Source organism: Protomyctophum bolini (genome assembly GCF_963924005.1).
Source record: "Protomyctophum bolini genome assembly, chromosome: 13".
Lineage (NCBI taxonomy): Eukaryota > Metazoa > Chordata > Actinopteri > Myctophiformes > Myctophidae > Protomyctophum > Protomyctophum bolini.
The window spans coordinates 34,464,777-34,536,865 of record NC_137874.1 but is presented as its reverse complement, the minus strand read 5'-3'; the positions used below and the strand labels follow the sequence as shown (position 1 = coordinate 34,536,865).

The 72,089-nt window shown below is 41.5% G+C and overlaps 1 protein-coding gene across 1 annotated transcript; it reads left to right on the top strand.

Annotated features, from left to right (window-relative positions):
- Positions 1-22,984: 22,984 nt before the first annotated feature.
- Positions 22,985-23,380, top strand: LOC308327636 (cytochrome c-like; the record flags this gene model as incomplete). The annotated part of the gene is made up of 1 exon (XM_080781157.1): positions 22,985-23,380. The coding sequence occupies one exon, from the start codon at positions 22,985-22,987 to the stop codon at positions 23,378-23,380; it is 396 nt and encodes a 131-aa protein (XP_080637283.1).
- Between the last annotated feature and the right edge of the window lie 48,709 nt (positions 23,381-72,089).

Genomic DNA, 72,089 nt, shown 5'->3' with positions numbered 1-72,089 from the left:
TCGTTTCTCATCATTTTGGACCATGGGCTATAGCCCATATCGTACGGCATACTATAGCGCGCCGTTTTTCATCATTTTTGACGATTTGAAAAAAATGACGAAATGACAAAAACGATGGGTTATAGCCCATGTTTTTTGAAATTTTGAAAAAAAAGTTAGCCTCGTTTCTCATCATTTTGGACCATGGGCTATAGCCCATATCGTACGGCATACTATAGCGCGCCGTTTTTCATCATATTTGACGATTTGAAAAAAATGACGAAATGACAAAAACGATGGGTTATAGCCCATGTTTTTTGAAATTTTGAAAAAAAAGTTGGCCTCGTTTCTCATCATTTTGGACCATGGGCTATAGCCCATATCGTACGGCATACTATAGCGCGCCGTTTTTCATCATTTTTGACGATTTGAAAAAAATGACGAAATGACAAAAACGATGGGTTATAGCCCATGTTTTTGAAATTTTGGAAAAAAAAGTTATCCTCGTTTCTCATCATTTTGGACCATGGGCTATAGCCCATATCGTACGGCATACTATAGCGCGCCGTTTTTCATCATTTATGAGGATTTGAAAAAAATGACGAAATTACAAAAACGATGGGTTATAGCCCATGTTTTTGAAATTTTGAAAAAAAAAGTTAGCCTCGTTTCTCATCATTTTGGACCATGGGCTATAGCCCATATCGTACGGCATACTATAGCGTGCCGTTTTTCATCATTTTTGAGGATTTGAAAAAAATGACGAAATGACAAAAACGATGGGTTATAGCCCATGTTTTTTGAAATTTTGAAAAAAAAGTTAGCCTCGTTTCTCATCATTTTGGACCATGGGCTATAGCCCATATCGTACGGCATACTATAGCGCACCGTTTTTAATCATTTTTGAGGATTTGAAAAAAATGACAAAATGACAAAAACGATGGGTTATAGCCCATGTTTTTGAAATTTTGAAAAAAAAAAGTTAGCCTTGTTTCTCATCATTTTGGACCATGGGCTATAGCCCATATCGTACGGCATACTATAGCGCGCCGTTTTTCATCATTTTTGACGATTTGAAAAAAATGACGAAATGACAAAAACGATGGGTTATAGCCCATGTTTTTGAAATTTTGGAAAAAAAAAATTAGCCTCGTTTCTCATCATTTTGGACCATGGGCTATAGCCCATATCGTACGGCATACTATAGCGCACCGTTTTTAATCATTTTTGAGGATTTGAAAAAAATGACAAAATGACAAAAACGATGGGTTATAGCCCATGTTTTTGAAATTTTGAAAAAAAAAAGTTAGCCTCGTTTCTCATCATTTTGGACCATGGGCTATAGCCCATATCGTACGGCATACTATAGCGCGCCGTTTTTCATCATTTTTGACGATTTGAAAAAAATGACGAAATGACAAAAACGATGGGTTATAGCCCATGTTTTTTGAAATTTTGAAAAAAAGTTAGCCTCGTTTCTCATCATTTTGGACCATGGGCTATAGCCCATATCGTACGGCATACTATAGCGCACCGTTTTTAATCATTTTTGAGGATTTGAAAAAAATGACAAAATGACAAAAACGATGGGTTATAGCCCATGTTTTTGAAATTTTGAAAAAAAAAAAGTTAGCCTCGTTTCTCATCATTTTGGACCATGGGCTATAGCCCATATCGTACGGCATACTATAGCGCGCCGTTTTTCATCATTTTTGACGATTTGAAAAAAATGACGAAATGACAAAAACGATGGGTTATAGCCCATGTTTTTTGAAATTTTGAAAAAAAAGTTAGCCTCGTTTCTCATCATTTTGGACCATGGGCTATAGCCCATATCGTACGGCATACTATAGCGCGCCGTTTTTCATCATATTTGACGATTTGAAAAAAATGACGAAATGACAAAAACGATGGGTTATAGCCCATGTTTTTGAAATTTTGAAAAAAAAAAGTTAGCCTCGTTTCTCATCATTTTGGACCATGGGCTATAGCCCATATCGTACGGCATACTATAGCGCGCCGTTTTTCATCATATTTGACGACTTGAAAAAAATGACGAAATGACAAAAACGATGGGTTATAGCCCATGTTTTTTGAAATTTTGAAATTTTGAAATTTTGAAATGCATATGTGCATTTGTGTGTGCACGCTTCAATGACCACTGTTGGACCCCATGGGGATCAAGGACCTCTGGGAGCCACCCATAAAAAATGATGAAAAATGATGAAAAACGGAGCGCTATAGTATGCCGTACGATATGGGCTATAGCCCATGGTCCAAAATGATGAGAAACGAGGCCAACTTTTTTTTCAAAATTTCAAAAAACATGGGCTATAACCCATCGTTTTTGTCATTTCGTCATTTTTTTCAAATCGTCAAATATGATGAAAAACGGCGCGCTATAGTATGCCGTACGATATGGGCTATAGCCCATGGTCCAAAATGATGAGAAACGAGGCTAACTTTTTTTTTCCAAAATTTCAAAAACATGGGCTATAACCCATCGTTTTTGTCATTTCGTCATTTTTGTCAAATCCTCAAAAATGATGAAAAACGGCGCGCTATAGTATGCCGTACGATATGGGCTATAGCCCATGGTCCAAAATGATGAGAAACGAGGCTAACTTTTTTTCAAAATTTCAAAAAACATGGGCTATAACCCATCGTTTTTGTCATTTCGTCATTTTTTTCAAATCGTCAAAAATGATGAAAAACGGCGCGCTATAGTATGCCGTACGATATGGGCTATAGCCCATGGTCCAAAATGATGAGAAACGAGGCTAACTTTTTTTTTTCAAAATTTCAAAAACATGGGCTATAACCCATCGTTTTTGTCATTTTGTCATTTTTTTCAAATCCTCAAAAATGATTAAAAACGGTGCGCTATAGTATGCCGTACGATATGGGCTATAGCCCATGGTCCAAAATGATGAGAAACGAGGCTAATTTTTTTTTTCCAAAATTTCAAAAACATGGGCTATAACCCATCGTTTTTGTCATTTCGTCATTTTTTTCAAATCGTCAAAAATGATGAAAAACGGCGCGCTATAGTATGCCGTACGATATGGGCTATAGCCCATGGTCCAAAATGATGAGAAACAAGGCTAACTTTTTTTTTTCAAAATTTCAAAAACATGGGCTATAACCCATCGTTTTTGTCATTTTGTCATTTTTTTCAAATCCTCAAAAATGATTAAAAACGGTGCGCTATAGTATGCCGTACGATATGGGCTATAGCCCATGGTCCAAAATGATGAGAAACGAGGCTAACTTTTTTTTTCCAAAATTTCAAAAACATGGGCTATAACCCATCGTTTTTGTCATTTCGTCATTTTTGTCAAATCCTCAAAAATGATGAAAAACGGCGCGCTATAGTATGCCGTACGATATGGGCTATAGCCCATGGTCCAAAATGATGAGAAACGAGGCTAACTTTTTTTTCAAAATTTCAAAAAACATGGGCTATAACCCATCGTTTTTGTCATTTCGTCATTTTTTTCAAATCCTCAAAAATGATGAAAAACGGCGCGCTATAGTATGCCGTACGATATGGGCTATAGCCCATGGTCCAAAATGATGAGAAACGAGGCTAACTTTTTTTTTCAAAATTTCAAAAACATGGGCTATAACCCATCGTTTTTGTAATTTCGTCATTTTTTTCAAATCCTCATAAATGATGAAAAACGGCGCGCTATAGTATGCCGTACGATATGGGCTATAGCCCATGGTCCAAAATGATGAGAAACGAGGATAACTTTTTTTTCCAAAATTTCAAAAACATGGGCTATAACCCATCGTTTTTGTCATTTCGTCATTTTTTTCAAATCGTCAAAAATGATGAAAAACGGCGCGCTATAGTATGCCGTACGATATGGGCTATAGCCCATGGTCCAAAATGATGAGAAACGAGGCCAACTTTTTTTTCAAATTTTCAAAAAACATGGGCTATAACCCATCGTTTTTGTCATTTCGTCATTTTTTTCAAATCGTCAAATATGATGAAAAACGGCGCGCTATAGTATGCCGTACGATATGGGCTATAGCCCATGGTCCAAAATGATGAGAAACGAGGCTAACTTTTTTTTCAAAATTTCAAAAAACATGGGCTATAACCCATCGTTTTTGTCATTTCGTCATTTTTTTCAAATCGTCAAAAATGATGAAAAACGGCGCGCTATAGTATGCCGTACGATATGGGCTATAGCCCATGGTCCAAAATGATGAGAAACGAGGCTAACTTTTTTTTTTTCAAAATTTCAAAAACATGGGCTATAACCCATCGTTTTTGTCATTTTGTCATTTTTTTCAAATCCTCAAAAATGATTAAAAACGGTGCGCTATAGTATGCCGTACGATATGGGCTATAGCCCATGGTCCAAAATGATGAGAAACGAGGCTAACTTTTTTTTTCCAAAATTTCAAAAACATGGGCTATAACCCATCGTTTTTGTCATTTCGTCATTTTTTTCAAATCGTCAAAAATGATGAAAAACGGCGCGCTATAGTATGCCGTACGATATGGGCTATAGCCCATGGTCCAAAATGATGAGAAACGAGGCTAACTTTTTTTTTTCAAAATTTCAAAAACATGGGCTATAACCCATCGTTTTTGTCATTTTGTCATTTTTTTCAAATCCTCAAAAATGATTAAAAACGGTGCGCTATAGTATGCCGTACGATATGGGCTATAGCCCATGGTCCAAAATGATGAGAAACGAGGCTAACTTTTTTTTTCCAAAATTTCAAAAACATGGGCTATAACCCATCGTTTTTGTCATTTCGTCATTTTTGTCAAATCCTCAAAAATGATGAAAAACGGAGTGCTATAGTATGCCGTACGATATGGGCTATAGCCCATGGTCCAAAATGATGAGAAACGAGGCTAACTTTTTTTTTCAAAATTTCAAAAACATGGGCTATAACCCATCGTTTTTGTCATTTTGTCATTTTTTTCAAATCCTCAAAAATGATTAAAAACGGTGCGCTATAGTATGCCGTACGATATGGGCTATAGCCCATGGTCCAAAATGATGAGAAACGAGGCTAACTTTTTTTTCAAAATTTCAAAAAACATGGGCTATAACCCATCGTTTTTGTCATTTCGTCATTTTTTTCAAATCCTCAAAAATGATTAAAAACGGTGCGCTATAGTATGCCGTACGATATGGGCTATAGCCCATGGTCCAAAATGATGAGAAACGAGGCTAACTTTTTTTTTCCAAAATTTCAAAAACATGGGCTATAACCCATCGTTTTTGTCATTTCGTCATTTTTGTCAAATCCTCAAAAATGATGAAAAACGGCGCGCTATAGTATGCCGTACGATATGGGCTATAGCCCATGGTCCAAAATGATGAGAAACGAGGCTAACTTTTTTTTCAAAATTTCAAAAAACATGGGCTATAACCCATCGTTTTTGTCATTTCGTCATTTTTTTCAAATCCTCAAAAATGATGAAAAACGGCGCGCTATAGTATGCCGTACGATATGGGCTATAGCCCATGGTCCAAAATGATGAGAAACGAGGCTAACTTTTTTTTTCAAAATTTCAAAAACATGGGCTATAACCCATCGTTTTTGTAATTTCGTCATTTTTTTCAAATCCTCATAAATGATGAAAAACGGCGCGCTATAGTATGCCGTACGATATGGGCTATAGCCCATGGTCCAAAATGATGAGAAACGAGGATAACTTTTTTTTCCAAAATTTCAAAAACATGGGCTATAACCCATCGTTTTTGTCATTTCGTCATTTTTTTCAAATCGTCAAAAATGATGAAAAACGGCGCGCTATAGTATGCCGTACGATATGGGCTATAGCCCATGGTCCAAAATGATGAGAAACGAGGCCAACTTTTTTTTCAAATTTTCAAAAAACATGGGCTATAACCCATCGTTTTTGTCATTTCGTCATTTTTTTCAAATCGTCAAATATGATGAAAAACGGCGCGCTATAGTATGCCGTACGATATGGGCTATAGCCCATGGTCCAAAATGATGAGAAACGAGGCTAACTTTTTTTTCAAAATTTCAAAAAACATGGGCTATAACCCATCGTTTTTGTCATTTCGTCATTTTTTTCAAATCGTCAAAAATGATGAAAAACGGCGCGCTATAGTATGCCGTACGATATGGGCTATAGCCCATGGTCCAAAATGATGAGAAACGAGGCTAACTTTTTTTTTTTCAAAATTTCAAAAACATGGGCTATAACCCATCGTTTTTGTCATTTTGTCATTTTTTTCAAATCCTCAAAAATGATTAAAAACGGTGCGCTATAGTATGCCGTACGATATGGGCTATAGCCCATGGTCCAAAATGCTGTGAAACGAGGCTAACTTTTTTTTTCCAAAATTTCAAAAACATGGGCTATAACCCATCGTTTTTGTCATTTCGTCATTTTTTTCAAATCGTCAAAAATGATGAAAAACGGCGCGCTATAGTATGCCGTACGATATGGGCTATAGCCCATGGTCCAAAATGATGAGAAACGAGGCTAACTTTTTTTTTTCAAAATTTCAAAAACATGGGCTATAACCCATCGTTTTTGTCATTTTGTCATTTTTTTCAAATCCTCAAAAATGATTAAAAACGGTGCGCTATAGTATGCCGTACGATATGGGCTATAGCCCATGGTCCAAAATGATGAGAAACGAGGCTAACTTTTTTTTCTCCAAAATTTCAAAAACATGGGCTATAACCCATCGTTTTTGTCATTTTGTCATTTTTTTCAAATCCTCAAAAATGATTAAAAACGGTGCGCTATAGTATGCCGTACGATATGGGCTATAGCCCATGGTCCAAAATGATGAGAAACGAGGCTAACTTTTTTTTTCCAAAATTTCAAAAACATGGGCTATAACCCATCGTTTTTGTCATTTCGTCATTTTTGTCAAATCCTCAAAAATGATGAAAAACGGAGTGCTATAGTATGCCGTACGATATGGGCTATAGCCCATGGTCCAAAATGATGAGAAACGAGGCTAACTTTTTTTTTCAAAATTTCAAAAACATGGGCTATAACCCATCGTTTTTGTCATTTTGTCATTTTTTTCAAATCCTCAAAAATGATTAAAAACGGTGCGCTATAGTATGCCGTACGATATGGGCTATAGCCCATGGTCCAAAATGATGAGAAACGAGGCTAACTTTTTTTTCAAAATTTCAAAAAACATGGGCTATAACCCATCGTTTTTGTCATTTCGTCATTTTTTTCAAATCGTCAAAAATGATGAAAAACGGCGCGCAATAGTATGCCGTACGATATGGGCTATAGCCCATGGTCCAAAATGATGAGAAACGAGGCTAACTTTTTTTTTCAAAATTTCAAAAACATGGGCTATAACCCATCGTTTTTGTCATTTCGTCATTTTTGTCAAATCCTCAAAAATGATTAAAAACGGCACGCTATAGTATGCCGTACGATATGGGCTATAGCCCATGGTCCAAAATGATGAGAAACGAGGCTAACTTTTTTTTCCCAAAATTTCAAAAACATGGGCTATAACCCATCGTTTTTGTCATTTCGTCATTTTTTTCAAATCGTCAAAAATGATGAAAAACGGCGCGCTATAGTATGCCGTACGATATGGGCTATAGCCCATGGTCCAAAATGATGAGAAACGAGGATAACTTTTTTTTTTCAAAATTTCAAAAACATGGGCTATAACCCATCGTTTTTGTCATTTTGTCATTTTTTTCAAATCCTCAAAAATGATTAAAAACGGTGCGCTATAGTATGCCGTACGATATGGGCTATAGCCCATGGTCCAAAATGATGAGAAACGAGGCTAACTTTTTTTTTCCAAAATTTCAAAAACATGGGCTATAACCCATCGTTTTTGTCATTTCGTCATTTTTGTCAAATCCTCAAAAATGATGAAAAACGGCGCGCTATAGTATGCCGTACGATATGGGCTATAGCCCATGGTCCAAAATGATGAGAAACGAGGCTAACTTTCTTTTTCAAAATTTCAAAAACATGGGCTATAACCCATCGTTTTTGTAATTTCGTCATTTTTTTCAAATCCTCATAAATGATGAAAAACGGCGCGCTATAGTATGCCGTACGATATGGGCTATAGCCCATGGTCCAAAATGATGAGAAACGAGGCTAACTTTTTTTTCAAAATTTCAAAAAACATGGGCTATAACCCATCGTTTTTGTCATTTTGTCATTTTTTTCAAATCCTCAAAAATGATGAAAAACGGAGCGCTATAGTATGCCGTACGATATGGGCTATAGCCCATGGTCCAAAATGATGAGAAACGAGGATAACTTTTTTTTTCAAAATTTCAAAAACATGGGCTATAACCCATCGTTTTTGTAATTTCGTCATTTTTTTCAAATCCTCAAAAATGATGAAAAACGGCGCGCTATAGTATGCCGTACGATATGGGCTATAGCCCATGGTCCAAAATGATGAGAAACGAGGATAACTTTTTTTTTTCAAAATTTCAAAAACATGGGCTATAACCCATCGTTTTTCTCATTTTGTCATTTTTTTCAAATCCTCAAAAATGATTAAAAACGGTGCGCTATAGTATGCCGTACGATATGGGCTATAGCCCATGGTCCAAAATGATGAGAAACGAGGCTAACTTTTTTTTCCCAAAATTTCAAAAACATGGGCTATAACCCATCGTTTTTGTCATTTCGTCATTTTTGTCAAATCCTCAAAAATGATGAAAAACGGCGCGCTATAGTATGCCGTACGATATGGGCTATAGCCCATGGTCCAAAATGATGAGAAACGAGGCTAACCTTTTTTTTCAAAATTTCAAAAACATGGGCTATAACCCATCGTTTTTGTAATTTCGTCATTTTTTTCAAATCCTCATAAATGATGAAAAACGGCGCGCTATAGTATGCCGTACGATATGGGCTATAGCCCATGGTCCAAAATGATGAGAAACGAGGCTAACTTTTTTTTCAAAATTTCAAAAAACATGGGCTATAACCCATCGTTTTTGTCATTTTGTCATTTTTTTCAAATCCTCAAAAATGATGAAAAACGGAGCGCTATAGTATGCCGTACGATATGGGCTATAGCCCATGGTCCAAAATGATGAGAAACGAGGCTAACTTTTTTTTCAAAATTTCAAAAAACATGGGCTATAACCCATCGTTTTTGTCATTTTGTCATTTTTTTCAAATCCTCAAAAATGATGAAAAACGGAGCGCTATAGTATGCCGTACGATATGGGCTATAGCCCATGGTCCAAAATGATGAGAAACGAGGATAACTTTTTTTTTTCAAAATTTCAAAAACATGGGCTATAACCCATCGTTTTTGTAATTTCGTCATTTTTTTCAAATCCTCAAAAATGATGAAAAACGGCGCGCTATAGTATGCCGTACGATATGGGCTATAGCCCAATAGCCCATGGTCCAAAATGATGAGAAACGAGGCTAACTTTTTTTTTCAAAATTTCAAAAACATGGGCTATAACCCATCGTTTTTGTCATTTTGTCATTTTTTTCAAATCCTCAAAAATGATTTAAAACGGTGCGCTATAGTATGCCGTACGATATGGGCTATAGCCCATGGTCCAAAATGATGAGAAACGAGGCTAACTTTTTTTTCAAAATTTCAAAAACATGGGCTATAACCCATCGTTTTTGTCATTTCGTCATTTTTGTCAAATCCTCAAAAATGATAAAAAACGGAGCGCTATAGTATGCCGTACGATATGGGCTATAGCCCATGGTCCAAAATGATGAGAAACGAGGCTAACTTTTTTTTTCAAAATTTCAAAAACATGGGCTATAACCCATCGTTTTTGTAATTTCGTCATTTTTTTCAAATCCTCAAAAATGATGAAAAACGGCGCGCTATAGTATGCCGTACGATATGGGCTATAGCCCATGGTCCAAAATGATGAGAAACGAGGCTAACTTTTTTTTCAAAATTTCAAAAAACATGGGCTATAACCCATCGTTTTTGTCATTTCGTCATTTTTTTCAAATCGTCAAAAATGATGAAAAACGGCGCGCTATAGTATGCCGTACGATATGGGCTATAGCCCATGGTCCAAAATGATGAGAAACGAGGCTAACTTTTTTTTTTCAAAATTTCAAAAACATGGGCTATAACCCATCGTTTTTGTCATTTTGTCATTTTTTTCAAATCCTCAAAAATGATTAAAAACGGTGCGCTATAGTATGCCGTACGATATGGGCTATAGCCCATGGTCCAAAATGATGAGAAACGAGGCTAACTTTTTTTTCTCCAAAATTTCAAAAACATGGGCTATAACCCATCGTTTTTGTCATTTCGTCATTTTTGTCAAATCCTCAAAAATGATGAAAAACGGAGCGCTATAGTATGCCGTACGATATGGGCTATAGCCCATGGTCCAAAATGATGAGAAACGAGGCTAACTTTTTTTTTCAAAATTTCAAAAACATGGGCTATAACCCATCGTTTTTGTCATTTTGTCATTTTTTTCAAATCCTCAAAAATTATTAAAAACGGTGCGCTATAGTATGCCGTACGATATGGGCTATAGCCCATGGTCCAAAATGATGAGAAACGAGGCTAACTTTTTTTTTTTCAAAATTTCAAAAACATGGGCTATAACCCATCGTTTTTGTCATTTTGTCATTTTTTTCAAATCCTCAAAAATGATTAAAAACGGTGCGCTATAGTATGCCGTACGATATGGGCTATAGCCCATGGTCCAAAATGCTGTGAAACGAGGCTAACTTTTTTTTTCCAAAATTTCAAAAACATGGGCTATAACCCATCGTTTTTGTCATTTCGTCATTTTTTTCAAATCGTCAAAAATGATGAAAAACGGCGCGCTATAGTATGCCGTACGATATGGGCTATAGCCCATGGTCCAAAATGATGAGAAACGAGGCTAACTTTTTTTTTTCAAAATTTCAAAAACATGGGCTATAACCCATCGTTTTTGTCATTTTGTCATTTTTTTCAAATCCTCAAAAATGATTAAAAACGGTGCGCTATAGTATGCCGTACGATATGGGCTATAGCCCATGGTCCAAAATGATGAGAAACGAGGCTAACTTTTTTTTCTCCAAAATTTCAAAAACATGGGCTATAACCCATCGTTTTTGTCATTTTGTCATTTTTTTCAAATCCTCAAAAATGATTAAAAACGGTGCGCTATAGTATGCCGTACGATATGGGCTATAGCCCATGGTCCAAAATGATGAGAAACGAGGCTAACTTTTTTTTTCCAAAATTTCAAAAACATGGGCTATAACCCATCGTTTTTGTCATTTCGTCATTTTTGTCAAATCCTCAAAAATGATGAAAAACGGAGTGCTATAGTATGCCGTACGATATGGGCTATAGCCCATGGTCCAAAATGATGAGAAACGAGGCTAACTTTTTTTTTCAAAATTTCAAAAACATGGGCTATAACCCATCGTTTTTGTCATTTTGTCATTTTTTTCAAATCCTCAAAAATGATTAAAAACGGTGCGCTATAGTATGCCGTACGATATGGGCTATAGCCCATGGTCCAAAATGATGAGAAACGAGGCTAACTTTTTTTTCAAAATTTCAAAAAACATGGGCTATAACCCATCGTTTTTGTCATTTCGTCATTTTTTTCAAATCGTCAAAAATGATGAAAAACGGCGCGCAATAGTATGCCGTACGATATGGGCTATAGCCCATGGTCCAAAATGATGAGAAACGAGGCTAACTTTTTTTTTCAAAATTTCAAAAACATGGGCTATAACCCATCGTTTTTGTCATTTCGTCATTTTTGTCAAATCCTCAAAAATGATTAAAAACGGCACGCTATAGTATGCCGTACGATATGGGCTATAGCCCATGGTCCAAAATGATGAGAAACGAGGCTAACTTTTTTTTCCCAAAATTTCAAAAACATGGGCTATAACCCATCGTTTTTGTCATTTCGTCATTTTTTTCAAATCGTCAAAAATGATGAAAAACGGCGCGCTATAGTATGCCGTACGATATGGGCTATAGCCCATGGTCCAAAATGATGAGAAACGAGGATAACTTTTTTTTTTCAAAATTTCAAAAACATGGGCTATAACCCATCGTTTTTGTCATTTTGTCATTTTTTTCAAATCCTCAAAAATGATTAAAAACGGTGCGCTATAGTATGCCGTACGATATGGGCTATAGCCCATGGTCCAAAATGATGAGAAACGAGGCTAACTTTTTTTTTCCAAAATTTCAAAAACATGGGCTATAACCCATCGTTTTTGTCATTTCGTCATTTTTGTCAAATCCTCAAAAATGATGAAAAACGGCGCGCTATAGTATGCCGTACGATATGGGCTATAGCCCATGGTCCAAAATGATGAGAAACGAGGCTAACTTTCTTTTTCAAAATTTCAAAAACATGGGCTATAACCCATCGTTTTTGTAATTTCGTCATTTTTTTCAAATCCTCATAAATGATGAAAAACGGCGCGCTATAGTATGCCGTACGATATGGGCTATAGCCCATGGTCCAAAATGATGAGAAACGAGGCTAACTTTTTTTTCAAAATTTCAAAAAACATGGGCTATAACCCATCGTTTTTGTCATTTTGTCATTTTTTTCAAATCCTCAAAAATGATGAAAAACGGAGCGCTATAGTATGCCGTACGATATGGGCTATAGCCCATGGTCCAAAATGATGAGAAACGAGGATAACTTTTTTTTTCAAAATTTCAAAAACATGGGCTATAACCCATCGTTTTTGTAATTTCGTCATTTTTTTCAAATCCTCAAAAATGATGAAAAACGGCGCGCTATAGTATGCCGTACGATATGGGCTATAGCCCATGGTCCAAAATGATGAGAAACGAGGATAACTTTTTTTTTTCAAAATTTCAAAAACATGGGCTATAACCCATCGTTTTTCTCATTTTGTCATTTTTTTCAAATCCTCAAAAATGATTAAAAACGGTGCGCTATAGTATGCCGTACGATATGGGCTATAGCCCATGGTCCAAAATGATGAGAAACGAGGCTAACTTTTTTTTCCCAAAATTTCAAAAACATGGGCTATAACCCATCGTTTTTGTCATTTCGTCATTTTTGTCAAATCCTCAAAAATGATGAAAAACGGCGCGCTATAGTATGCCGTACGATATGGGCTATAGCCCATGGTCCAAAATGATGAGAAACGAGGCTAACCTTTTTTTTCAAAATTTCAAAAACATGGGCTATAACCCATCGTTTTTGTAATTTCGTCATTTTTTTCAAATCCTCATAAATGATGAAAAACGGCGCGCTATAGTATGCCGTACGATATGGGCTATAGCCCATGGTCCAAAATGATGAGAAACGAGGCTAACTTTTTTTTCAAAATTTCAAAAAACATGGGCTATAACCCATCGTTTTTGTCATTTTGTCATTTTTTTCAAATCCTCAAAAATGATGAAAAACGGAGCGCTATAGTATGCCGTACGATATGGGCTATAGCCCATGGTCCAAAATGATGAGAAACGAGGCTAACTTTTTTTTCAAAATTTCAAAAAACATGGGCTATAACCCATCGTTTTTGTCATTTTGTCATTTTTTTCAAATCCTCAAAAATGATGAAAAACGGAGCGCTATAGTATGCCGTACGATATGGGCTATAGCCCATGGTCCAAAATGATGAGAAACGAGGATAACTTTTTTTTTTCAAAATTTCAAAAACATGGGCTATAACCCATCGTTTTTGTAATTTCGTCATTTTTTTCAAATCCTCAAAAATGATGAAAAACGGCGCGCTATAGTATGCCGTACGATATGGGCTATAGCCCAATAGCCCATGGTCCAAAATGATGAGAAACGAGGCTAACTTTTTTTTTCAAAATTTCAAAAACATGGGCTATAACCCATCGTTTTTGTCATTTTGTCATTTTTTTCAAATCCTCAAAAATGATTTAAAACGGTGCGCTATAGTATGCCGTACGATATGGGCTATAGCCCATGGTCCAAAATGATGAGAAACGAGGCTAACTTTTTTTTCAAAATTTCAAAAACATGGGCTATAACCCATCGTTTTTGTCATTTCGTCATTTTTGTCAAATCCTCAAAAATGATAAAAAACGGAGCGCTATAGTATGCCGTACGATATGGGCTATAGCCCATGGTCCAAAATGATGAGAAACGAGGCTAACTTTTTTTTTCAAAATTTCAAAAACATGGGCTATAACCCATCGTTTTTGTAATTTCGTCATTTTTTTCAAATCCTCAAAAATGATGAAAAACGGCGCGCTATAGTATGCCGTACGATATGGGCTATAGCCCATGGTCCAAAATGATGAGAAACGAGGCTAACTTTTTTTTCAAAATTTCAAAAAACATGGGCTATAACCCATCGTTTTTGTCATTTCGTCATTTTTTTCAAATCGTCAAAAATGATGAAAAACGGCGCGCTATAGTATGCCGTACGATATGGGCTATAGCCCATGGTCCAAAATGATGAGAAACGAGGCTAACTTTTTTTTTTCAAAATTTCAAAAACATGGGCTATAACCCATCGTTTTTGTCATTTTGTCATTTTTTTCAAATCCTCAAAAATGATTAAAAACGGTGCGCTATAGTATGCCGTACGATATGGGCTATAGCCCATGGTCCAAAATGATGAGAAACGAGGCTAACTTTTTTTTCTCCAAAATTTCAAAAACATGGGCTATAACCCATCGTTTTTGTCATTTCGTCATTTTTGTCAAATCCTCAAAAATGATGAAAAACGGAGCGCTATAGTATGCCGTACGATATGGGCTATAGCCCATGGTCCAAAATGATGAGAAACGAGGCTAACTTTTTTTTTCAAAATTTCAAAAACATGGGCTATAACCCATCGTTTTTGTCATTTTGTCATTTTTTTCAAATCCTCAAAAATTATTAAAAACGGTGCGCTATAGTATGCCGTACGATATGGGCTATAGCCCATGGTCCAAAATGATGAGAAACGAGGCTAACTTTTTTTTCAAAATTTCAAAAAACATGGGCTATAACCCATCGTTTTTGTCATTTCGTCATTTTTTTCAAATCGTCAAAAATGATGAAAAACGGCGCGCTATAGTATGCCGTACGATATGGGCTATAGCCCATGGTCCAAAATGATGAGAAACGAGGCTAACTTTTTTTTTCCAAAACTTCAAAAACATGGGCTATAACCCATCGTTTTTGTCATTTCGTCATTTTTGTCAAATCCTCAAAAATGATAAAAAACGGAGCGCTATAGTATGCCGTACGATATGGGCTATAGCCCATGGTCCAAAATGATGAGAAACGAGGCTAACTTTTTTTTTCAAAATTTCAAAAACATGGGCTATAACCCATCGTTTTTGTAATTTCGTCATTTTTTTCAAATCCTCAAAAATGATGAAAAACGGCGCGCTATAGTATGCCGTACGATATGGGCTATAGCCCATGGTCCAAAATGATGAGAAACGAGGCTAACTTTTTTTTTCAAAATTTCAAAAACATGGGCTATAACCCATCGTTTTTTGTCATTTTGTCATTTTTTTCAAATCCTCAAAAATGATTAAAAACGGTGCGCTATAGTATGCCGTACGATATGGGCTATAGCCCATGGTCCAAAATGATGAGAAACGAGGCTAACTTTTTTTTCAAAATTTCAAAAACATGGGCTATAACCCATCGTTTTTGTCATTTCGTCATTTTTGTCAAATCCTCAAAAATGATAGAAAACGGAGCGCTATAGTATGCCGTACGATATGGGCTATAGCCCATGGTCCAAAATGATGAGAAACGAGGCTAACTTTTTTTTTCAAAATTTCAAAAACATGGGCTATAACCCATCGTTTTTGTAATTTCGTCATTTTTTTCAAATCCTCAAAAATGATGAAAAACGGCGCGCTATAGTATGCCGTACGATATGGGCTATAGCCCATGGTCCAAAATGATGAGAAACGAGGCTAACTTTTTTTTCAAAATTTCAAAAAACATGGGCTATAACCCATCGTTTTTGTCATTTCGTCATTTTTTTCAAATCGTCAAAAATGATGAAAAACGGCGCGCTATAGTATGCCGTACGATATGGGCTATAGCCCATGGTCCAAAATGATGAGAAACGAGGCTAACTTTTTTTTTCCAAAATTTCAAAAACATGGGCTATAACCCATCGTTTTTGTCATTTCGTCATTTTTTTCAAATCGTCAAAAATGATGAAAAACGGCGCGCTATAGTATGCCGTACGATATGGGCTATAGCCCATGGTCCAAAATGATGAGAAACGAGGCTAACTTTTTTTTTTCAAAATTTCAAAAACATGGGCTATAACCCATCGTTTTTGTCATTTTGTCATTTTTTTCAAATCCTCAAAAATGATTAAAAACGGTGCGCTATAGTATGCCGTACGATATGGGCTATAGCCCATGGTCCAAAATGATGAGAAACGAGGCTAACTTTTTTTTTCCAAAATTTCAAAAACATGGGCTATAACCCATCGTTTTTGTCATTTTGTCATTTTTTTCAAATCCTCAAAAATGATTAAAAACGGTGCGCTATAGTATGCCGTACGATATGGGCTATAGCCCATGGTCCAAAATGATGAGAAACGAGGCTAACTTTTTTTTTCCAAAATTTCAAAAACATGGGCTATAACCCATCGTTTTTGTCATTTCGTCATTTTTGTCAAATCCTCAAAAATGATGAAAAACGGAGTGCTATAGTATGCCGTACGATATGGGCTATAGCCCATGGTCCAAAATGATGAGAAACGAGGCTAACTTTTTTTTTCAAAATTTCAAAAACATGGGCTATAACCCATCGTTTTTGTCATTTTGTCATTTTTTTCAAATCCTCAAAAATGATTAAAAACGGTGCGCTATAGTATGCCGTACGATATGGGCTATAGCCCATGGTCCAAAATGATGAGAAACGAGGCTAACTTTTTTTTCAAAATTTCAAAAAACATGGGCTATAACCCATCGTTTTTGTCATTTCGTCATTTTTTTCAAATCGTCAAAAATGATGAAAAACGGCGCGCAATAGTATGCCGTACGATATGGGCTATAGCCCATGGTCCAAAATGATGAGAAACGAGGCTAACTTTTTTTTTCAAAATTTCAAAAACATGGGCTATAACCCATCGTTTTTGTCATTTCGTCATTTTTGTCAAATCCTCAAAAATGATTAAAAACGGCACGCTATAGTATGCCGTACGATATGGGCTATAGCCCATGGTCCAAAATGATGAGAAACGAGGCTAACTTTTTTTTCCCAAAATTTCAAAAACATGGGCTATAACCCATCGTTTTTGTCATTTCGTCATTTTTTTCAAATCGTCAAAAATGATGAAAAACGGCGCGCTATAGTATGCCGTACGATATGGGCTATAGCCCATGGTCCAAAATGATGAGAAACGAGGATAACTTTTTTTTTTCAAAATTTCAAAAACATGGGCTATAACCCATCGTTTTTGTCATTTTGTCATTTTTTTCAAATCCTCAAAAATGATTAAAAACGGTGCGCTATAGTATGCCGTACGATATGGGCTATAGCCCATGGTCCAAAATGATGAGAAACGAGGCTAACTTTTTTTTTCCAAAATTTCAAAAACATGGGCTATAACCCATCGTTTTTGTCATTTCGTCATTTTTGTCAAATCCTCAAAAATGATGAAAAACGGCGCGCTATAGTATGCCGTACGATATGGGCTATAGCCCATGGTCCAAAATGATGAGAAACGAGGCTAACTTTCTTTTTCAAAATTTCAAAAACATGGGCTATAACCCATCGTTTTTGTAATTTCGTCATTTTTTTCAAATCCTCATAAATGATGAAAAACGGCGCGCTATAGTATGCCGTACGATATGGGCTATAGCCCATGGTCCAAAATGATGAGAAACGAGGCTAACTTTTTTTTCAAAATTTCAAAAAACATGGGCTATAACCCATCGTTTTTGTCATTTTGTCATTTTTTTCAAATCCTCAAAAATGATGAAAAACGGAGCGCTATAGTATGCCGTACGATATGGGCTATAGCCCATGGTCCAAAATGATGAGAAACGAGGATAACTTTTTTTTTCAAAATTTCAAAAACATGGGCTATAACCCATCGTTTTTGTAATTTCGTCATTTTTTTCAAATCCTCAAAAATGATGAAAAACGGCGCGCTATAGTATGCCGTACGATATGGGCTATAGCCCATGGTCCAAAATGATGAGAAACGAGGATAACTTTTTTTTTTCAAAATTTCAAAAACATGGGCTATAACCCATCGTTTTTCTCATTTTGTCATTTTTTTCAAATCCTCAAAAATGATTAAAAACGGTGCGCTATAGTATGCCGTACGATATGGGCTATAGCCCATGGTCCAAAATGATGAGAAACGAGGCTAACTTTTTTTTCCCAAAATTTCAAAAACATGGGCTATAACCCATCGTTTTTGTCATTTCGTCATTTTTGTCAAATCCTCAAAAATGATGAAAAACGGCGCGCTATAGTATGCCGTACGATATGGGCTATAGCCCATGGTCCAAAATGATGAGAAACGAGGCTAACCTTTTTTTTCAAAATTTCAAAAACATGGGCTATAACCCATCGTTTTTGTAATTTCGTCATTTTTTTCAAATCCTCATAAATGATGAAAAACGGCGCGCTATAGTATGCCGTACGATATGGGCTATAGCCCATGGTCCAAAATGATGAGAAACGAGGCTAACTTTTTTTTCAAAATTTCAAAAAACATGGGCTATAACCCATCGTTTTTGTCATTTTGTCATTTTTTTCAAATCCTCAAAAATGATGAAAAACGGAGCGCTATAGTATGCCGTACGATATGGGCTATAGCCCATGGTCCAAAATGATGAGAAACGAGGCTAACTTTTTTTTCAAAATTTCAAAAAACATGGGCTATAACCCATCGTTTTTGTCATTTTGTCATTTTTTTCAAATCCTCAAAAATGATGAAAAACGGAGCGCTATAGTATGCCGTACGATATGGGCTATAGCCCATGGTCCAAAATGATGAGAAACGAGGATAACTTTTTTTTTCAAAATTTCAAAAACATGGGCTATAACCCATCGTTTTTGTAATTTCGTCATTTTTTTCAAATCCTCAAAAATGATGAAAAACGGCGCGCTATAGTATGCCGTACGATATGGGCTATAGCCCAATAGCCCATGGTCCAAAATGATGAGAAACGAGGCTAACTTTTTTTTTCAAAATTTCAAAAACATGGGCTATAACCCATCGTTTTTGTCATTTTGTCATTTTTTTCAAATCCTCAAAAATGATTTAAAACGGTGCGCTATAGTATGCCGTACGATATGGGCTATAGCCCATGGTCCAAAATGATGAGAAACGAGGCTAACTTTTTTTTCAAAATTTCAAAAACATGGGCTATAACCCATCGTTTTTGTCATTTCGTCATTTTTGTCAAATCCTCAAAAATGATAAAAAACGGAGCGCTATAGTATGCCGTACGATATGGGCTATAGCCCATGGTCCAAAATGATGAGAAACGAGGCTAACTTTTTTTTTCAAAATTTCAAAAACATGGGCTATAACCCATCGTTTTTGTAATTTCGTCATTTTTTTCAAATCCTCAAAAATGATGAAAAACGGCGCGCTATAGTATGCCGTACGATATGGGCTATAGCCCATGGTCCAAAATGATGAGAAACGAGGCTAACTTTTTTTTCAAAATTTCAAAAAACATGGGCTATAACCCATCGTTTTTGTCATTTCGTCATTTTTTTCAAATCGTCAAAAATGATGAAAAACGGCGCGCTATAGTATGCCGTACGATATGGGCTATAGCCCATGGTCCAAAATGATGAGAAACGAGGCTAACTTTTTTTTTTCAAAATTTCAAAAACATGGGCTATAACCCATCGTTTTTGTCATTTTGTCATTTTTTTCAAATCCTCAAAAATGATTAAAAACGGTGCGCTATAGTATGCCGTACGATATGGGCTATAGCCCATGGTCCAAAATGATGAGAAACGAGGCTAACTTTTTTTTCTCCAAAATTTCAAAAACATGGGCTATAACCCATCGTTTTTGTCATTTCGTCATTTTTGTCAAATCCTCAAAAATGATGAAAAACGGAGCGCTATAGTATGCCGTACGATATGGGCTATAGCCCATGGTCCAAAATGATGAGAAACGAGGCTAACTTTTTTTTTCAAAATTTCAAAAACATGGGCTATAACCCATCGTTTTTGTCATTTTGTCATTTTTTTCAAATCCTCAAAAATTATTAAAAACGGTGCGCTATAGTATGCCGTACGATATGGGCTATAGCCCATGGTCCAAAATGATGAGAAACGAGGCTAACTTTTTTTTCAAAATTTCAAAAAACATGGGCTATAACCCATCGTTTTTGTCATTTCGTCATTTTTTTCAAATCGTCAAAAATGATGAAAAACGGCGCGCTATAGTATGCCGTACGATATGGGCTATAGCCCATGGTCCAAAATGATGAGAAACGAGGCTAACTTTTTTTTTCCAAAACTTCAAAAACATGGGCTATAACCCATCGTTTTTGTCATTTCGTCATTTTTGTCAAATCCTCAAAAATGATAAAAAACGGAGCGCTATAGTATGCCGTACGATATGGGCTATAGCCCATGGTCCAAAATGATGAGAAACGAGGCTAACTTTTTTTTTCAAAATTTCAAAAACATGGGCTATAACCCATCGTTTTTGTAATTTCGTCATTTTTTTCAAATCCTCAAAAATGATGAAAAACGGCGCGCTATAGTATGCCGTACGATATGGGCTATAGCCCATGGTCCAAAATGATGAGAAACGAGGCTAACTTTTTTTTTCAAAATTTCAAAAACATGGGCTATAACCCATCGTTTTTTGTCATTTTGTCATTTTTTTCAAATCCTCAAAAATGATTAAAAACGGTGCGCTATAGTATGCCGTACGATATGGGCTATAGCCCATGGTCCAAAATGATGAGAAACGAGGCTAACTTTTTTTTCAAAATTTCAAAAACATGGGCTATAACCCATCGTTTTTGTCATTTCGTCATTTTTGTCAAATCCTCAAAAATGATAGAAAACGGAGCGCTATAGTATGCCGTACGATATGGGCTATAGCCCATGGTCCAAAATGATGAGAAACGAGGCTAACTTTTTTTTTCAAAATTTCAAAAACATGGGCTATAACCCATCGTTTTTGTAATTTCGTCATTTTTTTCAAATCCTCAAAAATGATGAAAAACGGCGCGCTATAGTATGCCGTACGATATGGGCTATAGCCCATGGTCCAAAATGATGAGAAACGAGGCTAACTTTTTTTTCAAAATTTCAAAAAACATGGGCTATAACCCATCGTTTTTGTCATTTCGTCATTTTTTTCAAATCGTCAAAAATGATGAAAAACGGCGCGCTATAGTATGCCGTACGATATGGGCTATAGCCCATGGTCCAAAATGATGAGAAACGAGGCTAACTTTTTTTTTTCAAAATTTCAAAAACATGGGCTATAACCCATCGTTTTTGTCATTTTGTCATTTTTTTCAAATCCTCAAAAATGATTAAAAACGGTGCGCTATAGTATGCCGTACGATATGGGCTATAGCCCATGGTCCAAAATGATGAGAAACGAGGCTAACTTTTTTTTTCCAAAATTTCAAAAACATGGGCTATAACCCATCGTTTTTGTCATTTCGTCATTTTTGTCAAATCCTCAAAAATGATGAAAAACGGAGCGCTATAGTATGCCGTACGATATGGGCTATAGCCCATGGTCCAAAATGATGAGAAACGAGGCTAACTTTTTTTTCAAAATTTCAAAAAACATGGGCTATAACCCATCGTTTTTGTCATTTCGTCATTTTTTTCAAATCGTCAAAAATGATGAAAAACGGCGCGCTATAGTATGCCGTACGATATGGGCTATAGCCCATGGTCCAAAATGATGAGAAACGAGGCTAACTTTTTTTTTCAAAATTTCAAAAACATGGGCTATAACCCATCGTTTTTGTCATTTCGTCATTTTTGTCAAATCCTCAAAAATGATTAAAAACGGCACGCTATAGTATGCCGTACGATATGGGCTATAGCCCATGGTCCAAAATGATGAGAAACGAGGATAACCCATCGTTTTTTTCATTTTTACATTTTTTTCAAATACGTTTTAAATGGTATCTTTGTAGAAATGGGTCCTCTCTTTTTATTTTTCTAAATTTTTATCCCACGATTTTGTAACCCAGTTTTCTTTTCACCCAGTGCCAATTATCTAATGTAATCCTGTGCGCTACACTTCCTCTGCCAACCTGGGGGGGCAGCGGACTGACCTCATGCCTCCTTCTATGCATGAGGAGTCCAAGCTGCTTCTTTTCACCTGACAGAGGGGAATTTCCCCGGCCGGACGTAGGGCGTGGAAGGGACACGTTATTCCGACCAGTTCCTTTCCCCTCCATCAGGCGCCCTGGCTGGCCAGGGGGAGGTAGTTTTAGAGACCAGGATTACGGCATGTTTTTGTGAGGGTATCTACCCTAGGGGACACGGGGAGAACATGCAAACTCCACACAGAAGGGCCCTATCGCCAACCCCCGCCTTGGGTATGGGCACTGATGACGCGGAGGAGGGAACACGCCGCCAGTGCCCACAGCGTCCCCAGCGGGAATCGAACCCAGGACCTTCTAGCTGTGAGGCGACAGCACTACCAACTGTGCCACCGTGCCCCCCTTGAAATGGGTCCTCTCTAATGCTCATCATTTCTGTCCACTCACGGCCTCAGAGCTAAGTATATTAAATGGAGGTAAGGTCACCGACGTCATTTTCGCCACCACGCAATTCCAGACGGCAAATCTGTCGCACCATTGGAACCAAACTGCACCCGGAAGTTCGGCAGAATGCACTGGAGTCAATCCTCTTGACGTAAGACTTCAGTGCTCTATACTCTATAGCACTGGCCTGGACTGTAACAAGCTCATTGGCTGAATCAACTCTGGCTAAACAGCAGCCAATCACAGGTATTTGAGACGGGTGATGTCATCAAGATTCCTCATGATGACATGTCAGTGACATAGCTGTGACATATAAACAACAGAACCACCACACTGTGACATATAAAATGACAGAACCACCACACTTTGGCATCAACTCGGTAACCATGCCTGGCGACATAAACAAAGGGAAGGAGACATTCGTCAAGAAGTGCGCCCAGTGCCACACCGTAGATAAGGACGGAAAGCACAAGGTCGGGCCCAATCTGTGGGGCCTTTTTGGACGGCCGTCGGGGCAGGCGGCAGGCTACGCCTACACCGAAGCCAACAAAAGCAAAGGTGTCGTCTGGGAAGAGGCTACACTTAATGTTTACTTGGAGAACCCCAAGAAATATATTCCAGGAACAAAAATGATCTTTGCTGGACTCAAAAAGAGGAAAGAGCGTGATGATCTTATAGCGTACCTGAAGTCTGCGACTTCAGATGGCAAGGACAGACGGTCTGTGGATATGGATACAATGTAAAGCAGCGCTTTAACGAGTTGCATTTGAAGAAGGAAAGGAGAGCACCGTGAGGAGATTTCTCATTTCAAATAGAGGGAGCAATGATGGGTCCCAGGACACTGTCAAATCAAGTGTCACCTTTTTACAAGCTACACTAATACACATATTTTCTTGACACTTTTTCCATCATTGCCTGTCCTTTAAGCCAATGGAGAGACTTTCCCATACTCTGAACGGTGGTGTTGCGTGATCACGTCCTCTCAAGCTATTGCATCATAATCCGTCTAGACAAAAGAATCCAGCATGCCAGCCCAAACAAAGTTGGCCATGAAAGTAGATAGGGACAACCCTTGTCCATAGACTTGGGCTGGCGTGACGTGTGTGTCTGCCACATGATCCAATTTCAACCAGACGTTGGATGGGGCTAGATTTTAGTTTTTCTTTAGGGCCGCTAGCCTATCCAATGGATGGCTAATGGCAAATAAAAATCAATGTCTGTCTGACTGATCAAAATAATTGTTCTACATTCTCTAATAGTGTAGACTTCTTGTAATTTAATTAATGCAGATAACAATAATTTAACTCTGGAGAGCATGAAATGAAACCAAATGGACCCGTAAGGATCCATTTGGTTTGGTTTTACACTCTCAAGAGTTAAATATCTATAAGGGTCCATTTGGTTACCAAGTCTCCATCATTTAGCTGGGGACCACCTGGAACCCCCCCCCCCCCCCCCAAGGACCACTGGCTGAAAACCAGTATAGAGCCAACTGAGATCCAGTGGTTAAGTGTCTACACACTGGATCTCACAGCTGCAAATAATGCCGTCGCAACGCGGCACATTCTCCTTCACTTCTTCCACCTTCATCTCGACCTGCTCATTTAGCATTTAGTCAACCCACCTCTCTCATTAACTCTCAACCAGGTGTGTGTGTGCAACTGTGAATGCATGTGTCCTAGCCAGGGGCTAGGACACACACACACACACACACACACACACACACACACACACACACACACACACACACACACACACACACACACACACACACACACACACACACACACACACACACACACACACACACACACACACACACACACACACACACACACACACACACACACACACAATTTCCTACATTACCCATAGTGCATTGCACGACAGACAGGCATCCCCGCAGCCACTACCCCGCCCCCAGGAAGCAGAAAGTTTTACTCGTGTTGTTGTTTGGAGTTGAAAGTAATAATAATAACAACTGGAACTGCACTCTGTCGAGTGCATACTTGCTTGTTGCACACTAGTAGGCCATAGATGCGCAAGCAGAGCGCGCAAGTACTTTCGACCGCTATAAACCGCTACAAACCAAATCTCAGTTTCTGCCTCTATGTATATGTCATTTGTAAGTTGATTAGCGGTATACTGTGGTTACTTTGCGCCCTATGCACCGCCCCAGCCTTTTCGATGCGTATGCACCGTCCCAGCAATGACTAATGACTAGACATACGTATACATATACTATATAGAGTATGTAGTTTTTTTATGTAATTTCATTAGCAGTATACTGTGGTTACTTTGTGCCAAAAAGTGACAGCCGTCAACCATTTTTTTGGCTGGGACCAGAGTACGTGGTGTGTATATGTATGACTAGCTCTCAATGATGACGTAAGAAAAATGGTCATCTGTGTAATCTGGTCCCAGCAAACCAGGCACAGATTTGCTGTTTTTCTTGCATACCCAGAAAAGTGGTTGACGGCTGTCACGTTGAAGAGACCGGGCGAAATTATTACTTGCGCGCTCTGCTTGCGCAAGTAATAGCTAATATTTACATATATCTCACATATCTCACATCTAAGCTGTAAATACACTTACTTCAATCTGAATGTCCCTCTTGGTCCATCAGGCTTCGTTTGCAACATCCAGTTTATTTTAGGCATCCTGAACGTAAGTCCCCACTTCCCAGTAACACAGTCAACACTATCTGGGCAGAAAAAACCCTTTTCCTGGGCAGAAAGGTTTGTGTGTGCGACGCACTGGACCAGGGCTAAGCTACTGGCTAGGTTGCTCCAGCAAGCAACAGTCCACACATCCACAGCAACCGACAGCTGCTCTTGTCCCCGTCACTGCTTTTCTTCCTCTGTATATTTCTGGTTCATATAACGACCCTAATGCAGAATCTGCCAATATGGGGTAGGGTGACCGGATGGGAACCGCAAGGTTCCCAGTTCGAACCTGGGCTCCTCCAGAGTTAGCGTCGAAGCATCCTTGAGCAAGACTCTGAACCCCTAATTGCTCCCGATGGTGCAGGTTGGTGCCTTGCATGGTATGAAGCACCTTGGATAAAGGCGCTATATAAATGCCCCATATTTACCATAAACACAATGCACCTGTTCACTGTTGTTCTGTGGATGAAAACACCTTGCTACTGAGAGAGGTCGGTCAACGGTCAGAGTCACTCAAGCTAACAGGACAACCTCAATATAACAGTGATGCAGAAGGGCATCTCTGAACACCTTGTTCAGTTTTCATTCCTGAAAGCCGTCTGTCCTAAAATATTAAGCACTTTGATTTTGTATTATTTTCGAAAAGGTGCTTTGAGCTTATACAGCTACAAAATATCAGACAGAGAGAACAGACGTGACAGCAGATTGGGGATCATGGCACTGTCTTTGAAAATGATGAGATAATGTCAAAAAATGCCTCAGTTATTCCATTCTGCGTGAGATGGATGGTTTAAAAAGAAAGCAAGAACAAATACAACGTACGCACTGGGACGTGGAAATGAGTTTGTAATGAGAGCTTTCATTGCAAATCTCCACTGTGGCAGTCAAAGTGCTGCAAGGCCAGTCCTCACAATCCAAAATGCTGTAAATAAGGATATTATATTACTAAGCATATACTGTCAATCTACTTTTTCAATTAAACAAAGGTTTAATTCACTGCTATACCTTTTCCACAATAATCATTCTACATGAATGCATTTCTTCTCTAAACACTATTTATTTACTGTGACAAGCAAACTGAGGAACTACAGACTGGCAGCCAAGCAAGTAGCCTAGAAGCCTACATGTAGGCAGAAAGATGGCGCCCAAATAAGCCAAAATCCTACCGTCACTATGCCCTCCCCCTATAGGCTCCAATATCAAATTATCTTTACACATTCTCTCTCATACTGCGTGCAGAGTCAAGCTTGAGGCCAACATCAAGCATCAATTTCTCAACAAATTCGAAAACGCCAAAAGAAAACAGTCTGCATCTAAAATCCTGCAGGCACTGTTTGCCAGGCCTTATGTGTGCTTGCCTTGGTTTCAATTACTTTTCCAAACAGACTTAATTGCTTTTATGAGCTATTGACTTTACCTGGCAAATCAGAACGGTTCTGGATTACCCATGAGTCTAATCTCAGCCAATTTTCCAAGGCAGGAAGCTTAGCTCTCAAAGTCATCGAGAGATGCCAACTACAGTTTTGCCACTTGTAAATTATCCAAACTTTCTAGCTTTTCTATGATAGACATCAAATAATTAGGTGCAGAGGAAAAGTAATAGACTACATAACTATCCTTTTAAAGAGCTGTAAGTGTCTACTACGGAGCCAACAGGACCAACACCTTCCGACCTCCAGACATGTATTTGTCACACACAAATGCAAGGTGCAAGATTGGGAGATAAGTAATTACAAATTTAAAATATTTTTTGTTTATGTATGTGTAATGCCCGGGATTCTTTTTTTTTCTCCAATATATTTTTTTATCCCACGATTTTGTAACCCATTTTTCACCCCTGTGTCAATCATCTACTGTGATCCTGGGCTCTACACACCCTCCGCCAACCTGGGGAGAGCAACGGACTTAACTCATGCTTCCTTCATGCTTGAGTGTCCAAGTTGCTCCTTTACACCTGACAGGGGGGAGTTTCCCTGGTTGGACGTAGCGCGTGAAAGGAACACGTTATTCCAACCAGTTCCTTTCCCCTCCACCAGGCGCCCCGGCTGGCCAGGGGGAGGCAGTTTAGAGACCAGGATTACTGCATGTTTTTGTGAGGGTACCTACCCTAGGGGACACGGGGAGAACATGCAAACTCCACACAGAAATGCCCGGGATTCTAACTCAGGCCTCCTGCATGAAAGTCCAACATATTAACCACTAGGCACTAGACCAAAGGGATATCCCTATGGACTGGGGGAGATATTAGACTTTTGAGGCCATCAGGCAGAGGCTCTGAGCTGCACCCACACTGCTACATATGCATGGATGTATCTGTTGTATTGTTCTGTCTACTCTATTTGGCTACCTTAAGGCTTAAGTTTAGACAGCAAACTGTCTTTAGAATATTACCAAACGTCTGAATAGTTGAGTCTTGGCCTAATCTTTCATGAACAGATTCCAATCGGTTCCCAAATTGGTGTTGGCCTAACATCATTAAATTCTAATTAATTGTATTCATTAACCAAACTCCTTTCACATGGACTATTATCAGCTCAATTTTCTTTTTATTAATCTGTGCCTTAAAATGTATTAAAACACACAACCAAATTTATAGTGTTGCTAGATTAAGGAAGTTTCACCTCTCTGCAAGTTGATTTTCATTCGACACTAAATGAAACGTCACAAACTATTCTAACTTTTAGTTACTTTCATTTGATTTTTCATTCCCTCATTAGTTCACAGCAGAGCCTTCTATTGGAGAGTTGTGTCAATGAGGGTTCAGAAACAGCGCCGGACATGCGTTCATGTAACTCGAAATAGTGAGAAACGCACATAGTCTCCTGTGCATTCCATAAACGTCCGGTTCAGGGAATTGTCACTATTAATGCCACTGTAGAAAGCTTGTCCGATGAAGTGAACAGGAGTGCTGCAACTCTCCTATATTATGGCTCGTGTTCACAGCATAAGGCAAAAGTCACATATGTGCGAACATGCCAACGGGACGTGACGATCTACAAGTAAATGAGCTTGTAGATCGGCTATATTTGTTGTGTGACGAAGCATATTAGTGGTTCATTTAAATAGGCGGACAATATGAGTGGGCAATATGATCTAAAAGGCTTAAAAAGGCATTTTTCATTTAATCTCAATTTTGTGTCTGAGCTCAAACAGAATATTAGAAAGTGCTAGAAGTTTTGCAGACGTAGCTTTTCCCTCCGAACTCACACTAATGAAAGAGTCTCCTTCTTGGGCCTCATGCATTTTAATAGACATGTAGATTACATTTTTGTAGATACCACAAAGCCTGGAGAAAGAAATTGCCACGATTCAGATTGAATCCATGTGGAGGAATTCTTATTGTTTTTCCATGAATATATCAACGAGGGGAACAAAGAGTTCAAAATGAAATTGTTCTTCTAAAAAGGGTTTAAGGAAAAATGGTAAATGTGAAAATATATATTTTTGCCTGGGTTGAAATGTACTTTGTAACCTTTATCTTGCTTTGTTGAAGAATGTGAAATCCAGGATCAAATTGCTGTTCTGTCACTGTCTCAACAGTAGTACTGATATCCTGTAAAGGGCCTTCTGATTCTTAGATCATTGAATTAAACTTGAGATCAGAAACGAGACACCATTGCACAACTTCACTATTTTTGAATATTTAATTATATCATATACTATAGTTAATTTAAAAAAGAAATGTTTACAATTTAGTTTTTTGCAGAATCAAATGTTTTATGGTCATAATTCACCAGGATCCTGGATGGCTTTAGGCTTAAATAAATTGATAATTTTGGAAATGTCTATGGGGGAAAAAGCGAACAGCCTATTTTTGAGTGAAACCACAACATGGCTGCCACTGCTATGCTCTACATGTCTCTTGTTATGATGTGGCCACTTTAACCACTTTTCAACCTCGTGTCCCGTTGGGGAGCTCAGCTGGTGCGGGATTAGAGCACCTGCCGATAACTGCAGAACCTAAGGGTTCAAATCCACTCCTTTTTTTCGCTGCACCCACTCCTACGCTTTAACTGCCGTACCAACAACTAAAATAAAAATCGCACGACGCGATGCAAGGCACTGTGATCTTGTAGATCGGGCTGCTAGTCATCGTGCGGCGAAGTACAGTATACAGATCGTTAACCCGATCGTCCTTGAGCGCCGGTGCCAACAAACGGTAAGCTGTCCCGTACTCTCGTACGGCATCAAACACCTCTCTGCTGGCCGCTGTGCTGATGTGTGGATGCCTATTTGTCCCTGTTTAATATCCCCAGTAGATCAGATGCTCTGAATTATTTTCCCCACGTCAATGGCAAGGGGTCACCTTGTCCTTGAAGATGAAAACAAGTTGCCCTCAGTCATCCGGCTACGCCGGGCAGCAGCGTCACATCAGGTGCTCTACATTTCGCCACTGTTGGGTGGAAACCTTGTATGTTCCTTATCCTTCTTTAAGATTACCAGTAAGACGCGCAAACGCGGGAAGCGAACGCAGCTCGTACATATTTGGGTTTTGGCCGTATAGCTGCTTTGGGGACTCCTTATATGGTTATGGCTGAGTCATGGTGACACAAATCACTCAGCTCCATATATGGGCACAAAAGCGGGACAGACAGACAGACACACAGACAGACAGACATGATCTGCTAGGTCTCATAGTAAGTGCTCACTGCGTTCGCAACTAGACCGGTGCCTGGCTGTAGAGCACCGAGTCGGTAACGATGGAAGTTGGAGATCCATGCCCCACCTGGCTATGCATATGCAATACCCGTTGTACCCGTGTCAGAGTAACCCGTTTCACCCATCTGTCTGTGTCCAGTATATGCCCATATATGGAGATTTCTGGATCTGACTCCCTTTATTCCTATATATGGAGATCAGATCTGTGTCAGGCATGCCCAAATATGTATGTAATATATATGTGTTGTGATGTCAGAACAGGGCCCTGTCTAGGGCCCGGGCAGAGGCCTGTCATGGCAGTTTGAGGCACTGTACTCCCTGTGGGGGGGGGGGGGGGTGGAACACGCATGTTGAATTTGAAGTCGGCGAGACAAAGGGTTCTGGAGTTACGTGGACAGTAGTCCAGAGACATGGTGCATTTATAGATCTGTAGTCCAGAGACATGGTGCATTTATAGATCAGTAGTCCAGAGACATGGTGCATTTATAGATCAGTAGTCCAGAGACATGGTGCATTTATAGATCAGTAGTCCAGAGACATGGTGCATTTATAGATCAGTAGTCCAGAGACATGGTGCATTTATAGATCTGTAGTCCAGAGACATGGTGCATTTATAGATCTGTAGTCCAGAGACATGGTGCATTTATAGATCAGTAGTCCAGAGACATGGTGCATTTATAGATCAGTAGTCCAGAGACATGGTGCATTTATAGATCAGTAGTCCAGAGACATGGTGCATTTATAGATCAGTAGTCCAGAGACATGGTGCATTTATAGATCTGTAGTCCAGAGACATGGTGCATTTATAGATCAGTAGTCCAGAGACATGGTGCATTTATAGATCTGTAGTCCAGAGACATGGTGCATTTATAGATCAGTAGTCCAGAGACATGGTGCATTTATAGATCAGTAGTCCAGAGACATGGTGCATTTATAGATCAGTAGTCCAGAGACATGGTGCATTTATAGATCAGTAGTCCAGAGACATGGTGCATTTATAGATTTGAACCCAACCCTTTTCTTTGCTCCCGGTCCGGGAGCTGCTATTCATCGTCATTTGAAAATGACGTGTTCGGCTCCGATTTCCGATCACGTGATGGGATCAGGACAACCCTAATAAATATAAACTGTGAAAATCTAAATAAAAAACTCTGAATCTCACAACGTGGCGCGCTGTGAGCTTATAAATCAGCCGTCACTACTTCACATTTACGAACAAACAAAGTTGAAACGTGGAGATGCAAGGTTTCTGCCCGACAGCAACGACTTGGGAACCAGCTCAGGGACTGTGAGAGGGTCTTCACCAACACAACCATATATGACAGGGGAAATTACTGCAATTGAATGAATGCCAACACACACACACACACACACACACACACACACACACACACACACACACACAGAGCGACAAACAGATGCCTTCACACACGCACGTGATAGCAGGACGTAAAACCACCTTCTGGCCCTGTCATCTGTTCCCAGTTTTCATGTTCTCTGTTTGTATATAAGTAACAAAAGAAAGTTGTTTCGTGACTTTGTGTCGACTCGTGACCAACATGACCAATTTCCCCACATTCAATGGCTGACACCCGTGAGAGAGCGATGGGAAATTGCAGGGGATTGCAGTAACCTGCCATCCCCCCACCACACCACACCACACCCCGCCCTCCCTCTCCCCTGGTCGGTGGGCTTTGGACTCATTTTCGAGTTTTTCCACTAACAGCGAGTGCTGCCGTCATCTGAAATGGCTTTTGTGTCGCTCTGTGCGAAATGTTGTGCGTGCGTGTGTGCGTGCACACCATATCAATTACTCTCACCTCATCATTCCATACAGACTAGGCTGGGGGCCACAGGGACAAGCTGACTCACCTCATCATTCCATACAGACTAGGCTGGGGGCCACAAGGACATACAGACTAGGCTGGGGGCCACAGGGACAAGCTGACTTGCTGGTGGGCAGTGGTGGAAAGTAACTAAGTACATTTACTGAACCGATTAACATAGCGCCACCAGGTGGCTCCACTCAGGAGCCAGTGCCAGCAGAATGCACCAAAAGGACTCTTTAGAGAGCCGTGATCTCGCTCGTTGAACCGGACGTGATAACCTTCCATTTCATAGCTTCACTCCGGGCCGTCATCTGCCAATGTAAACATTAGTTTTCTACTCGCGAGGTCGGAATAAAGTTTTATTAAGGTCTAAACACCGTCCTTTACCTCAATCTGAGCCCTAGCTGCTAACGATCGCGTGTGTGCGCAGATATTTGGGCTATTCAATGTCGGCACACCTGCATGGGAGCCACCGGAGGCTAGCGACGGATGCTAAAAACTAACGGACCGTAAATAAAATAGTATTCATTCTGGATTAATAGACAATTCTGTATTAATTTTATTTCACTTCTACTCAAATACTTATTGTACTTTTACTCCACTACATTCATTTGATTACAATAATTAACAATATACGTTAACCACTTCAGCTCTATAATAGCCTACATTTCGACCATTTGAAAATAGCCGATCTGCAAGCTCGCAATGCATCACAATGTGACGCATTGTGAGCTTGTAGATCTGCTATTTTCAAAAATATTTCTATACATTTGAAAACTTTAAATGGGACATTCTGCAAAATTAGTACATTTTGATGCCAATATGTTTGTGCATTGTGAATTCTGGACTTGTACTTGTAACAGAGTACTTCTACATTGCAGTATTGATACTTTTACTTAAGTAAAAACATTGAGTACTTTTGCCACATCTGCTTGCTGATAAGTGGGAGTGTGCTTCTGTGTGTGTGTGTGTGTGTGTGTAAAGCTTTCTGTTCAGACTGCAGGCCAATCGCATCTGTTTCTCAAACATGATCATTCAGACTACTCACCGTTACAGTGCCTCGGTTTACGGTTTTGTGTATTTAGACATATTTTAACGTTTGGGTTTTTTTATCCGCGTATATACAGTATTAATATTCTACTTCGTCATACTACAAATCAATGTCACCCAAAAGTACAGCAACACAAATGAATATTGGCCGTTATGCTTACAGATTACATATTTGTGACACAGACTGACTGAGTGGCTGCCATTGCAGCGAAGTATACGTTTTGTAAGCATTGGTAACACAATAGCTATAATAACATTACACATAGCCATTTATTTCATATATACACGTCGATTTGAGCTCTGACATTTATTTCAGACATTTCAGCCTGTGCTATTATCTCATTTTGGATTAAGAACAACATTGGCCCAGTCAGTGTTTGTCCTCTGGTGCAGGGGTTCTCAACCCGTGGGTCGCGACCCCTCGGGGGGGGTTGCCAAATTATTATAAAAATGTTGCATGGCTGGAAAATGTAAATGAAGAATTTACATACAGTAGTACACATAGTACATGCATAAACTTCCTTTAAGGATTATATCTGGTTTCAGTATTATTCATCTATGATATATTTTTCTGGTTATTTTTGCAGTTGGTTTGAATTGGGGGTGGGGATGGGGGGCTTGGGGCGGGGGTCGCGAGACATTCCTAGTCATTGGTTAAGGTTAGGTTTAGATGTGCTGCCCCGTGGGAGGTTAGGTTTAGGGTGAGGGTTTGAGATAGGTTGTAGTTGTAGGACTACTAATGACTGGTCTAACCAATGACTAGTCTAAACCAAAAACGTTGGGGGTGCATACAGACTAAGGTTAGGTTTATATGTGCTTCCCCGTGGGAGGTTACTGTAGGTTTAGGGTGAGGGTTTGAAATATGTTGTAGTTGTAGGACTACTAATGACTGGTCTAACCAATGACTAGTCTAAACCAAAAACGGTCTAAACTAAGTACTGCACCCAAACGTTGAGAACCTCTGCTGTGTGAAAAGCCATGATCAGCCCGATGGCAGCCTCTCAATCATCTTGGGACACATTTTGTGTGATCCTATATACACTTTTTTCTAGATTAGACCTGGTGCCTGGACACTCATCCACCAGGTCTCTGCTGCTATGACAACTGAATTCCCCTATGGATTCACACACACACACACACACACACACACACACACACACACACACACACACACACACACACACACACACACACACACACACACACACACACACACACACACACACACACACACACACACACACACACACACACACACACACACACACACACACACACACACACACACACACACACGACAGCTTGGCCCACTAGGAGCCATGATGTATAACTAATGAGAAAAGGGCAGGGGAAGGGAGATAACAGCTACATAATACATGTCCACACAAAGTTTGTCTGCAACCTTGTGGAGAGATACGGCAAATACACTACTATTTGTATGACTGGGTTCTTTAATCCGTCTCTGTCCCTTTCTTATCTGCTCCCCTCGTGCCGGGAGACTGGAGTACATTCTTAAATGATCTGCAATCTGCTTATTCCTGTCTGTTGAAAGATATTATTTATTCTGTAAACTCAGTGCAAAGCCATGAGTCTAAAACAAATTACGTTAGTGTGCGACCAAGGAGCCAAAGTTGACACATAGGCTACACAGGGATGCGCGAGCACATAAGCACACATGGATGTGCGCACACATGCATGCATGCACGCACGCAAATTCCGACTCCTGTTCAGATCAGTCCCCCAAGGTCGTGCGCAAAAGCAATTCAAGGCTGTCAATCATATTTCACTGAAAACTAATTTTGGCAGGCTTGCACGTGCTGCCCTCACCTCTAAATGACACTGGAGGGTCCTTAGAAGGTGGCTGGATAGTATGAATTAGTACATTTACTTAAGCACTGTACTTAAGTACAATTTTGAGGTATTTGTATACTTTACTTGAGTATCTCCAACTTCCAATATGATCGGCTATTTTCAAAAGATTTTTATACATGTGAAAACATGGGACATTCTGCATATTGAGTATACTTTCTACTTTTGGTACTTTAAGTGCATGTTGATACCAATACTTTTGTAATTTAGAGTATTTCTATATTGCCGTATTGGTACTTTAACATTAGTAAAACATTTGAGTACTTTTTCCACCACTGCTGGATGCATCACCACTTCTTCCCCTCACCTCACCGTGGGAACTCTTTGATAACTTTTCATCGTTCCCCTAAAATAATTTGTGTGCTACTAGATTGTAGTGTTGCCTAAAGCGAGACCATGACAAGACCAAGACCTAGGAGGGTCAAGACCGAGACAGAGACCGCCGCGGGTCTAGGTGGGCCGAGACCAAGACCAAGACCTAGAGGGGTCGATACCGAGACGAGAACGAGACGAGACTGAGACAACGGAAATTTGGTCTCGAGACGAGACCATGTCTCGAGAACTACAACACTACTAGATTGTTCAACTTAGTAGCACACGTGCTACTTGGAAAAATACTACTATGCGCCTTGCTGTCATGTCTAGACACACACGTGTATTGATGACGACGTTGAACTTGTGGGCATGTTTGTCTTTTATCAACGTTGTTCAGTTAACTTGGATCTGGTGGATGGCAGTAATTGATTTTAGAGGGATGAAGGAGAGACTGACTTTACGTGTCTACCGGCAAATTAGTACAGTACATGTCTGTAAATCCTGTGAGGTCAGTTACAGGAAAGATCTAACGGAGCATTATCTCTGATGTCGGGAAGAACCCCACTTAACTCCAAAATGTTCATTTTTCAGGAAATGTTTTTTTTGGGGGGTTATTATTACATTACATTCAACAAATAGAACTACTAAACCATGATGGAAAGCAATCTTTGCGAGTGATATTTCTAATGAAAATGAAGAGCTGACATTCAACGAGACATTTTGGATCGCATCCATCCCGTCCGTCACTTGCGCGGCAAAATAAAATAAAAAGCCAGAGCTTGCTATATCAAACGCTGCCAGCAGTTCCTGTTATGCACATTCGCCACGTTGATTCTATGTATTATATCAACTTAAATTACAACACTCACGCTTGTTTGCATTAGGGACGCTTTGCATTATATTTGAGATTAAGCCTGTTCTCTTTCCGAGAGAAGTGCATGTTATCAGAATAATGACACATCATTTTGTGAAATCCTCTCTTGACGGACCTCGCATAACAGCTCTTCTTCTTCTTATGCTAGAGACGTACTGGATCCACTGATGACGCATACTATCTGGATGCACCGGGCCACTAATGGGCTCTGTTCCATTTTACACTGTAGTGTGCAGTGGTTCTCAAACCTAACAGTGGTTCTCAAACCCAACAGTGGTTCTCAAACCTAACTCTGAGAGAGTACAAATGGAACCATGGACCCTTACGGGTCAGAGTTACACACCTGCACAGGGCCATTTGTAACCCACTCAAGGACACTTTGAGACCCACTGGTGTAGCAGAGTGTTTCCACTGAGCCAACACAATAGCAGCACCCTGACTCTGTTTGACCAGAATGGAACAGAGACCTCATTAGTATCAGCGGTAACACCTGTGAAGGAAGTAGGGAAGGGGCCTCAAGTTGTTTCCAAAATGGCGTGTATACATATTGTCCATTGCAGGGTGGTGCTGTTTCTAACATGGCGGCTAAGTAACAAAACCGTCTAATTAATAATTAATTAAGTTTAAAAGGTTGTCCCGAGTTATCGCGAGTGTGCATGGCCGCTGTTATGCACAGGATGAACCCTATTTGAATAGAAGTTGTGTTTGAGCAGCCGAACGCAGATTCAAATGATCCATCAACTCGCCCATGTCGTATCCATCGCGCGCCGCGCGGATCCAATTCATTTTCCATGGAGAGCAGGAGGAGATCAGTGTGTCTGCGAGGTTATAGAAAGTCTTACCTTCAGCGGTACCTCTCTGTCGCCCTGTCCGTCCGTCCGTCCGCCCGTCCGTCCTTTTCTGTCCTTCATTGCTCCTCCTTCACTCCCGCGCGGTCCACCTATTCTTTCATCTGTTCCCGATGGTGTTTCTCTCCTCCGCTCGGCCTGTGGCTGCCAGGGGAACATGGGCACAGCCCAACCTCATTATAAACGTACAACCATCCAGATGGGAGTCCAATACTCGAATTACTGTGGGCCGGTGTATTGGCACCCCGAAATCAATACAAAACAAGGTGCGGTGGTGATGGTGGTGTTGGGGGGGGGGCGTGGGGGGGTTCAAGTGACACTCAGGTAGAGAATGGAAAAAACCCAGATGCTATAGACTATAGAGCATAGCAGTGGGTGTGGTTTTCTGGACTTACTGAAAACTCTCCAATACATTTTTCCCATAGAGATTTTAAAAATAGTGATATCAATTATTATAAGCCTAGAATGAAGCCATCCAGGATCCTGGTGAATCGTGTTCTGATATTTATTGATAAATGTTTTTGTAAATCTCTATGGGGAAAAAATGAATCGCCAATTTTTCAGTGGGTCCAGGATGCTACTATACCAATGCCATACCTTTCAGCGTGTGGACTTTCTGCTGGGTTAACCCATTTAGACCTGAGGACGATTTTACAAATGTCTTCTAAATCCTGACAGTTTTCTGAAAAACTTCATGTTTCTATGTCAGTCATTTTCAAACATTGTCATGTCAAAGACCCCCAAAAATATATGTAATTGGCCGCCGACCCCCATCTGAAAATATGTTGTTCCAGGGACCCCCCCCGAAGCAAATGTATGAGTTAAAACCGTTCACTGTGAAAGAATACTGTATATATTCAAAGATTCGTGCCACATTTTTACGATTTTTCAAAAATAGCAGACCTACAAGCTTGTAGAGAGAGAACAAGAGCTTGTAGATGCGCGCTTGTACAGACAAGTGCGCATCGTTTCCATTTCAACACACTCATCTTTCCTTCTCTCCTAACATAAGACAGTATGAAACTAATATTTCTCTGGCTCACATGGGCCTCGTAGCCATGCATAACCACCAGCGCATCATGCCGCTTTGTGTTTGTATCACCCGCCATGACAGGTAACCTTTATTTTTGGGTGGTTTCCGAGACCGGATTTTCCCCCGGTGATGAATGCTCCATTCAAACGTGGAAATAGGTAAAGCCCAAATTGTATGCATAGAGACAGACACTTACTAAAGTATATGCTTAACTGTTCAAAATCAATCTTTGGAGCAAGTTTACAGTCCTGATCAAAGTGCTGACAGTGTGCGCGGTGCGCTAGGACTTTCCAGACACAGCCATAATTCCAGGTTTAGTATGATGGCATTTCAGTTCCGGCGAAATCACGGCTAAGTTATTACGAAGCAGGGCACCCTGTTTGTGCCTGCTATGGTAACCTGAGATGGATCTCTCTCTCTCTCTCTCTCTCTCTCCTCTCCTCTCTCTCTCTCTCTCTCTCTCTGTTCTTTCTCTCTCTCCCCTCCCTTCATGCTTCGATCTGCAGCCGTGCTGCTGCGATGAGCATAAATAGGCATATTAGAAATATTCAAATTGGTCCACGCTTGTGGGAGCATGAAAGATGTAGAACCTTCCATCTCCTAAACTCCTGCACATGCATTATAGCCTTCCTGTGGTCTCACTGCATTAAACCCGTGCCATGTCTGCATCATCAGATCAGCTCAATTGTGGAATAGATACATTATTGAAGCTCTGCAGAGTAGAACAGCATCTCATTGGGTTAGGCCTGAACTATGCTTTATCGTACGACGGTGTCAGTCGCTAAAATTCGGTGATCTAAAAACTCACACCGCTGCGTGATGTGATGCGTTGTGAGCTTACAGATCGGTTGTTTCAGCTTCTACAAAATTACTTTGGCACAGGCTTTGTCGTCAGATCACAGGTTGTAAAGATGTTAACTTTATTAAATTAAATGTTAAGATTCTCTTAAATAGTGCCAGCCCGCTTTGCAGGGTTCAGAGAATGTTTGTGGCATCATAACAAAACACCACCAGTTTCACCAAGCTTTCAGAAACAGTTTGATAAACCTCATCATTACACACCGTGATCAGTCAGTCAGTCAACAGGCTTCTTTTGTTTAAAGTGGGACATTTGGTATATAGTCTATTTTATTGGCCTAAAATATTGTCTATATACAGTACATACATTCATGAATCCACTTCGGTGTTAGCATTATGTTATGCTTTAGCTATCGAGAAAGATCTACAAGCTCATAGCGAGCCACTCGGTGGCGCGCTATGAGCTTGTAGATCTGCTATTTTTGAAAAATCGAGGAACGACTGACATAGAAACATAGCTTCAGGATGTAGAAGACATTTTTAGAATCTGATCTCAGGTCAGAATGGGTTTAAGAGATTTAGTGGGCTGAGTCCACTGGCGGTTTAATAAAGTTCAGCATAAGGGTTGAGGCCTGTCTGCAAGCAGCCACAGCCAGACAAGCCCCAGGCAAAGAAACAGGCGATAAAGATGATCCACGCTGAAACTCCATTTCAGTCCATTTTAAAATATGCAAACATACACACCGCCGCGGCCGCAAAAACATACAAATGAAAATAAATAACTTGAAATTGACATTTCAACACTCGGGCCTACAGTATACCCCAGAGCTCCAGGGAAGCATACATAATTTATGGAGGTCATAGTGATGTTGCATCATGACTCTTAAGTTGGCAAAGCACCAAGTCATGTAAGGTGCTCATTAAGAGGATCTTACTCTGCACGAGAGCTGCGAGTCTCAGGGAAACCTGGGCAAGGCTCTCCTCTCTGATTAGGTACCAACAATACATGACTATTGTTTTGTATTTGTCATTCGTTTTTGAGTTTTTAGTGTTTAGACTGTGTTTTTAATCTCAGTTTTCGTTTTAGTGTTGTTGTTTTTTGTAATAGTTCATAAAGAAAGATATTGTGAAATAAATAACATCATACCATCACCACTATACCAAAGTCAGGAAGACTTTTCAAAGTAATCCCAAATGGGAATCTGGCACTTTCTCTCCCGACTTCAGCAACTGCATACTATGATGCCAGCCATAGACTGATTGACAACACGTTATGGACTGTGAAGTGCCGACAGAGCTGGCATAAAACTGGCACAGCTATAAAAGATTTTGAGACATATCGACTCAAAATACTGTACAATTATGATCTAAACCTGACAAAGATGAAAATAATTGAGCCGACAAAATGGAACTTTCCTGAACGAAATTGGGAAATTGGGAAACCACATGAAAATGCATTTTCTTTTTTATTAAAGGGCTACTACTTGGCCGCATGCCTTTGGGTCCGAAAGTTGAAAGCAGCAACGCTCCTGGGCTAATCAGAAAATGGAGGGAGGAGGCGCCCATGAAAGGGGACCCTGTGATTATTGAGGCTCACATGCTGTTAGCGCGATGGCTTTTTAATCGTTGCTAATGGAGTTCTTCCTGAACGCGAGCACCCAGTGGGAGTTGGGAGAATGAGTGCTGTACTCCCCTCTCCTCTCAATTGCTTCATCACTTACGCAGAAGTCGAGCCTCCGCCTGTCCTTCATTCTTTTTGCCTTTCTATCCTGCTGCCACCCCCAATCCATTTTGTCCTTCAGCTGCAATTACTGTATGTCGCAGAGTGGCTTTTGGGTATATAATTCTATCTCCATTGCCTTTTCAAAAGCAAACACAGTATTGCCCTCTGCCGCGACTCGTGTCAGCCGGGGGCGCAACGTATCAGCTTCTGAAGTGGCTGTTTAGAGAGAAAGTAAATGAGTCAGGGAATGATATGGTGAGCTCAGCAGCCTCAGCTTCATGTTAAGATGATGGCAACCTAGGACACTCATGCTGTTGCTTGTCTCTTTTTCTATTACAGTTTTTCCTCAATTGCCTTCTAAAAGTATGATAAATAAATAATAAATCCCTTTTAAATAATGTGGTGTGCAAATTATTTAAAAGGGATTCATGCTTTATTTACCCTAACCCTCTATGGACCACCTGTTCAAGAGATTTGCATTTCTCATCAATATTAAATACAGTAAATTGCAAATGTTTTAGCACATCCATAGTTTAATATCTTGCTGATCAAAACATGTATTGTGTTGCTTCTCTATCTTGCTGATCAAAACATACCGTGTTGCTTCTCAGTTCATGCATTCATTATGTAAGTATATAAAAATATAATGTTCTGAATAATGGAGTGAAACTAAAAGGAACATTCAGGCTGCTTGGGGAAGAGGAGTGAGGATCTGTAGTATTGTAGTAAGGATCTGTAGTATTGTAGTAAGGAGTGAGGAGTGAGGATCTGTAGTATTGTAGTAAGGAGTGAGGATCTGTAGTATTGTAGTAAGGAGTGAGGATCTGTAGTATTGTAGTGAGGATCTGTAGTATTGTAGTAAGGAGTGAGGATCTGTAGTATTGTAGTGAGGAGTGAGGATCTGTAGTATTGTAGTAAGGAGTGAGGAGTGAGGATCTGTAGTATTGTAGTAAGGAGTGAGAAGTGAGGATCTGTAGTATTGTAGTAAGGAGTGAGGATCTGTAGTACTGTAGTAAGGAGTGAGGAGTGAGGATCTGTAGTATTGTAGTAAGGAGTGAGGATCTGTAGTATTGTAGTAAGGAGTGAGGATCAGAGCAGAGGACAAAGACATAGAGATGTCCCAGATGAAATATGGGTCATAATTGTGGAGCATGTAATTAACCATGGCCTTACGATGACAGAGGCTGGTCGCAGAGTGCAACATAATGTAAACCATGCTACGGTGTCTTCAATTATCCAAACGTTCTACAGGGAAAACAGCTATGGAACTCAGTCAATATTGAAATTGTCTAATATTCCAGTACTCCAGTAATAGCACAGTTTTTATGCAATGGCTAACCCTTTGCCATTTACATCCGTCTGTCCACAGGAATTTAATTAACGTATTGTGTGATGTCACGGTGACCTTTGACCACCTACAGTACAACTAATCCGTTCGTCCTTGAGTCCAAGGAGACACACACACACACACACACACACACACACACACACACACCAAACTATCTTTTGAATTGACTGGGATAAAAAACAGTGCAAGCTCAGAAATAATGAAGCACTGAGAAAACTGTTGCGCCTTTCTTCGTCCTTTTTTTCTTTCAAACTTGACTACGGTAGCGGTGGTCTCAAAAACACAAGGGAAACTTTGACAGAAAAAGACTTGCTCACCGTATAAAAATTGGAAGTAAAACTCCTTAGACTGAGACTTAAGAAAATATTTTTTCTTTTCTTTTATCATGCTCAAGTGCCATTAAAAAGCAAACGTTTCGGTCCTAATACCTTCGTCAGTGCTATGGCACTGACGTCAGTGCTATAGCACTGACGAAGGTATTAGGAGTTTTACTTCTATTTTTTATACGGTGAGCGAGTCTTTTTCTGTCAAAGCTCAGAAATAACCAATCTTTCTGTATTCACGTCCTTTCGGGAATTCTTTGCCTTAATTAGTAATTACCCCAAGCGGTAAATCCTTGATATCATATGATGATCTGTACTCTAGTCTAAAGTATATATGAGGTTATCTGGTCCAGTCATCTGATGAAATGTCTCTCTGTGGTCTTTCTGAATGTCCTCAAGGAGCCAGTCTGTTGCTATGTGCTCCGAGCCCATATCTCTTACATCATCTTGTCCGTCCGCTGTAGCGAGATATTAGAAATCCATACGCTCTACAAAATGATGTATGACTGGCTGGCCATGGAATTGACTGGCGTCCTGCGCTGCACCGCTGTGCGTTTCCTCATCTGGGGGAGGAGAGCCGAGAACGGTATGGCCAAAAAGACGAAGAATCATTTGCACATTCAGTGTGGCGGAAAAGGTCAGACCCATAAGGGGGTTTTTAGCAGAAGGGACTATTACCTCTTATGAGGATTGAGCGACAAGAGCACTGGTGGAAAGTAACTGAGTACATTTACTCATTTTGAGGTACATTTATTTGAGTATTTCCATTTTCTATAAATTGTTACTAGTTACTTTGCAGATTATATTATTAAAGGAACCACTTCACAACCTATCTTTATATAATTGGGCCTCGCTAACGTTCATGATAAAATAGCACAATTTCTGTCTGTGTCTCATAGGAGGGCTGTGGGCAGTTCAGAAACCCATCCACCAGTGACATCATCAATGGAGAATCTAAGCTAATAGAAATAGAAATGTTTTCTATTCCTGAAAGGTTGCAATGCGAAGATGGAAGCCATCGTTCTCACGATAATACAAACAAATCTAATATATATATATATATATATATATATATATATATACACACAAATCTTGTTTAAAAAAAATCTGCCCAACAATGATGTCACTGGTGGTTTCTGAACTGCCCACAGCCCTCCTATGAGACAGAGACTGATAGCTTATTTTGTACATTGGTGGTTTGTGAATGATGTTCCATCAGAAATCATTTGTGTCACTTTAACTCTGAGCGCTTGAACAAGCAGTGTTCCATGCACTCTACCCAAATAGATAACTCTTGTAATAAAGCTTGTTTTGTATTTGTTGGCCGTCATTGTTTTGAAGCTCCCGTAATCTTTGCATTTCTCATAAAGTCATAATAAGTACTGTCCCAACCCTAGTTACACTGTCACCATGTGAGAATCTCCCATCCTTCAGATGTCGCTATTATTCACCATTGTAAACCTCTGACCCCAGATAAGTATACTTCCTGGTGTCAAACAAGGACTGTCTAAAGAGGACGAGACGCGAAGACCGTAAGGGCGCTGCGATGATGCTCACATGGTGCTCCACGGAAGGAAAGAAACATGCGCAGTTGAGACCAAGGAAGCTGAACGCGGAAGTGTTGGCTGCATAAAGGCCACTGCGCATGTTTCTTTCCTTCCATGGAGCACCATGTGAGCATCATGGCGTCGCCAGTACGACTCGTCTTCGCGTCTCGTCCTTTTTAGACAGTCCTTGGTGTCAAAGGACTGTCTTCAAGTCTGTATACAACAAGCCCGCTGACTCAGGTCGGTGGGAGATCTTTTATGTTGCTCTGGACTACCATTCTTTCTCCCCAATATAATGGATTATTTTACAATAATTATAAGTTGGTGTCCCAGAGATATAAATGCCATCAAATGGGGTCCGTAGCTTAATGCATGCATGACACTTGAGAACCACTGACACAACACACCCATGTATAGACCTGAGGCTGAATCTAAAAATGTCTTCTAAATCCTAACAGTATGTTGCTTTGAGTGGTGCTCAAACTTATTCATGTCAAGGACCTGCACCAAACTCATACATATTTGGCCCCCATCTCAAAATATGTTTTCTGTTGGACCTCCAGAAGCAAAGATTTGAAAAAATAAAAAAATCACATCTGTGTGAAGTGAGGGACGCTCTTATCATCGTACATCATCATCTTCTTTTTACTGACAACAGTGAAATCCACCTACAGTATAATATAGGGGGATTTCACTGTTGTTGATTTCATTGATATGTTGTATATATTATATACAACATATCAATGTTTGTGTTACGCAATGTTTGTGTTTACACTATGACGTAAAATTGTCCATTCATTGTCAATGGGAATTCAATGTTTGTGTAGGACAAGGTTTGTGCACACACACTAAAAGCTGGACATGGGAGGGGCTAGCGCTCCTCAAACATAAATAAAGAAATAAACAATCGCCAAATAGAAAATCTGAGAAAACAAACAGAAACAGAATAAGGGAGATCTCTCAGCACTGCTGTAACCCCAAAGGAACTATGTGAACTATGTGAAAATACTTGAAACGGTCCACAGCCTAGGGGCAAAACGCCTGCGTTTGTGCGTGTGTGCGTGCCCGGGGCCAATCTCACAAACCACTGGACCAGTCAAAGCCACATTTATTTTGCATGCTTTTTCACATTATGTTTTACAAGTAATTGACTCAACCACTTAAATCCACTTGGTTGACGGGGGTCCCCTAGGGCCCTATACTTGTCTGCTCCTGTTTCCCTTTACACCAAATCTCTTTGCTGAAAATATCAGATCTACAAGCTCACAATGCATCGTGGCGTGAGCTCATATATCATCTATATATATATTTGTTTTAATGATCACCCAGAATATGGATGCTAGGGTTCCTGTGGCTAATTACTTTTTTATTTTGGGGGCGCTAGCCCCTCCTATAAACTATAGTGAAGATTCTGTCTGAACACAAACATTAAATGCCATTGACAATGAATGGAGAATTTACGTCAGGGTCTGTACAAACTCTGAGAGTTTTAGAGCCCCTGTTTCAGGTTCATTTCGATTTCATCGCCGCTTTCTAAGACATTCCCGTTGCATTGTGTCTAGCAGAAAAGCCACGGGGTGGCAGGGCAGCAGTGGAAGGAAAAAGGACTGGCATGGACGAGGTGTAGGAACACGGCCAGTTCAGAGATGGAGAGGAGAGGAGAGGAGAGGAGAGGAGAGGAGAGGAGAGAAGAGGAGAGGAGAGGAGAGGAGAGGAGAGGAGAGGAGAGGAGAGTGGCTCATTGCTTTCCGTTCCCCTCTTAATTAACACTGAGCCTAGGCTGCCTTAACGGCCACTGGCTCCGTACCTCTCCCGCCTGTTCTTCATTAGCATGGAGCTATAGCTCCCTCCATGCCTTAACCCATTCTGACCTGAGATCAGATTCTATAGCAAAAATAGCAGACCTACAAGCTCGTAGCGCGCCACTCGGTGGCGTGCTATGAGCTTGTAGATCTGCTATTTTTCAATAGCTAAAGCATAACACAATGCTGACACCAAAAGTGGTTCCCGCCGAAAATGGGTTAATGTTCCTGGCAGCTCTTTGTATGCAGTCGTATCTTTGACTGATCTATCTCCAGCAGCACTTGGCACACTCTGGCTAATGAGAGTATAGTATAGTGTGTGTGTGTGTGGGGGGGGAGAGAGGGGCGGGGGGAGGGAGAGAGAGAGAGAAAAAGGTGGTTGGAATGGGGGCCAAATGTCCCCGCAAGTATAGTATAATCACACACACACACACACACACACACACACACACACACACACACACACAGTTTTTAGAATCGTTATATATCAGATTCTTCTTTTTGGCTCAAAACAAGCTTAATTTGCTGCTCATTTCTCGCCAGATTCGAATCATTGGACAATTCCTCAAAGTGCACTGAAATACTGAAGGCTGTAACACCTGCCCCCCCAGACAGAATTACCATCACTGAAGAGGATGTAAGGAAAGTGTTTCAGTGTACGAACACAAGGAAAGCTAATGGGCCAGGTGAGTGCAGTGTTTTTCTCCTCAAAAATGTTGCATCTGAGCCGACTCCAATGTGGCAACCAATATTCCAAACCTCTGTAGACACACACACACACACACACACACACACACACACACACACAATGCCCCTGTCTTGGAAAACCTCACACATAAAACCACTACACAAAATCCAATGTCCAAAAGAACATAAGGATTATAGACCGATAGCTGTTGGTGGTAAATGAGTTAGGAAACAGTTTGAAGCGGTGCAGAGCTTATAGATCAGCTAGTTTCGGCTTTAGTGTTAGAAATGTGTGTGTGTGTGTGTGTGTGTGTGTGTGTGTGTGTGTGTGTGTGTGTGTGTGTGTGTGTGATTGAATTACTCAACTCTTTTAGTGCTGGTCCCAGGGCAGGCATCTGTGGAGGCTGTTGGCTAACTGCTGCATATGCCGTCTTAATCTGTTCCCCCCTCTGTGCCAGGTGTGCGGCCAGCAAAGACACCCAAAAAAACAACTCCTCCGCCTCGCCAGTGGAAACCTGGAGCTCTGGAGGCCAGGCTGGAACAGAACGAAACAGAACAGAACAGAACAGTGGAGGTATAAATCCTCTGTGTAACCCATTGAGACCTGAGACCAGAATCTACAAAATGCCTTCTAAATCCTGACAGTTTTCTGAAAGGAAAACCTTATGTTTCTATGTCAGTGGTTCTCAAACTATTTCATGTCGAGGACCCCCAGAATGATGATGTATTTTGGCCGTCGGACCCACATCTCAAAATATGTTGTTCCAGGGACCCCCTACCCCCAGAAGCAAAGATTTGAGTAAAAAAAAGCACAACATTTTCACGATTTGTCTAAATTAACTACAAGCTCGTAGCAAGGCCACGCTATGAGCTTATAGATCTGGTATTTTTTCTAGTAACAGCTAGAGTTTAAAATAAGGGTTAAAGTGGTTAAAAGCTAAGGTGACACACAGATGCGTTCTGGGTCTCGGTGGGGTAATTAAGTCGTTAACAGAGACAGAACAATAAAGCTGCGTGCTGTCGCAGAGGCTGTGGCTCGATCAAGCTCAGGCAAACCCCTGCGAAAAAACCTCCATTCACCATTCTCACACTTTATGATTATCATGGCTTCTCGTCACCGGATGTAAATCCAAGAGCATCAAAAGAACGGAAATAAAACGATGAGCGATCACTGGCAGGGAAGGATTGACACTATACAAAGCAGCCTCGGGCTGTATTTCGGGGGCCGGGATCGTAATAACAGCTCCCATGCTGGGGTCTCTGCTGCACCCACAACAACAGCCATGGTCCATTTCTGCCAGCCCAGCAAATACTGCATACACACACACACAGGCTAAACTATAGACAGGCATTACTAGAGAAGAATGCTCACAAATAGCTATAGTGCATCTCCTATATACATTCCATAGGCTGCCATGGATTGTGATTTACAGACCCCCAGGCTTTCCATGTAATATGGCGGACCGCAATTATTGTGTAGTTGTTCTCTCCCTCTCCCTCTCTCTTTCCCTCTCTACTCCAACCTCTATGGAGCGGAGGAGTGTTCTCTCCCTCTCCCTCTCTCTTTCCCTCTCTACTCCAACCTCTATGGAGCGGAGGAGTGCGATCCGGACTGTGTGGCAGAACTGATGGAGGGGCTCCCTCAGCTCAGCCCAGAGGAGAGAACTTTCTGGAGGAGCTGACTGAAGCTGTGGGGCAGATGGCTCCTTGGAGGAGCTGACTGAAGCTGTGGGGCAGATGGCTCCTTGGAGGAGCTGACTGAAGCTGTGGGGCAGATGGCTCCTTGGAGGAGCTGACTGAAGCTGTGGGGCAGATGGCTCCTTGGAGGAGCTGACTGAAGCTGTGGGGCAGATGGCTCCTTGGAGGAGCTGACTGAAGCTGTGGGGCAGATGGCTCCTTGGAGGAGCTGACTGAAGCTGTGGGGCAGATGGCTCCTTGGAGGAGCTGACTGAAGCTGTGGGGCAGATGGCTCCTGGGCGGGCTCCGGGGCTAGACGGGCTGACAACGGACTTCTTTAAACACTTTTGGAGTATCATTGGACAGGACCTACATTCTGTACTAGTCGAGTGCTTGAATACAGGGGCGATGCCAGCCTCCTGTAGAAGGGCCGTTCTTTCCTTGCTTCCCAAAAAAGGAGACCTAGCTCTGCTCAAAAACTGGAGGCCTGCAGGCCTCACTATGTACAGACTACAAGATTCTTTCTAGAGCACTGTCTAACAAGCTAACACAATGCCTTGATATGATAATTCATGTGGATCAAATGTACTGTGTGAAGGGCAGAACAATTATGGACAACCTATGTTTGTTTCGCGATATGCTTGACATCTGCAAATTGTACAACATAGACACTGGTATTGTCTCCCTCGACCAGGCCAAGGCTTTCGACAGAGTAGACCATGGCTACTTGTTCTCTACACTAAGAGCTTTTGGGTTTGGGTTCATGTCTTGGGTTGGACTGTTATACAGTGGGGCAGAATGTCTGGTAAAAGTGGGGGGAGGGTTGAGCAGGCCAATCCAAGTGGCGAGGGGCATAAGGCAGGGTTGCCCTATCTCTGGTCAGCTGTACAGCCTGGTCATTGAGTCCCTGCTGTACAGCCTGGTCATTGAGCCCCTGCTGTGCAGGCTGAGAAGCCGGCTCAGCGGATGCCCATTGCCATGGACACGGCAATAAAAATCACACCCCTGTGAAGTGAGCAGCACCGCTCACTTCACAGGGGTGTGATTTTTATTATTATTACAGTATTATTATTTTTTTCTTATGAAAGCAGAGAGTCTTCTATAGGCTTCTATAGGCCTTATTTTGTGAATAATAGTTGTTCAGGTCCATGCCTTCTCATGTCTGATTTAGTCACGCCTTTGAAGTGTCCCGAATCAAACTGTGCATGCGGGCCTCTATAGTCTCTCCATGAGGCTATAGCACCCGTGAGGCTCAGTAGCACTTTTTTGTGCACCGGGAGGAAATAGCTACAGTCTGTGGCCACAAAAACACAAAAAGAAAACAACATTCCTTTGATTCTGTGTCTGCCTTTGGAAGCCAGGATGGAATAAATCCAAATGTGACAGATGAACATCTCTGTGACCGGTGCTGCTTATACGGACGTGTTTATTTGAAGTGGTGAAACCCTTACATCTCTCTCGATCACCGATTATCTTCACAAAATTGCACCTCTTTTGAGCTCACTCCATGTTGCTTTTCTTGTGCGGAGAGGAGAGTAGAAGAGGATGCGCAAATAACACGATTCGTCGTGTTCTGTTGTTCCGTCCGCAGGAAGCGAGCGTAGCAGATGGCATGGTGTGCTCTGTGAGATAATGCTTTTAGTTTGATGTGGTCAAGGTTGGCTATAGTGTATTGTAAACACGCACACACACATAACACTCTCCTACTCAAATTAGCTTACTGCAGTAAGATCGTTAAACTAGTTGGGAAGTTAAAAGAACATTTTACAGGACACCAATAACCCTGTGCCGACATGCACTGGTACACAGTGTAACATTGTGGATGGTATTTTCCACTTGAGGCTCTTAACCACTTAACCTGTGTTGACCAGGGTCCCTCAGCTACTGTACTTGGACCCCTCCTTTATTCCCTCTACACCATATATCTTCATTGGAAATAGCTGATCTACAAGCTCATAATGCTGTACGTTGCGATGCATTGTGATTTTGTAGACCAGCTATTTTTTGTTGTTGTTGCAGAATTCATGTGTCCATCCATCCATCTGCAACCGTTTATCTGTAGTCGCGTCACGGGGCAACAGCTCCACCAAAGAAGCCATTGTGGAGATGTAATCCACCCATCTCATCATTGCACTGCCCGGGGCATCTCCTTACATTGGGACATACATCGAGGATCTCCCTAGGGAGACGATCGAGAGGCATCCTAACCAGAACCAACTAAGCTGGCTCCTTTCAAAGCTAAGTAGCAGCGACTCCACTCTACTCTCACGTGTGTCTGAACTTCTCACCCTATCTCTAAGTGAGATGCCAGCTACCCGCCTGAGAAAACTCATTGTGGCCGCCTGTATCCACAATCTTATTCTTTCAGTCATGACCCACACTTCATGACCATAGGCGAGAGTAGGAACGAAGATTGCCCGGTAGACAGAGCTTTGTTTTCTGGCTCAGCTCTATTTTCATCACAACAGTACGGTACAGCGACTGCAATACGGCCCCTGCCGCTCCGATTCTCCGGCTGATCTCCTTCTCCGTCCTCCCTTCACTCATGAACAAGACACAGAGATACTAAAACTCCTTCACCTGGGGTAATGTCTCATTCATAAATCAATGTGTTACATTTTTAATGTGTTTAAACAGGTGCTGGAATAATCTCAAAGATGCTACATCAGTGTATTGAACCAAAATTCAACAGTACAACAGAGCAGCTGTGAGAAAAGATCGTTTTACAATCCTCAATCCTCGTTAAGGTGAGAAACAGAACTTCACATAAGAGAGAGAAAATGGCAAAATGGGAATTGGACTGAATCAGGCAACAACCGGATGGTTTCGTATAATTATAAATAATTGCCTTTTGACATGCAGTAGCCAGATGCCGTCTGAGTAGAATCTAAAATCTAAAATTACAGCGTAGCACCACCAATCCCCAGTGTGTTTCCATTGTGATTATCATGGATCTAGATTCACCTGGGTCAATGAACTTACGTACCATAGGACAGAACATCCTCAAAAGCGGAATTGTCTGAATTTCCCCTGTGTGAATAAAGAAAAGCACATTCTGTCTTTGATGGACAAGGCTTGGAGAAGGGTCAGAGTCCCTGTATAGAGTCCCTGTTCTGGGCGTGTCATAGGTCAATATACCCCAGAGGACCGCAGTCAATAAAGTATATAGGGTTTGAGTGGTTCAGACCACAGAGATTAGGCGAGGCGAGGAGATAAGAAATCTGTGAAAATCCCATCAACAATCAAGGGCAGTGCAAACACCACAGCGAATCAACGGTTGAACAACATGTTGCTCTCCGTTGGTCATTTTTCTATCCACGGTTAAATCAATCCCAAACCCAATGTAACATGAAATAGCTCATTGCAGTTAGTTGTTGCATGAAGGCCTTTTCCAAATGCCACATCCATACACGGCTTTGTGCATGAAAAGTACATCGATTGGCAGGAGCAGCGGTTGTACAATTTGCCAAGATGGGCTATAGCGCCCGAGCAGCCAAAGATTGGGAGGAAAGATTGGTCACAGGGTCACAGCGCAGGGGAGGAACAGGGAAATTAAACCTCGTCTCGGCAGTGATGGCAGTCACATGACATCGCTGGCATAAACCATGAAGCTAACGAGCTGACCGCCCAATATACGAAGACGTCCTTCCAGGTCCGATGGTCTTGCCCCTGGGCTGACCTTGCTGTATGACCCCGCTGAAGAGGTACACTGTGGTGTATCAGGGAGGGGGGGGGGGGGTATAATGTGTGTGTGTGTGTGATGATTTAACACATTCCCTAATTAGGGCAAGCGATTATCTGTGACTCCACTGAAACCTCCCCCGCTTCCCACGTGTTGCGGTCAGCGGGGCGTAGCGGAGGGGAAGGGTTGTATGCAAATCAGTGTTGGCATTTGGTTCATCGCCACCGACCTGAATGGCGAGGTGAGGGGTTAGGGAGGGGAGGGCGGCCATTATCATAACTCATCTGACGGGTCATTTCATCGCGCATATATCTCTGGCAGGGGGGTTGGCAATAGCCAGACAAGTCAAAAATGGAGTGCAGTGATTTTTGTATTTTTTTCCTGTTTTTCATGTGTTTATGAGGTGACATTCCATATGTTGATCTGACCTCATCAAACCCTGTACACTCTCAAGACATGCTCCATATATGGCCAGTACATAATCCATTCCATATGTTGATCTGATTCTGCCGTCACTCAGGCGCTTCTCGCGTATCACTGGTTATTAAATCTACAAGCTCACAACAACACGCAACATCCACATCGTGATGCTCAAGATCATCCTCTATTTTTCGGCTAGCAACACCGCCGCACGACGGAGCATAAATTAATGAAGCATTAGAAATGCCGCGGACTGAATTACAGTGAGGCCGAGAGGGGGACAGGAGGTGTCCGTCTCAGTCCCCGTCACGCTCCTGTGCCTTTACGACGAGCCGCTCGTCACACTGCTGGCTTTGAATTGACATTAAAACCCCTTGACCAGCGTGTCAACCCTCATCCTCCGTCACCGTCTCTGGCTCCTCTTCATGAAAGGTCTCTCCCCGGCGCCTCTCATCACGTCACGCTCAACCCCACCGCTCTCTGTCATTTACATTAGGACGTGTCCGGCTGGGAGAGACAGCACAACTTGACTGCTCTCTCTCTCTCTCTCTCTCTCGCACAGGCGGGGGTGTGGTGTCTTTTTGATGGCCATGTGGATCTTCCCTCAGAGTGAGGGTTCGGCGCTTGTAAAACTCTGTTCTGCCTCGCCGGCCTTTTACGTCAATGTGATATTTCATGGCCCAGCGATGCTCGTATGAAAGCCGATAAATAAACGAATGAGACGTCTGCCCCTTAAAGCGTAAAGAGCAGCGCTTCAACATGACAAACCTTTTATGGGAGTATATACGTTGAAGTGTTAATAAAGGGAGGTGAGAGCAATGTCTTTCAGGCGGTAAATTATACTTGCGATATATAAATATGATCTACTATAGTATACAGCATGTATACGCCTGGCAGAAAGAGCAGTTCTGATGTACTGTGTACAGTGGTAAATCTTTCATTTTTAAAATTAAAGTAGAGGTTTTGGTTGAGATAGTGTCAATGCCGACTATATATATATATATATATACACACACACACACACACACACACACATGCACTGTGGTGTCTCGCTGGTTAAATACTGCCCAATAAGCAAGCGCCCCTCTGGAGAGAGAGAGAGAGAGAGAGAGGCAGAGAGTGACAGGTCAACGTCAACAAAGGTAAATACGTACTGCATCACTTGTGATTCACCGCACCTGTATTCACCCGCCCAGCTGAACCCATCACTATAAAAGGAAGAACTCTCTGCACACCTCAATGTCAGAGTGTCAGTGATTCAGTGGCCACAATATGTAATATGTATATGGCTAAAAAACAAGTGAGCATCAATTAAATAAATCAATACCAATTAAATATTGACCTTTCTCTTTCTTTTGCAAACCGTGCTTGGTGTTTGACCGTTTGACCAGAGACTGACCTCACCTCTCAGCACTTTACCTTCCTCTCCTTTACGCTCCGCTTCCTCAAATCGATGAAACCCTGGATTGCAGAGAGTGTAGTGTACAGACCTCTCTGGCTGTAGCAAGATACATGTAGTGTGTGTGTGTGTGTGTGTGTGTGTGTGTGTGTGTGTCTATTTGCCTTTGCTGCGTGTCCTATCCTAGCAGACCTCACAGGACAGCATGGTTCTCTGAGCAATCAGGCACAACGTGGTAAAAAGTAAAGTGACCTTCTGCAGAGGTCAGTGAACGGAGGATGGTGGATGTGCAGTATTATTACACACTGCCAGGGAGTGCAAAGACACCAGAGAAGGAACACAGAGGTATAGTGGATTTGGTATATGCTATTGAACTAACACAGAACTACAGTGTATTTGGTATAATATACTATTGCTCCATGTAGTCAGATTTGAACTTTTATCCACAGTGTCATGCCATGACATGTCCTCTTAACGTGCATATTGTACCCACTTGTCCCAGAAACGGGATTGTGTCAAAGGTCGTGACACAGAATCTAAATGTCTCAAGAGCAGGGAGACCAAATACAACCACCACCAATTGTATAAGATGAGATAATGTGTTCCATTTAATCCTGCTTAGTTTGAAACCAGGTTAATAACAAACCATTATCGTCGCGATGCGATGAGCTGTGAGCTTGAGGGTGAGTTATTTTCTCCCCCTCCCTTTAGTTATTTTTTTAACTTAACCCATTCTGAACGGGAACCCATTTTGGTGTTAGCATCATGTTATGCTTTAGCTATTTAAAAATAGCAGATCTACAAGCTCATAGCGCGCCACCGAGTGGCGCGCTACGAGCTTGTAGGTCTGCTATTTTTGAAAAATCGAAGAATGACTGACATTTTTAGAATCTGATCTCAGGTCAGAATGGGTTCATCAGACCAGTGTGTGTCCATAGTGGAAACCTTGTATGAATCTGATCTCAGGTCAGAATGGGTTAAACATTTGACGTGTTTTGAATATATAAAATATTCACATCCAGTGCCCAGAATGGAGACAGCAGGTGAGCACACAGGAGGAATACAGTAGGTGACACTGAGCACAGCAGATGGATAGACAGATGCAGGGCGGTAAAGAGCCATGCAACCGTGTGTATCACGCTGCCACGGTGCCAAAGCCATCTGAAGGACATGTACCTCTCTCTCCCTCTCTCTCTCTCTCTCTCTCTCCCAGTGGCAAACATGGCTGGCTCTGGATTCAGGAGCGGAGTTCAACAGTTCATGTCCTCTAAGGCTGCTGGCCCGCTCCGCTCCGCTTCGCTCCACTCCGTCTGTCGCTGAGGAGTGCAAAGAACACATTTCACACTTGCGCACGCCCACACTCGGTCGAGCATATGAATGTATATCATGCAAGTAAATACAGGCACATGTACTGTATATCCAAATACACAAAGTCACAAAACTGAACACATACATACATACACACCATTTGCTCACGCACTGTAATCTACAGTCACACACACATCTGAGACGCAGCGAGATGTCTTGGTGCATACACAAGTTCCCCAAAACTATCCAGCACGTGGGCAGTGCTGTATGGTGTATGGATGCTTTGTAACTCTGAGTGTACAAATGGAACCAAATGGAACCGTTTGGTTCCATTTGTACACTCTCAGAGTTATGGTGGTGGAGTCCGGGGACCCCCAGGGCCCTACATCAGCTTGAATGTTGAATGACATTTGAATGTTTTTTGATAATCTTGTATAGAGCACAAGTTCTTTAAAGATGGGGGTCTGTGGCCAAATACACAGGTTTGAGAACCAGTAACTTACTAACTTGCTTTGGGGGGTGCTTGATTGTTTTATCTGCTGTATGTTCGATGCAGGAGATGGCAGCAAAGTAAGTATCACATTTACAATCACGAACCCAATCTTGATTCACATTAGATCAGCACTGTGTAATATGATAGGAGTTTGAGCAGAGTTTTGCAAGCTGGCCATGTTGCGTTGGATGGGACTCATTTGCATTTACGTTTAATAAATTCCAACCAAATTCATGCAAATTTCAGTTATGGCAACTGACAAAAATAAATTATCCACGGCTGCTCTCCACTGAAAATGTATTGGATCCGGACGGTGAGCGACTGGACATCCGGAGAGCCTGATTCAGCGTGTCGGCAGCATGGCTCACATAACGCTCAGAACCTTCACACACATGTGGTTAAGGTGAAAGAGAAGATGTGAATGTCACACTGTTGAGGCTCATTGCCAGCATGACCGGAATTGTTTCAGTCAAAAGAACAAAAACAACAAAACATGCATCTCAAACCCTCCCCCCCCCCACCACAACGTAGAATAAACAGACCAGGAAAATAAGAGCGCGCTGTGTAAATTGTATTTTGTCACATGGGCTGCGGCTCTCAAAATGGGTTCTGTGGACCCCCAGGGGTCGATGAAGGGATTCCAGGGTGTCCCCAGAAAAATGTGTTAATAGTACCACGAGTAGCTGTGATATAGCATCATAAGTTATTCAGAAAACTTTAGAAGACATTTTTACAATGGGCCTCAGGTCTAAATGCCAATTTGAGATCAAAGTCCCGATTGGCCCCTAGGAAATGCCACAGAAATTACTAAAACTACACTATTGATTAGACAATCCAATAAGGTTGATGCAAGCCTGGAGCACGGTAAGGACATAATCTCATAGCAAATAGGACAGATAATGTGCTTCTCACTCACACCACCTTTTTAACTAGTCTCCATATCTGCATGATTCACGTGAATGACCTGGTTGACACGAAAAACACTTTTTGTCGCCAAGAGGCGAGAGACTTTGCAGGTGTGATAACATCATTGATGAACAGTGTTCTTCCCGCCAAAGACTTGATGTCTAATAAAGCCAGAATTAGTGTGTTAAAGTATAATTATCTGCCCAATCTATCCTAGGCACAGTGGCATGCTGTGGCTGATGGGGAATTGATGATGCATGTGCCGAAGCTGCAGAATCAGATGGGTCCTGTTTCTTAGCAGATTCACAATTGTTTTTTTCTATTATTACGCATCGACACAGGTACTGAGGAAGCTAACACAGCAAGCAGGAAGAGTCATGATGAGTATCATTAGCCTGGCAGTCTGGACTCAGCAGACATCAGTAAGAGCTTGCTGTATTTTGTACACAAATGCTGGATGTGCTGTGCTCTCTTATGATGATGGGGAGACAGAGGATGCTTCTGTTACTGCCATGGAGGGGGGGTGGGGGTCAACTGTGATCAGCATCAGCGTGAGAACTGGCTGAGGACGAGTTTATGCCTGGGACAGAACATGGGAGTATAGGGGACAGAACATGGGAGTATAGGGGACAGAACATGGGAGTATAGGGGACAGAACATGGGAGTATAGGGGACAGAACATGGGAGTATAGGGGACAGAACATGGGAGTATAGGGGACAGAACATGGGAGTATAGGGGACAGAACATGGGAGTATAGGGGACAGAACATGGGAGTATAGAGGACAGAACATGGGAGTATAGGGGACAGAACATGGGAGTATACTGTAGGGCGCATGAGGGCTCTCAGAGTTGAAACTCTCAGAGTTCCAGACCCATAAGGCTCCATTTGGTTCCATTTGTACACTCTGAGTTAAATTGTCATTGATTTTACAATATTAATTGAGGGTCTCAGAGATAGAAATGCCATTAAATGGTGGCCCGTAGACTAATGCATGTCAAACTGGGGGTCCTTGAAATTATACTGGTTGAGAATCACTGCTAGAGCCGTAAAAATCTTCTGGGGTCCCTGGCATATCTTTTCAAATGGGGGTCCACGGGCTAAGTAGTGTCAATTTGGGCGTCCTTGAAATGAAAAAGTTTGGGAACCACTGTTTTAGAGGACAAAGTCCGTGTGCAAAATATATTTCTGCCTGGTTTGTGTCATAACTACTAAGCCAGTTTTTCAAGAATTAGTTTTCCTGTCACGGTGGACTGCTCCTGTCGGAGCTGTGCTGTTCTTTAGGGACACAGAGAAGGATTTTACAGCATTGTAGAAGATGTGTTTTGTAGAGGCCAGCCAGGGTACAATTGGATCATGGCAGCCTTTTGTGACAAACACAGAGACACACATAAAGGTGAGTAGTTGACACAAACATCATGGATGGACAGCCAAAGGAATGGCAGCAACACATCTGGTAAAAAGAGTGCTGTACACATGAATGTTTATCAAAATATGGCCACTATGTAGCTCTGGTGTATACAGTAGCTCTAATGCCTTTGCATTAGAGCTCGACTTCCTGCGCTCGCATGAAATGCAGACCAACCTCTCGTCTGTAGTGAAAATAAAAAATAATGTCATCACCAATACAAAGACGGTTTGTATGATTACAAAGTCTACTTTCCACGCCGGACGCACTCTGAACGTATAAAATGCACTTTTTGGTCAGAAAGGGATTTTTTTTCCCTGGAAGGAAAAATCTTGTCTATGGTGTTTTTTCCTGGCAATATCAGTAGAGGGCGCAGTGGAGTAACTGAAAGTATCCGGTGGAAAAAAACATTTTCTGGCCAAAAGGTTTTTGAATTTTATACGTGTGGTGGGGGACACGCGTCCAGCGCGAAAAGTACGCTTTCTAATCACACAAGCCGTCTTTGTACTGGCGAGTAGCGAAAAGGTTATTTTTATTTTCACTACAGTCGAGACTGGTTTGCATTTCATGCGAGCACAGGAAGTCGAGAGTAGCACAGCTCTAATACAAAGGCATTAGAGCTGTGGACCAGAGCTAGCCCCTATGAAAGAGTAACTAACTATTTAAAACCCACTATAATTATGTTTGGATATCTTTTAATGTCAATTTATTTTTAAATCCAGTCCAATATTCTACTATCACTTATTAGGCACTTATTAATTGAAGTGCAATAAAATGCAAAGACAAATAATTTGCTAAATGTAGTGAGTTGGTCTCAAGTGCGTAGAATGGTAGATTTGTATTATCGTATTTAAATGACTGGAATCCACTTCTTGCTCTGCATGCTTTAGAAAATGGTCAAATAAAGCATACTGTGTTTTGTAGTCAATAGGGTCCTTTTAAGCTCACTAGACTGACCATTTCCTTAGCAATTTAAATCCATCAGTGGGGATGCATTTTCTGATTGCTTTAAGTATCTCTCCTAAGCTGTTTAACAGAGATTGAAGGTCATTATTTCCAACAAAAGGCCATAACTGTTGACTGATGGATGAAAATCCATCCTCATTCATGTGTAATTGCCTTAGAGAGGGTAAAAGCTCCAATACAGTAAAATCTATGCTAATTAATCCATTCGTAACACAGCACAAAATGCAACCAATGAACGCCCTATGCAAACACCCATTAAGACATGAATCCCTCAAAACCGCTCTCAAAGAGGACCTACGGACGGCTGCAATTCCAAACTGGCCCGAAACCTTTGACTGTGTGTATTGTACAGTACCATGCCATGCTCTTCTCACCACTCCTCCAATTGTCAACACATAGCTACCATGCTACTCAGAGCACTCTTTCTTCCCCCTCAAATTGTGTACATACTTCATCTTTCGGGGGCGACCATATCTTAATGGGTAAAGAGGATTTCTGGTAAATCAGAAGGTCACATGGGTGGGCCTCTTGGGCCCACCCATGTGTCTAGGTGTTAAAAGTGTTCCTGAGCGAGACACTTAACTCCTCTAACAGTTCCCCTGAGTGCTCATCATGGCCACTGCACGAGCAGCGGCCATGATGCCGCTGCCCGGGGTAATTTACAAATTTACCTTCTTTCTTTGTCTCTCTCTTGTGCCTGTCTGTCCCACACGCCTGGCTAAGCATGTCTTGTCTTGGTATCTGTGAATCACCCATTTCCACCTGCGTTTCTCTCTCTCTCTCTGTCTGAAACCAAGGTGTTGATGACGAGACAGCAACAATAATGATGATGCTGACGTTTTCCATTAAGTTTGTATTATTATTATTAGAACCTACACTGACACCTCCAGAACAGCACCCACTACACACGTATACAGGAGGCATTGACTTTTACCCGCCTGTCTGGCCTAATTAATTCAACTCAGTTCTGAGGGGAATATAGATGGAAAGGGGGGGAGGGCCTGGACCCGAGACACCGCCAGCCTGTGTGAAATGAGACGGAACAATGTTACGATAATGATTATAATATCTTGTGTACTCTGTGAAGAAGTAGCAACCTGAGATGAGAGTCCAAATTAGATTTCCGTGCTCAGCCGTTCCTGTATGAGTCATTTCAGTTTAGACACCAAGAATAAACATTGATTTTTAATGCAAACACATTAAAAGTGAAAGTTTATCTGCAGTTAATCTAGCGTTAAATAAAGATGGAGGTTACCTATTGACTTTAGACAACCAATTTGCAATGGGCCCATAATACAATAATTGTACCAGTATTAAGTTCTAATTGTTCTACAGATTTTTCAAACTGCCTCTATTTTTCATGTAACCTGCATCAAAATAGGATATTGATTCTTTAAATATTTTAATAACGCTTTTTTTCGTATTAAAACTTTAAATGAGCTATAATGTGTGTGTCAAATTTGAGACATTTTGAATATGTTGGGGAGGGGATCCCTGGCCCAAAAGATATCTCAGATGGAGGTCCTTGGCACAAACACAATACTGATTTAGAAGGCCTCATTAATGGGTTAATAAGGACTTACAGTCAGCAGTATTTAACAAAAAAATCACACTTGTGTGAAGTGAGTGTTATCGTCATAAATCACATTCCTTGCTCAGCCAATCAAATCATCACACATGTCATTCCGGCCAATCACTTTTGGCGTCTTCACTTTTCTGCCCTCACTTTTATCCACAATAATACTTTGCTCAGCCAATCAAATCATCGTTATGGGGTGATCAGCCAATCAAATCATTGTGTTTGTGTTCACACAAACGGACAAAGCTGGGCACAGGAGGGGCTAATAACTGCTGAAATGGTGTCTTTAGGTCTCCCAAAGAAACGTAATAACACTGCTGCTCAAGTCCTTACCAATACCAAACAAAATCACTAAATAAAACACATATATAATAATGCTATTCTGATGTACTATATCATGAACCATTCGGAAATGTGTTATGTTGGTGTACAGCCGCATATCGCTCCGACCAGAATTGGTTCGGAGTGTATCGTCTCCACCCGAGAGAGAGCAGACTCTCCCTTCTGGCAGAAGGGAGAGTGGTTCCACCAGGCTAGATCTGAGAACCCATCGTCAAAAAATAAAGGAGAAAACATTTGATGAACCAACAATGATCTTCAACCACTGCCACACCTGGACTGAGGCCTTCCTCTCAGGTCATGTCAGACAGGTCTGCGTTCTGAACGCAGACCCATCAACCCCCCCAATGTCAGGAGCCCCCTGCTTCAGATTTGCTGGGAGACCCCAGATTGTTAAATCCGCCACTGGCTCTTTGTATTGTCTATTGCCTGCGTGTACTGCAGTCTTACTCCAAGACACATTTCTCCCATGTGAGCCAAGTAAAGTGAACCTTGACCTTGATGTCAAAAGTGTAGCAAGACACTTAGAACGTCCTAACTGCCCCCAACGAAGGGTTTCCTCCGGCATCGAGTGTCAACGTGTGAATGGGTGAGTGTGAAATACATTGTAAAGTGCTTTGGAGAAAAGGCACTAGATATACTAGACCACGCAGTCCATTAACGAGATCAGGGCTTTGGATTGTTGACCATGAACCCCAGAAGTGGCAAACCATGAACATTTGCCAACAGCATGCTCTCAAACCAATGGCTCCATTTGGATTGAAAGAAGGTGCATGCCATGCATGCTCAGCAAACATTTCCCCAGTGGTGTAAAGACACCGAGTACTGTAACTGTACGCGAGTACAAGGAGGAGGATTGTACTTTACTTGAGTATATTCCCACATTGCGACGCATTGTGAGACATGTGGGACATTCCTGACATTCTTGAATTCCAGACTTTCATACTTACGGAACAGTTCTACATTGCTATATTGATGCTTTTATTGAAGTACGGTAAATAAATGGAGTACTTTTTCCCCACCACTGCATTTGCCATAGGTGCTTCTATGGGATTTAGGGGAAGACAAGCATAATACTTGAGCTCTACAATCTTCAAAAACAGTTTCCACCACACAAACATCTTCACACACTGACTTACACCTCCCTCTCATCAATATCAAACGTGCGCGCACGCATGCATGCACAAATACAGACATCAGACCATTCACTATACCACACTGATTACATTACACCATATATGTACAGTATAATACAAAAAACGAATACACACTGCAGTGTACAGGCTTACACACACACCAGTCTTGCTGACCATGCACTACCCCGTTACCTTCAGCCCACAGGGACCATGTCCACTCCACTGACCTCCCATACATCACCATGGTGGTGGTCATTATCAGTGGAGGCACACACACTGGAAAAGCTCCACTGATACAGTCAAAGAGAGAGTGTGTGCTCTCTCTCTCACACACACACACACACACACACACACACACACACACACACACACACACACACACACACACACACACTAGGGCTGTCAGTTCACCTCTATAATCCAATTCGAATTTCATTGCTTAATTATTTGTAATTTTCGAAAATATTCGAATATTTACATTGTTTATTTTAGCTCATATTTAGCCTATAATAATACACAGATTGACGATGCACGTTCTGTCCACTAGAGGGGCCCCCCTTCCAAACGTCAAAGCAGTACTTTCAGCCCATGTAATAATGGTTTTCGGCACAAAATAGCGTGTAAACTGTTGTTTTATTGAGCACAGTGCACTCAGCACGGTAAGATTGTCTGTCTATAGTGCAAATGCATTTTACAGTGAACGTTGTATACTTCTGATACAGTATAGTCTGAGTAGTTTGTAGGCTAGTCAGGAATCATGAACGGGACATTTTCTTTTTTCTTTTTAAACAGAATGATTGGGCTAATGGCTATCACGATGAACAGGCCATCATAGCAATGAAGATATATAGAGAAGCCTATATTTTGCGCTAAAGTAATTGTTGAATAACACATAAATGTAGGTTTTAAGGCTAGAATGGCATTGTAGTGGACTATAGTGAGAGGCGAGATTGTCTCTCCTTCATTGCGGGACTGCAGGACTAGTCTGGAGATATAGTTAGTCGTGGATGATCAGCTTCAGACAGTCAGTGTTTTGGTTCGTACCTGAAGTTGTGCATTATCTCCGCTGTGCACAGCAGCACAGGGGAACTGTCTTTAATATATCCATGGTCGTTTTCAGTTGCTTTCCATGTGCAACACAAAAGTAGTCTACCATGTGTTTGTTTTGGTAATAGCCTACTGCAGGCGCAGCCATGCTGATTCACGTAATCGCGTAGGACAAAATGAAACCAGCCGGACCAACGTTAATGGTTTAATGCACGTACAGTAGGACCAGCATTTTCAAACTGTCCACAAGTTGCGACGGACCCGACGGTACTAATAAAACATGTGAGTGATTCTTAGTCGCAGCGCGCTGATAGCTACACACTAGTAGTGTGCGACTGTGCGTGTGTGCATGCGTGCAGAGGAGGGAGGAGGTGACGAGGCGCGCGTGTGCGTGTGTGCAGATGGGAGATTTCACAGCGGTAGATTCGTTACTCAATACATTTAGTGAGCGGATAAAATTACATAAAACAAAATTAAAATATTAAATAGAATTAATAAATGATAAAAGCTCCATTCGAATGGCAATTTTAGTTTTCGAATATATATATATTTTTTAATATTCGAATTTCTTTCATATTATGAAATTCGTTCCGACAGCCCTAACACACACACACACACACAGTGTGCGCGCAGTGTCTGCTGTGTGTGTGTTTTCCTAATTGTATACACAGATTGTGTTGAATGGAATGATCAATCAGTTTAGCAATTAAATTGCATACACATTTTTCAACCGCTTTGTCCATTTAAGTTATTGCATTTACGTGATCATATATATGTCTGTTGCAAAAAATAGCTGATCTCCAAGCTCCTAATGGGTTGTATTGGGATCTTGGATCTTGGAGAAAACGAATACAAATATACGCAGATAATTCTTTTTTGAGTAAGCCTATTAATGGCATGGCTCAAATAGGGATGCCAGGGGGAAATTGGTTCATCACATTTCATTTTAATTTACTGTACATCATTTACACCATTTTCTTTTACAACACCGTAATGTAAATCAAAACCACAAGACACATTCAAGATATGAGCAATCTCTCTCCCCTCTCGACTTGAATTTCTTCCCCTTTCTCCTTTTCCTCCTCTCTGTTTATCTGTATTTCTCCCTTTCTCTCCCCCTATTTCCAACTCTCTCAGCCTTTCTGCACTATAACAGCGCAAAGAGAGAGAGAGAGAGAGAGAGAGAGAGAGAGAGAGAGAGAGAGAGAGAGAGAGAGAGAGATCATCCCTCCACTGTGCTGCTGTATGATAGGTTGAATTAGGCCTTATGAATGTTATGGCAGTAGGAGAGAGCTGCAGGGCTGAGCTGAAGATTGCCCGATACATCATGAGCCCCATCGTAGGGTTGACCCATTAAGGAGCCTGCTATTAGGCCTTATTCTGCTCCATGGTTTTGCAAGGGGGTTAAAGCATGTGTGCATGATCTATTCTTTTTTTATCCATTGCGTCTTGCTGACAGGGAAGAAGAATTACACTCGACTATAGACCCAACTCACACGCGGATACGGCTTTGCGCTGCGGTTCATTTCATTTTTTTGTCAAATAACTTCAGCATTATATTTTAGCCATTTAAGGAGATCTCTTGTAGATCTGCTATTTTCGCTTAGTTAAAAAGATTAAGAGAAAAAAAGTGATTTTATAAATACAATTTGGTAGTGTTCCTAACACACAGTGTGTTTGTGTGCGGGTGTGTATGCAAGTACACACAACGTGCACTATGTGCTACTGGCCTTGTCCCATAACCTCCCTATTTTGTCTGGCATGTGTGATTGTCTGTGCGCGTGTGTGCGTGCACTATGCGTGTGTGTGCCCTATGCGTGTACGGTATGCGTGTATGGAGATTATGAAGCAGGTGATTGACTCCACCCAGAGCTGCAGAGAAAAAAGCAGCTATAGGCCATTCATCTCCGTCTCTCTCTCAAGCAGCAGTCTTGCAGCCAGGCTCAACGGATCTGGCGTCTCGCTCTCAGGCAGCAGTCTTGCATAAAATTTGGAAAAATCTCTTATGCTGAACACTAGTATGCTGAACACTAGAACAATCACAAACAAAGACTTTGAAAATACTTTGAAAATAAGTATGACACTCACTCAAATCTATCATACAGTAGACTTTGAAAAGACTACTCTGACACCCTCTCAAATCTATCATACAGTAGACTTTGAAAAGACTCTACTCTGACAACCTCTCAGATCTACCATACACTACACATTTTTGAAAAGACACCTGTCTGTCTGTCTGTCTGTCTGTCTATATAAACTCAAATTATTAGAAATCACTGAAATCGGCCTGGGCCATGGCTCAGTGGTCCAGGCACCTTGAGTCAAGGTCAAGGTCAAGGTCCTTGACTGGTAATCCAGTCTGGCAGTGTGCCGCGGGTTCGACTCGCGACGGCCTTTCCTGTCTTCCCCCCCATCTCTCTCCCCATGTCAGCCTACTGTACTCTCCGTCCCTCCATAAAATATATAAAATAAAGGCGAAAGCCACAAAAATAAAAAATGACTGAAATCAGACAGGGTGTGGGGGAGGGGAGGCAGGTACTTAGGTTGGTGACCAATATGAAGACGGCATCAGAGTTTGCAAGTTTCTGCGCTAGTTTGAATCCGCCCCTCTATTGGGAAGGGTTGGTTTTTTTCAGCCTATTCGGAACCCAGAGCGGAGCCACATCAAGTATTTAAACACTTTTCATTCTCACCACACTTTAACACATAATCTGTTTTAGCACGGCATATGCAATTTAAAATTAACATTTTAGATAATGCAGCTTAGCATGGATTGCGTTTACCCAACAGAAGGCTAGGTAAGGTCAAGACAAGTAAAAGTTAGCGGTACTCAACTTTTTGGACTCGGTTTCACTACTTTCATTTCAATATCAAGGCAGGAAAGCAGAATTCATAATAACGCCGTCAGGCTCAATGACTCATTTGATTTCTGTAGATTCCACCAAACTATGCATCTCCACCGTAGTACAAAGACAAGTTCTCTGTAACTCTGAATTTTGTTCCTTCATCTTTTTTTGTGACTCAGTCTTGTATCCCTCTCTCTGTGTGTCACATGGCCTCTTATGTACCCTCCATATAATTGCCACGTCTGTCTTGATATAATATACTGCAGAGATGCCAAGTGTATCTGGGGGATACAAGGAGGTCTGAGCCCTCTGAGAGCCTGTGAAGCAGCACACAACATGCTGCTTCCAAAACAAACATGGCTAAAGATTGATAGAGAGAGGGAGAGGGAGAAAGAGAGAACGTTTGTTTCAGACTTAGAGTGAGAGAACAAGGCTGGGAAATGAAGGACTGAATGAGAAGAGAGAGAGAGAGAGAGAGAGAGAGAGAGAGAGAGACAAAGAGCATTTTGTTTTCATCGTCTCTCCTTGGCTTTCAATGCAATGAGCATGTACCGGTGAGGTTCAGAGATGTTTCTACCCATCGAGGCTGAAAAGAGTTTCAAGCGTGGGTCCAAAACTCCAGCCCAAGAAAGCCTGTGGTGTTTGGGCCCGGCCCGGGCCCCACCCCACAAGGTTCTGCAATTTATTAGCCCGAGCCCTGCTTGAGGCCAGACACCAAATTAATGTCATTTCTAGCTGACATGCGCTTTCTCTGATGCACGCAGCGCACAATACTCTGGTGGGTGATGGGTGATACGTAGTTTGCAAACACAATGTTTGTGTTCACAGGCAACTGGCGGGTGGAATTGGATCATGAGTCCTCATTCGATACATCTGGGCCCAGTGTGTCCCAGCCTTTATAACTCTCTCTCTCTGATCTAAAAAATAAATAAACAAGTTTATTTCCATCAGTTGCCCTTCATATAAATCATCTCAGTCACCTTGAGAATGCGTCCGTCTACAAAGCAAAATAACATAAAAAATAATAATAATTAAGAATTGAAACAACATAATACAAATGGTACAAATAAATAGCTCCATTATGAAATGTTTATATCACAGCGTGTGAATCTGTCTCTGAGGCGCCGAGGAGAAGACTGTCGTCTTTGAGCAAAACAACTGAGACTAAAGTAACAAAGCATTGAATTATTCCTTATAACTTCAACTACATTTTGATCCCGGGGGTGTATTCTGCTGGGGCCCCAACATTTAGCGGCCTGTGGTGTCACTCTCAGATTAGTTTGCAGCTCTTTTGGGAGCCTTTTAACGTTTTAGGCCAAAACAGACATTTTTCACAATTTGCTTCCTATCAAAGAGAGATTGTTTGTTGTGCTTGAAATGGACTTGAAAGCAGCTTCAAGCCTTGAGAAGTCTCAATTCACCCGGGATCAGTATACTAAATGAGCATGATGTGCATAGCATGCTCAATGAGAAAACCCTTTTGCAGGCGGGCACCTATTAGACTCCAATGAGTCAGAGTACTTAAAAGCACATCCATACTAAATAAATATATTTCTCAAACATTTTAATTTGATTTAATTTCAGTTGTCCTGACCAGAATTAAAAGGGAATCTGCTGAGGCAGTGTTTAGTTATTATGCCACACAGAGCTGGAACCAACTAACAGAGCATCGGAGACATGCACGTTTAGAGACTACCTAAATACTGATTAATAAACGACACGCGTTCCGTTTGATGCTTAATCGTGTATTCCGAGTTGTAAATTGTGGATGGAGTTCTGCCTTGTGGGCAGAAAGGAAACCCAGAAGAATAAGCACGTATCTTACACTGACCAGAGGTTTGTAGCTGTCAAGGCTGGGTGGAATTTCATGCTTGTCAAGGCTAGTAGTTTATGTGAAAGTGCAAGATCAAGGGTTTAGAGACCTGACTGTCTGAGTCACTTTTTAGCACTTTTTAGTACGGAGGTTTGTTCCTATAGTGAATACTGCCGACAGAGGTCTGTGCCTCTCGGCTGTGTGTGAGAGATAGATATAAATGCCCTTTACCTCGGTTTGTTAAAAAGAAAACTTTGAACCGATGAAAAATATCAAAGAGATTCTGACAAAACCTCCCAACTCCATTGGATCCTCAAACTCTCTGTAAAAGCAACTAACTCCACCCCCTCTCCCCTGTGGCACACACACAGAGCAACATAGCTGCAGTGCAGACACCACTCAGTGTCTGTGTTTTCTAAGGAGAGCAATGTCACAAGAAATGAGTATAGTATAGCATTTATCTCTCTAGTTCTACTGAAACAGCAACTGTAATATTTAAAGTCCTGCTTATTATTGTAGGCATATACTGTATAAGCAGTGTCATGAAGCATCGGGGCATTGATTCGTTCTCGCGTTGCGATGAATTGTGAGCTTTGGAGATCCATTGTCAATCGTTCCACTTGAGCTGGAGTCGGGTAAAGCGGTGATAATACGACGCATGCAAGTGTCTGACAATAATATACAAAGTCACAACATCAACTCTGATGAAGTAGTATTGTTTTATTCATTTTCTGAAAAAATTAACATTTTGGAGTAAGGTGGTTTCTGCCAGACAGCACAGATCCTTGTGTATGCACAGTGCACGCATGATATTCCATCTGTGTGTATGCACAGTGCACGCATGATATTATATCTGTGTGTATGCACAGTGCACGCATGATATTCTATCTGTGTGTATGCACAGTGCACGCATGATATTCTATCTGTGTGTATGCACAGTGCACGCATGATATTATATCTGTGTGTATGCACAGTGCACGCATGATATTCCATCTGTGTGTATGCACAGTGCACGCATGATATTATATCTGTGTGTATGCACAGTGCACGCAGGATATTATATCTGTGTGTATGCACAGTGCACGCAGGATATTATATCTGTGTGTATGCACAGTGCACGCATGATATTCTATCTGTGTGTATGCACAGTGCACGCATGATATTCTATCTGTGTGTATGCACAGTGCACGCATGATATTCTATCTGTGTGTATGCACAGTGCACGGCACCCACGCATGGAATGACGCAAAATAAAATTGCAAGACTTAAAATGTAATGATGGTGTTTAGTTAGGTATGATCATTCTAAACCTATTGTTGCTGCTTTTCCACATAACAGCCGAACCAGCTGAAGCAATTACAGATTTGAGGCAGTAACCTCTTTGCTTTAATGACATTTCTGAGACCATTCATGTTCATGGAAGGTGCTTCTAAACTTGTATTCTATTCCTAGTTTCATCACTTCAAACACTCTTTCATCTTAAAATAACTAATGACCGAAAATGGCAGATCTACAAGCTCACATCATGTCGCGATGCGACGTGTTTATGCTTGTAGATCTGCAATTTGCAGTACGCAGCATGCTTTTACATAAGACTGGCTTCATAAGATTGGCTTCTATGACTGAAATCGGTCGTGGCGACTGAGAACTTTAATCCACGAACATGACAAATCAAAGCCGCCCCACGCCACGCTGCCCAGATTGACTTGTCCAGACGTTTCATCTGCTGGACAAAGTACAACGACTGCACGTCCCACTGCGCCCCCTGTTGGGCCTTTGTTTAATCCAACGTGACATTTTAGAAAACACGGATTTGGGTGAAAAGCTTGGATTATTTTCATTCCCCGGTAGCCTTGTTTTCCCTTTCTCTGGCTGATCTGCTCGCATTGTTGTAGGCAAAATAAATACAACAAATAACGCCGCCGACGCTCCTCGCTCGGGGAGAGAGCATTAACATTTATATGGAAACGTGGGACGAGCGCTGAGGCCAACGATAAATGAGGTATTCTCCTTAACTCCGTTTTGAAATGGAACAATGGCGACGGGATGCGACTCGTACTAAAACATCGTCAGTGCCCCCAACCCCACCCCACCCCACCCTCCCTCCGTCCGTCCCTTAAGGGCTATATACATCAAGACAATTGCCTTTATTAGCACCGGCTGTTAGAATTCATTGTCGGCTATTTGGTATGTATGACTAGGGGCTTGTTGCAGAGAGGGAATGGTGTGTGTGTGTGTGTGTGTGTGTGTGTGTGTGTGTGTGTGTGTGTGTGCGTGTGTGTGTGTGTGTGTGTGTGTGTCGGGGGGGGCATGGCTTGTTGATGGCGATTTGGGGGGAGCGAGGGGTTCACAATATGTCAAGCCTGCTTAAGGCAGCTCAAAGCCTGATAGCAGCCGCAATCTCAAAGTCACATGCATGACAAATACAAGGAAGTGTGACCGTGAGGGGAAATAAACAGGGGTCCCAGCGCTGAGGCCCGTCATAAATCACAGGAATAAATCCATCGCTCGACCACTAGGGAGCACTAATAATCCAATCCCAGGCCAGCATGTTCTGTCTGCTCCCCTCCCTGCATCTCTCTCTCTCTATCTCTCCCTCTCTGTATTCTTTCTTTCATCATCTCTCCCTCTCACTCACTCAAACACTGGCTGGTCTGTAATGATTAGTCAAAGCTGGGGTAGTTAGCAGTATGTTTGAACAATTGTACCCTGAGAGGCTGGATATTTAATGGCGTGCGTGCGTGCATGCCTTCCGTGCTGCTAGACAGCGCCTACGTTCTTCCCATCGTGAGGATCAATGCGCGAGCCTCCCATAAGGATCCACTCATTGTCGTTTCTTTGTTGCTTGATTTCTCAGAAAGAAATCCAAAGTTGTTGTTTTAGGGCTGTGTGGGCGGAAATAGAATGGCGCCTATATAGGGGATATAGCTCGCTGGCTGCGGTCATTTCAAATGAACAGCAGGGGGCGCTGGAAGTGTTAATACTTTTCATTAGTTCTATATTTTTTTAACCAACACACAGACTGGGAGGCACAAGGTGAAGCTGAAGCAGCATCTAGTGAGGAGCGTGCGTGCGTGTGTGTGTGTGTGTGTGTGTGTGTGTGTGTGTGTGTGTGTGTGTGTGTGTGTGTGTGTGTGTGTGTGTGTGTGTGTGTGTGTGTGTGTGTGTGTGTGTGTGTGTGTGTGTGTGTGTGTGTGTGTGTGTGTGTGTGTGTGTGTGTGTGTGTGTGTGTGTGTGTGTGTGTGTGTGTGTGTGTGTGTGTGTGTGTGTGTGTGTGTGCGCGTGTGTGTGTGCGTGCGCGCGCGCGTGTGTTTTGGTATGAGCGAACGCCTCCACCTCTGTCCGCATGCCACAGATGAAAAAGGAAGGAAAAGGCTTCTACAAGACTGAACGCTCCATTAAGGTAAATGCACCGCCCCAATCTCACAACGTCTAGTCGTCTACCCCACGCCCCCTGAAGTTCAGCCCTCAAAAGCTCACTGCCCCATCCCACACACCCACTTGACTCTTATCTTGTTTGTTTTGTTGCTTATTCTCATGCTCTGATATCATCTCTCCTTCTTCTCTTCCCTTTTCTTCTCCTCCCCTCGCCGCCCATAAGCTACCACACACCAATAATGATGCTGATCAACTCACACCACTGTCAGTACCTTCCACTGTTCTACTTTGTGTTTTCCCTAGCTGGTCCTATACATTGACACGAAACAAGACAGGAACGCCCCAAAACGTCACATCCGGGACATTTACCCTGGCAGAATTTTCTATGGCTGCCAATGCAACTTTTTCCAATCCTTAATAACATACGGACAAACATCTATGCCGATAATATCTAACTTGCGGAGGTAGCGTGCCTTGTCCACGGGCAACAGATCTTTCAACGTATGTCATTGCAAATAAGTTTGATAATCGCTACTCTGCGCAATATTGTTTTGGAAATGCCGCAAATTGCATTGCAGTGAACGAGAGCAAATCACAGTTTACCCGGGGGGTGGTGACTCCGCCCTGAATACGCGTTTTCGTGTCAATGTATATCAGACCAAGGTTTTGGGCAACTATCAGATGTCCGTAACCCTAATTTGGGCATGTCATTATAGGTGAACATTTGGGTTTTTTTCCAAAAAAAACTTGAAATCTGTCCAATGAAAATATAATTTTCATTTTCAAGTACACATTTTCAGAATCAGCTTTAGAAGACAGAAGATAGAGGTAGAGTAGAGGAGAAAAAAAAGGATAGAATTGAGTCAAGATCAGCTTATTTTATATTGTAGAATTTTGTTTTTATATTATAATCAATCATAAAGATTAGTTCGATTAACTGTTGCTCCCCTAAAACACATACGATACGATACACTCTGCAGCAGACATCATACTAGGGGTGGTGAATCATGATTCACTTACCTCCCGATTGTAGATTTGATTTATATTGTGATTCTTAATTACTGTATGTTGCGATTCTGCGATTCAACTTGTTGCGATATTACATTTATTTTTATTACTGCTGGGCCGTTATAGTTATAAACATCGCCATTATATATTCTCAAAATTGGGTCTGGGAGCTAAGGCGGGCTGTGTGTGTGTGTGTGTGTGTGTGTGTGTGCGCGTTTCGGAAATAGCACACTGAGCCCACTGTGCAAGTGTGCAATGCAAACTAATAGGCGAGTGCGCTCCGGTGTGGTATTTCCGAACGCGCCCACAGGAGGCGGAGCACGGAGACTGCACGGAGACGGAGTCAGTGCACTCGTCCCTGGCTCCATGTGTAGTGAGAGGGACGGTAAACAGCAACGCCAACAAAAAGTTCTACTTACTAGAAAAAGAAAGAGGATGGAGCCATAAGTCCATATTCCATATCGGGCAGCAGCCTGCTGCATCATGTTAGCTGTTGTGTGCTAAGCTAAACCACCATCCATGCATCACAATATGATCACAACATACATGGCTTTGACCAGGGTCACATTTCGTGACTGAGAGAGAAACAAGCAACCAGGTCTATGGAAATGTTAACAGGCCAGATCAAGTCAGAAAATGTGAAGAAATAAGCAACTATAGTGCTGACTGTCAAACAT